This window comes from Brassica napus, chromosome C2 (assembly GCF_020379485.1).
Source record: "Brassica napus cultivar Da-Ae chromosome C2, Da-Ae, whole genome shotgun sequence".
Classification (NCBI taxonomy): domain Eukaryota; kingdom Viridiplantae; phylum Streptophyta; class Magnoliopsida; order Brassicales; family Brassicaceae; genus Brassica; species Brassica napus.
In genome coordinates, this window is record NC_063445.1 from 6395056 (window position 1) to 6463894 (window position 68839).

General features: G+C 41.0%; 9 protein-coding genes and 2 non-coding genes across 12 annotated transcripts in view; 3 read left to right on the top strand and 8 right to left on the bottom strand.

Moving 5' to 3' along the window:
* Positions 1-932: 932 nt before the first annotated feature.
* Positions 933-2528, bottom strand: LOC125581352 (receptor-like protein kinase At5g59670). The gene is made up of 3 exons (XM_048746651.1): positions 2011-2528; positions 1734-1923; positions 933-1633 (listed from the first exon to the last, which is right to left on the bottom strand). The coding sequence occupies exons 2-3, from the start codon at positions 1886-1888 to the stop codon at positions 1234-1236; spliced, it is 555 nt and encodes a 184-aa protein (XP_048602608.1). The 5' UTR covers positions 1889-1923; positions 2011-2528; the 3' UTR covers positions 933-1233.
* A 2077-nt stretch (positions 2529-4605) lies between these two features.
* On the bottom strand, positions 4606-4712 carry LOC125582717. Its single transcript, XR_007320173.1, has one exon. It is a non-coding gene; the product is annotated as a small nucleolar RNA R71 (small nucleolar RNA).
* A 7931-nt stretch (positions 4713-12643) lies between these two features.
* LOC125581351 (probable LRR receptor-like serine/threonine-protein kinase At5g59680) lies at positions 12644-15184 on the bottom strand. Its single transcript, XM_048746650.1, has 3 exons — positions 14654-15184; positions 14032-14507; positions 12644-13915 (listed from the first exon to the last, which is right to left on the bottom strand). The coding sequence occupies exons 1-3, from the start codon at positions 15046-15048 to the stop codon at positions 13767-13769; spliced, it is 1020 nt and encodes a 339-aa protein (XP_048602607.1). The 5' UTR covers positions 15049-15184; the 3' UTR covers positions 12644-13766.
* A 4899-nt stretch (positions 15185-20083) lies between these two features.
* Positions 20084-24430, bottom strand: LOC106387028 (receptor-like protein kinase At5g59670). Of its 2 annotated transcripts, none has more exons than XM_022695896.2 (13): positions 24197-24430; positions 23575-24115; positions 22700-23181; positions 22467-22611; positions 22277-22348; positions 22104-22175; positions 21932-22000; positions 21665-21828; positions 21338-21546; positions 21108-21234; positions 20963-21028; positions 20689-20875; positions 20084-20598 (listed from the first exon to the last, which is right to left on the bottom strand). In XM_022695896.2, the coding sequence occupies exons 1-13, from the start codon at positions 24267-24269 to the stop codon at positions 20205-20207; spliced, it is 2601 nt and encodes an 866-aa protein (XP_022551617.2). In that variant the 5' UTR covers positions 24270-24430; the 3' UTR covers positions 20084-20204. The 2 variants fall into 2 exon arrangements, with proteins under 2 accessions (XP_022551617.2, XP_022551618.2); XM_022695897.2 differs by having other exon boundaries at positions 23575-24128; positions 24197-24348.
* Positions 24431-24832: 402 nt separating this feature from the next.
* On the bottom strand, positions 24833-30052 carry LOC125581353 (probable LRR receptor-like serine/threonine-protein kinase At5g59680). Its single transcript, XM_048746652.1, has 14 exons — positions 29839-30052; positions 29211-29754; positions 28584-29059; positions 28357-28501; positions 28197-28268; positions 28021-28092; positions 27883-27951; positions 27635-27801; positions 27280-27509; positions 27066-27192; positions 26912-26977; positions 26638-26827; positions 26067-26532; positions 24833-25005 (listed from the first exon to the last, which is right to left on the bottom strand). The coding sequence occupies exons 1-13, from the start codon at positions 29918-29920 to the stop codon at positions 26142-26144; spliced, it is 2631 nt and encodes an 876-aa protein (XP_048602609.1). The 5' UTR covers positions 29921-30052; the 3' UTR covers positions 24833-25005; positions 26067-26141.
* A 6835-nt stretch (positions 30053-36887) lies between these two features.
* Positions 36888-36994, bottom strand: LOC125582711. The gene has a single exon (XR_007320167.1). It is a non-coding gene; the product is annotated as a small nucleolar RNA R71 (small nucleolar RNA).
* Positions 36995-42196: 5202 nt separating this feature from the next.
* On the top strand, positions 42197-45145 carry LOC125581355. The gene is made up of 2 exons (XM_048746653.1): positions 42197-42432; positions 42926-45145. Exon 2 carries the CDS (start codon positions 42929-42931, stop codon positions 44414-44416), a length of 1488 nt encoding a protein of 495 aa, XP_048602610.1. The 5' UTR covers positions 42197-42432; positions 42926-42928; the 3' UTR covers positions 44417-45145.
* Positions 45146-50618: 5473 nt separating this feature from the next.
* Positions 50619-52468, bottom strand: LOC125581358 (receptor-like protein kinase At5g59670). Its single transcript, XM_048746656.1, has 2 exons — positions 51914-52468; positions 50619-51817 (listed from the first exon to the last, which is right to left on the bottom strand). The coding sequence occupies exons 1-2, from the start codon at positions 52066-52068 to the stop codon at positions 51427-51429; spliced, it is 546 nt and encodes a 181-aa protein (XP_048602613.1). The 5' UTR covers positions 52069-52468; the 3' UTR covers positions 50619-51426.
* A 433-nt stretch (positions 52469-52901) lies between these two features.
* On the bottom strand, positions 52902-54943 carry LOC125582134 (probable LRR receptor-like serine/threonine-protein kinase At5g59680). The gene is made up of 5 exons (XM_048748657.1): positions 53636-54943; positions 53478-53549; positions 53319-53390; positions 53180-53248; positions 52902-53091 (listed from the first exon to the last, which is right to left on the bottom strand). Exons 1-5 carry the CDS (start codon positions 53785-53787, stop codon positions 52902-52904), a joined length of 555 nt encoding a protein of 184 aa, XP_048604614.1. The 5' UTR covers positions 53788-54943.
* Positions 54944-55063: 120 nt separating this feature from the next.
* On the top strand, positions 55064-55918 carry LOC106383107. Its single transcript, XM_048746657.1, has 2 exons — positions 55064-55229; positions 55324-55918. Exons 1-2 carry the CDS (start codon positions 55201-55203, stop codon positions 55706-55708), a joined length of 414 nt encoding a protein of 137 aa, XP_048602614.1. The 5' UTR covers positions 55064-55200; the 3' UTR covers positions 55709-55918.
* A 12161-nt stretch (positions 55919-68079) lies between these two features.
* Positions 68080-68839, top strand: part of LOC125581357 — a 2237-nt gene continuing 1477 nt past the window's right edge. The window contains exon 1 of the mRNA XM_048746655.1: positions 68080-68839. This exon is cut by the window's right edge and continues 915 nt beyond it. The gene's annotated coding sequence lies outside the window, so the exon portion shown is untranslated.

Consider the following 68839-nt stretch of genomic DNA (forward strand, 5'->3'; position numbering starts at 1 on the left):
AATATTAAATTGGTCTCTGACTTTAATTTATTTCGTGAAGAAAACCTCTCCAACTTCCATTCTGAAGGCTAGTTGACATTTCTTTTGGTTGGTTTCATCATGAATATACAGCTTAAACCCCACAACAAAAGAAAATCTTAAATGTTGAGACTCAATGTTTTAAGCTAATGACACGAAATGATTTTGGACAAGCAGCCACTATCAGAGCTCTGTACTCAGTTCCCAAAAGTAAAAAAAGTTGAAAATAGATGTTCATCCAATTCACTACCATCTATTTTGTTAGATGATAGATATTGTGTTATCTGTGGAATAATATAATAAATGTGTTTCATACTTGTTTGAGCCATACTTGTATGATAGATATTGAGTTAGCAAATTTCATACTTGTTTAGGCCATGATTGTATAAGCGTTTGCTTCTGCGTTTTTAAATTTACATGTTATAGTATTGTACGCGACCAAACAAACGCTCATGGCCTAAGCGACAAAACCTTTTTCTATTTCTGGAGACCGATCACAAATAGACCCGCGATACAGGCAAAACAACAGAGGCACAAAAAAAAGAGCATCACAAATTGGTTGAAATGTGTTTTCTAGTGAAACTTCACAATTGGAAGAATGTTTAGACATAGAAATACAGAGACTTTCTCAAGTCAATGAAAAAAAAAATGAGTAAATGTATTTTCTAGTGAAACTTCACAATGGGAAGAATGTTTAATATCAAGAACTTGGTAAGTGACGTTGGTCAGACAATAGTTGTTTAGTGTCACACACAAAGGATATTTGGTATAATAGCCACCAGACGTGACGTATGGAGAAATGTTAAGAAACAAATTATACTTTCTAATGGTCGTTGACTAGAGTTGAGAGACCTACTCTTGTTTCAAAGACAGCAATAAAGTTATAAAAAGCAAGTGAATGTAATAAAACACAATTGCAGACAAGGAGCCATTATCACAGCTCTTAGAGGTAATGTAATCAAGACTCAAGAGTAAACAAATACAAAGAAACCAAATAACAGAGTATAATGATCGTGCAAAAATGACCTGTTCGTGGTTCTCCTGACACATATGAAGAACCCAATAATCACAAATAGAATAGATAATATGATCTGGACATGTTAATGAACAAAGAAAAACGAAACATGTTGACTAGTTTACAGATTTTTCTAAAAGTATTAACTTTATCGATTTGTTGCTTCCATTTTAAGTATCACAAGTAGACAACACTCGGGACTATCTTGCCATGGGATCCATCGAAGAGTCCAAGCCAATGCTCATTGCTTGAGATTCCAAGCCTTGATTATTATTTTCCCTCGAGTTTTCACACACTATACACTCTTTTAGACCCTGAATAACCTGAGACATGGATGGTCGTTTTGAGGAAGAAGGATTCGCGCATGACAATGCCAGCTCAAGAGCTCTCCATGCAGAATTAGAGTCATAATCTTTGCCAAGGTTTGGATCCATAATCCCAATGATATCACCTTGGCTGATCTTAAAGCCAACCCATTGTGTTATGTGTAAAATTTCTGAAGTTTGATTAATCACGGGTTGGTTTGTGATCATCTCCAACAACACAATCCCGAAACTGTAGACATCACTCTTCTCACTTAGTCGACCAGAACTGTTACATCTGCATGACAACAACATACTTATTTTTAAACATTGAAGAAGGAACACAAAGTTTCAAGAACAAGTGTTTGTGTGTATATATGAAAACTGATAATACTTACTCAGGATCAAGGTATCCCAGAGTACCAGCAATTGCGGTCAAAACCTGAGATTCACCTCCGCTTTGGAAAGATCTAGAGAGTCCAAAATCAGCGAGTTTAGCCTTCAAATTCTCATCCAGCAATATGTTGGCAGTTTTGACATCTCTATGCACCATTGGCGGTGTGCATCCAATATGTAAGTACTCCAATCCTATGCAATAGAATCATGTGTACCAACTGATTTGCTGTAAATAAATTGAATCAATATATTTCCTTGCGGTGCTTTTAAATTATGAACCTGACGCTGTTTCCAAAGCTATTCGTAGTCGAACACTCCACTTGATAATAGATCCACTTCCTTTTCCTGTATATTAGCTCATTAGATCCGTTCGAGTTTTTATTTTTAGTTTCATGAGCAAATGCTACCTGTCAAATGTTGTTTTAAGTCTCCATTGGGCAGAAATTCATAGATGAGAGCCAATTTATCTCCTTCATAGCAATACCCCACGAGGCTCACCAAATTTGTATGGTGAACTCTCAGAAGAAGATCAACCTTCATGTCAAGAAAATATTGAGATGGATAAGCTATGGTGGGCAGTAGAAACACATCACAAGTTAATTGATAATGTTTTCTGTCGAACTATGAATACCTCTGCTTTAAATTCTTTAGAGCCCTGAGTTGAAGACTGAGAGAGTACTTTAACAGCCACCTGTTCATAAATATTTACAGTACCATGATACACCATTCCGAACCCTCCCTTACCTAAAACTCTTTGGAAATTATTTGTCATTTTGATGACTTCTGAATATGTGAATGATATTCCGTGTTTTTAACGGTTTTAAACTCGTTTTGGAGCAATTAAATGGTCGGTTTTAATTAATGTTTTGGTCTATTTGATGCGTTTTGGTGTTCTTAAGTGTAATATGCAGGTTACTAGATAGCTTGAAAGAAAAGAACGCATTCGGGATTTATTCAGAAGCAAGATGGACCGAACAATGGACCGAATGAAGTATTGATCGCACAGAGCACTAGATCGACCGATCCGGGATATGTGGATCGACCGATCCTAGGCTTTCATACACGAGATCGACCGATCCGGGCCATGTGGATCGACCGATCTCAGGCGCTACGGGCTCCACACGCACACACGAGCTTTTCACTCCTTTTTACCCACTCCCCTCAATAATTCACAAAAGAACTCGACCTTTGAGACTCAGAAAAGACCAGGGGCGACCAAGAAGGAGATTTACAAGTTCTAGAGAGAGATTTGAGAGTTTTTGTTCATCTTTTGTGTGATTTGTGAAGATTTGTGAAGGAGTTCATCTCAAAACCATTTGGAGAAGATCTTCTGAACCTTTACTCTGTTTTAATACAATCTTATCATGTTTTCTTCATCAAAATCGTTTTGTTCTTGTTAGTTATGTGTGAGTAGTCATCTAGTTGGGTTTAGGGGTTCTCATAGGGGATTTCTTGATGTTTTGATTCATAAAACGTGTGTAGACTAAGGGATTACGTTTTGGTTCTTCATCTAATGGGTTTCTTACTGCTTGAACTGAATTGATCACTTAGTTCATGATTTCAGATTGTTTGATGCACCGAAAGTGATTGTTTGAACTTCCGAAAATACTTTAGATGAGCAAAGTGTCCTTAACCCTCGGAAGTTGATGTTATTGCGCTTTGTGAACATATTGAACCTGTTCTTAATGCTTGTTTAGAAATTGAAACTCAGCGGAAGTTAGTGTGGAGATTTCTATAACATAGAGAATTAGCGCTACGGAAGTAGGTTAATTCTAATATCGTGTTTGAGTTCTAGACGGTTCTTAATATATCCCTGTGTCTGCCATTAATTGTATCTTGATTAAAAAGAAATCCCTGAGAATTCCCAATGCCCAACGTTTGTTTTAAAATAGTTTTCAAATCGTTTAAATCATCTTTTTACATGCTTGTTTATGCTTTGTGACACTAGAGAAAATTAAATAAAAACCATCAAAAATATATCTTGATTCGCTGTAGCTATTAACTTGTCTGCAACTCTACGTGTGATCATCGGTCCCTGTGGATTCGATCCCGTATTACTACTGCGTACTTTACTGTGCACTTGCAGTTAGATAATCGGGTTAAAACTCGAGACATCAAGTTTTTGGCGCCGTTGCCGGGGACCATTTGGTCACCCTAGAGTTAATGATCAGTTTAAGACTATAGCATTTTCTTTATTTTGTCTAATGTTTCTGTCTTTCTCTTTCTGTTTGTGTTTTCAGGTGAATGAGCGGATTTCATACTAGAAGCAAAGGATCATCGAATTTAATACCTTTGGAGTTAGAGCTCGGCCGCCTAGAGAGACAAGTGAAAAAGAAAAGACTTGAGTCCGCTGAAGAGGTTGAAATGGCTGAACACCAAGAAGACCAATTTCAGGACAACCCGCAAAATCCAATTCCTGTAAATGAACGAGAAGGCAACAATGCTGGTGATAATCAGCAGGCTGGTGTAGCTGCAAGACAACAGGCTGGAGACTATGGCATGCCTAGGATGACGCTTGCACATTATGATACACCAGATGCATTCTATGCCGATCGTTCTGGGATTCGCCCACCTCCCATTGAGAGAAGAGACTTTGAGATCAAGACTGGTCTCATTAATTTGGTGGAGAAAAATCCGTTTCATGGAAACCCGTCTGAGGACCCGATGTATCACTTGGAGCATTTTGAGCGAGTCTGTGACACCAGCAGACATAATGGAGTTCCTCAAGGCGCTTTGAAATGCAGGTTGTTCCCGTTTTCCTTAGCTGATAAAGCTATCAGATGGTTAAAGTCCATCCCTCCAGGATCTCTTACTACATGGGAAGAGACAAGAGCTGCTTTTCTACAGCATTTCTTCACCAAGTCAAGGTCCACATATCTGAGAAGCAGAATTGGAAGCTTTCAGCAGCTTGATTCAGAAAGCTTTCATGAGGCTTGGGAGCGTTTCAAGGAGTACACACAGGACTGCCCTCACCATGGCTACACTGATGTGAGTTTGCTGAACATTTTCTATAATGGAGTTCATGAAGAGAGTCAAGATGCCATGGACACAGCAAGTAATGGTGATTTCATGACCAAGACTGTTGAAGAAGCTTACACCTTGCTGAACAACCTGTCATCCAGCAAAGCAAACCGCAAGTCAAGGTTTGACACCAGCCAGAAGGGTGTTGGTTATGAATCCAAGAAGATAGATGAGCTGAATGCCAAGATTGAGATGCTTCTCAAGAGAGATCAGAAATCTGTGAAATTTGTGGAGGAGCAAGGCTATCGTTCCTCACAAGAAACTGTTGGTGATGATTCAGATGATATGCAAGCTGATGTGAACTACATTGGTGGTCAAGGAAACTACAACAGAGGCTACAATCAGAACCTTGGATGGAGTCAAAATCAGCAAAATAATCTGTCTTACCGGAGCAACAATGTGGAGAATCCACAACATCAGTCCTACCCTCAGGCAGGAAACAGGCAGAACCAGAATCAGAACCAGAGTGTGTTCAACCAAGGATATCAGAACAGAAACCAATATCAGGGGAACAACTCGGGAAACTCAGGATTTCAGCAAAGGCAGCAGTACAACAACTATCAGAATCAAGGAATGCCTCTACGTCACAGCCTTCTCAGGATAACGAAATTAAGAAGATGCTGCAAATGGTGCTAGAAGGTCAGAAGAATAGCACTGCAGAGATAAACACCAAGGTGGATAACATGTATGGAGAGCTTAATGGGAAGTTCGAAGCTTTGAACACCCATTTGAAAGTTTTGGAAAAGCAAGTTGCTCAAACCGCCTCCAGCAGCAGAACAGCACCTGGATTTCTACCAGGGAAGTCAGAGACGAATCCCAAGGAGTTTGTGAATGCTATAACACTTAGGAGTGGAAAAACGATTGAGGAATCGAAAGAGAAAGAGATCGACCGATCTCAAGAACAGATCGACCGATCCAAGGGAAAGGAGATCGACCGATCCGGTCCATCTGGATCGACCGATCCCGTGTCGACGAAGCCAAATTCCTCTGAACCTGAAGAGGTGTATGTGGCGCCTCCTGCTTATGTTCCTAAGGCTCCATACCCATCCAGACCAAGGCAGAAGATCAAAGAACGTGAGTACGAGAAGCTAAAGAACCTTGTTGGGGAGTTACATGTGAGATTGCCATTTGTTGAAGCGGTGAAGATGGTACCTTCTCTTAAAAGGTACATGAAGGAGATTCTTACCGATAAGATGAGCCTAGAGCGGGGTGTGTTGATGCTCAATGAGGAGTGTAGCGCAGTTCTACAAAATGTCATGCCTAAAAAGCGTGAAGATCCCGGAGCATTTGTTCTACCATGCCGCATTGGATCACTTACTTTTGAGAAGAGTCTCTGCGATCTGGGTTCAGGAGTGAGCCTAATGCCTTTCTCTGTCTCTGAGAGGCTAGGCATGACGAACTACAAACCTACAAGGATCTCCTTGGTCCTTGCTGACCGATCAGTGCGAAGACCAGTCGGTGTACTAGAGAACATCCCTGTTGGTGTTGGAAAGGGATACGTGCTTACCGATTTTGTAGTTCTGGAGCTGGAAGAAGAACCTAAAGATCCTCTCATTTTGGGCAGACCGTTTTTAGCTACTGCTGGAGCCATGATTGATGTACAGAATGGGCATATAGACTTACGTCTAGGAGACATGGCGATGAGATACAATGTGGAGAAGGTGCTGAAAAATCCGACTATTGATGGACAGACTTTCTGGGTTGATACATTGACTGAACTGGTGGAGGAAATGGATGAAGAGTTGCACACTGATGATCCTCTACAAGTCGCATTGACCCAAAAGGAGAGTGAGTTCGGGTTCATGAACCAAGAAGTGGTTGGATTTTCTGAGATTTTGGATTCAGCCTCACCGATTGAGAAGCATGTCGCCTATGTCAGCCTTGAAGACTCAGGCACCGATAAAACCGTCAAACCGTCATCCTCCCAACCAGATTGGAGTGAGGAGAATGCTCCAAAGGTGGAACTTAAAGCCCTCCCAGCTGGGCTGAGGTATGCATTCTTGGGACCGAATTCCACATATCCTGTTATTATTTGTGCTAACCTGAATAATGTGGAGACCGCTTTGCTTCTTTCAAAATTGCGAAAGTATAGAAAAGCATTGGGGTACTCTTTGGATGATATTACAGGTATTTCTCCAGATCTTTGCATGCACAAGATTCACTTGGAGGATGAGTCAAAGACGTCCATAGAGCACCAGCGAAGACTGAATCCCAAACTGATGGAAGTTGTGAAAAAGGAGATTCTAAAGCTGTTGAGTGCAGGGGTGATCTACCCAATTTCAGACAGCACTTGGGTGAGCCCGGTTCATGTGGTTCCTAAGAAGGGTGGCATCACTGTCATCACAAATGAGAAGGATGAGCTGATTCCTACCAGAACAGTCACAGGGCATAGGATGTGCATTGACTACAGGAAGCTAAACTCAGCCACAAGGAAGGACCACTTCCCACTTCCTTTCATTGACCAGATGCTGGAAAGACTAGCCAACCACCCCTACTACTGTTTTCTCGATGGCTACTCCGGGTTCTTTCAGATACCCATTCATCCAGACGACCAAGAGAAGACAACATTCACCTGCCCATACGGTACTTTTGCCTACAGGAGAATGCCCTTCGGATTGTGCAATGCTCCTGCAACTTTCCAGAGATGCATGATGTCGATCTTTACTGATCTTATTGAGGACATTATGGAGGTTTTTATGGACGATTTCTCAGTCTACGGTTCTTCATTTAGCGACTGCCTTGCTAATCTGTGCAAGGTGCTGGAAAGATGTGAGGAGAAGAACTTGGTGTTAAATTGGGAGAAGTGTCATTTCATGGTGAAAGATGGCATTGTTTTGGGTCACAGGATATCAGAGCAGGGTATCGAGGTTGACAAAGCAAAGATTGAAGTTATGACCAGCCTACAGCCTCCCAGGACAGTGAGGGATATTCGGAGTTTTCTGGGACATGCCGGTTTCTACAGGAGGTTTATCAAAGACTTCTCTATGATAGCGAGGCCACTCACCCGTCTGCTGTGCAAAGAAGCGAAGTTTGTTTTTGATGCTGACTGCCTCGCTGCGTTTCAGATTCTCAAGAAGTCTCTAGTCAGTGCTCCCATTGTGCAGCCACCAGATTGGGACTTGCCATTTGAAATAATGTGTGACGCAAGTGATTACGCGATTGGAGCTGTTTTGGGGCAGAGAAAAGACAAGAAACTCCATGTGATCTATTATGCCAGCCGAACGCTTGATGATGCTCAAATCAAGTATGCTACCACTGAGAAGGAGTTGCTGGCAGTAGTTTATGCTTTCGAGAAGTTCAGGTCCTATTTGGTGGGCTCGAAAGTAATTGTGCACACAGATCATGCAGCCTTGAAGTACCTGATGACGAAAAAAGATGCTAAACCGAGACTCTTAAGGTGGATCTTACTCCTACAGGAGTTTGATATTGAGATCAGAGACAAGAGAGGAGCAGAAAATGGAGTGGCAGATCATCTTTCCCGAATGAGAGTGGAAGCTGAAACACCACTGGATGATACATTACCCGAGGAGAATGTCTATGTGATCACCTTGCTGGAGGATGAGTATTTGGATCAGGCTGATTGCTGTGCCATGAGACAAATTCAGGATGATCTCCCATGGTTTGCAGACTTTGCAAACTACCTATGTGCTGGAATTGAACCACCGAACCTGAAGGGATATGAGAGGAAGAAGTTCATGAGAGATGTGAACCACTATTACTGGGATGATCCCTTCCTCTACAAGAGATGCTCAGATGGTTTATTCAGGAGATGCGTTCTGGAGAATGAGATGCAAGGGATTCTTTTCCACTGCCACAGTTCAGAATACGCAGGCCATTTTGCAACATTCAAGACGGTTTCTAAGGTCCTGCAGGCTGGTTACTGGTGGCCTACACTTTTCAGAGACGCCCATGAGTTTGTCTCAAAGTGTGATGCATGTCAGCGGAAGGCAACATCAGTAAGAGAAATGAGATGCCCCAAAATTTCATCCTTGAAGTTGAAGTTTTTGATGTATGGGGAATTGATTTTATGGGCCCTTTCCCATCTTCTTATGGAAATGAGTACATCTTGGTTGCGGTTGATTATGTCTCCAAGTGGGTGGAAGCAGTAGCCAGCAAGACAAATGACTCTAGTGTTGTCAAGAAAATGTTCAAGACAGTCATTTTTCCAAGATTCGGGATCCCGAGAGTGGTTATTAGTGATGGAGGCTCTCACTTCATCAACAAGACGTTCGATAAACTGCTGAAGAAACATGGAGTAAAGCATAAGGTAGCTACACCTTATCATCCTCAGACAAGTGGGCAGGTTGAAATATCGAACCGAGAAATCAAGGGGATTTTGGAGAAGGCTGTAGGCAAAACAAGGAAAGACTGGGCTGTGAAGCTTGATGACGCCTTATGGGCGTATAGAACCGCCTACAAGACTCCCTTGGGCACCACTCCTTTTAATCTGGTCTATGGAAAGTCTTGTCACCTACCTGTGGAATTGGAGTACAGTGGTTTTTGGGCAACGAAGTTGATGAACTTCGACATTAAAACCGCAGCAGAAAGGAGGATGGTTCAGTTGAACGAGCTGGACGAGATTCGGTTGAACGCCTATGAGAACACCAAAATCTACAAGGAAAGAACTAAGGCATGGCATGACAGAAAGATAATCCCGAGAGACTTCGCTGCTGGAGACAAAGTCCTTCTGTTCAACTCTAGACTCAAGCTATTTCCTGGAAAGCTTAAGTCTCGTTGGTCCGGACCCTTCACCATCACAGAGGTTAGACCTTATGGAGCTGTTGTCTTGGAAGACAATGGGAGGAAATTCACCGTCAATGGGCAGAGGCTAAAACCTTACTTCACAGATGCAAAACCCGAAGAAGGAACCAACATTCCTTTATCGGAACCTGATCTCGCCTAAGGACAACAAAATAGTCAGGCTCGCGACTTTAAACAAGCGCTGAGTGGGAGGCAACCCACATGGTTTGATTTTCTTTCTCTTTTGTGATTATGTTTTTTTTGTGTGAATTGATTTTTGGATGTGTTTTTTAGATGATTTTCAGGCATGTATCACGATCAGGCAGAGATCGGTCGATCCAACGCCTATGGATCGGTCGATCTAAGGCGCCCACGGCACCGCTGCTGGACCTGAGGCAGCGGAGGACTCTGATGATGATGGAGCCTTGGAGAGGCGCTCCAAGAGGCGTACTGACCGCAACGCCTGATCGGTAATCTCTCTTGGAATTATTTTCACACCGAGACGGTGTGAAGTAAGTCTGGGGGAGGATGCTACTTATGTACCATATTGCTTTTATTTCTTTTATTTTCTTTGTGTTTTAAAAACTCTCTACGTATTTTTCTCAGACCCTGTGATGATTATTAGACTACTTCCTTGTGTGTTGTGCTTTACATTTCATATTGACCATTTTTCAGGACTGTTAGCGCAGACAAACCGAGGAACCACTTGACCAAACAACCTCTCCTTAAATCTTTTATCAAGTCTCGGTGAATTGTAGTCGACTCAACTATTTTTGACCATTAATGAATTTAATTTCTTTTGACCAGGAATCAACATCAGGAAACGGTACACCATATACACATTCAGGATTTTCTTTACCACATTCTACCACTCTTTAATAATCCTGAATGGCCAGACTCATCAATAGTTTGGTACCACACCTACACCTTACCCTTTTATTTCATCTCCATGCATTCTTACACACTGATCATATGTGCATACATGTGCAAAAACAATGGAGAGATTAGGGTAGACATGGTTCATCCGACTGCTTAGGTAGGATCGGAACATTTAGGTGGTTAGACACGGACCTGTGTGTCTAGAGGTGTAAATAGAAAAATTGGGTGTTGTAAGTGTGTGATTGCATCGCAGTGTATATATTCGATTCCGGTTTGTATAAGTTTTCTTAAAAAAAAAAAAAAAAAAAAAAAAAAAAAAAAAAAAGATATGATTCGATCGATTACCACAAAACATTTGCAAGTAATCGGTCCAAAAAAAAAAAAAAAAAAAAAAAAAAAAATTTCATGTTTATATCTCATTCAGTATATTTGATTTAGACATTTTATTTTTATTTTATGTACTAGAGATGATGCTTTGTTTAAATTTGGGGTTAGAGTTTGAGATTTGTTGGTTTTTGATCATTTGAGACTTGAGCAGTTCGAAAACATGGTTATCAATATACTCGGTCTCTCCAGCGATTTTGCATAATGTTTTGCATTTTTTTTTGTTATCGCTGATACCCACAAACACTTGAGCCTCACCTAATTAAACACTAAAACAGCCTCCCAAACACCAAGCCCGTTATACCTGATGGAGATATCTTTGGTGGAAAGGTCACGCCCTTTTTAATGAATGTAAAGAGTTGATTACTTGAAACTGAGACTTGCAGGTCTGAAATATGGAAAGGTTTGCGCGGTCTTGGTGGGGATTTGGAATGAAAGCCTTGACAGTCTCTGATTTAAGTGGTTAGCGAAATCACAAGGTAAGGTCTACTGAGGGTTAGTGAGCTCCCAAATTTTAATCCGCTTCACTTGAGGACAAGCAAAGATTCAAGTCTGGGGGAGTTGATATTCCGTGTTTTTAACGGTTTTAAACTCGTTTTGGAGCAATTAAATGGTCGGTTTTAATTAATGTTTTGGTCTATTTGATGCGTTTTGGTGTTCTTAAGTGTAATATGCAGGTTACTAGATAGCTTGAAAGAAAAGAACGCATTCGGGATTTATTCAGAAGCAAGATGGACCGAACAATGGACCGAATGAAGTATTGATCGCACAGAGCACTAGATCGACCGATCCGGGATATGTGGATCGACCGATCCTAGGCTTTCATACACGAGATCGACCGATCCGGGCCATGTGGATCGACCGATCTCAGGCGCTACGGGCTCCACACGCACACACGAGCTTTTCACTCCTTTTTACCCACTCCCCTCAATAATTCACAAAAGAACTCGACCTTTGAGACTCAGAAAAGACCAGGGGCGACCAAGAAGGAGATTTACAAGTTCTAGAGAGAGATTTGAGAGTTTTTGTTCATCTTTTGTGTGATTTGTGAAGATTTGTGAAGGAGTTCATCTCAAAACCATTTGGAGAAGATCTTCTGAACCTTTACTCTGTTTTAATACAATCTTATCATGTTTTCTTCATCAAAATCGTTTTGTTCTTGTTTAGTTATGTGTGAGTAGTCATCTAGTTGGGTTTAGGGGTTCTCATAGGGGATTTCTTGATGTTTTGATTCATAAAACGTGTGTAGACTAAGGGATTACGTTTTGGTTCTTCATCTAATGGGTTTCTTACTGCTTGAACTGAATTGATCACTTAGTTCATGATTTCAGATTGTTTGATGCACCGAAAGTGATTGTTTGAACTTCCGAAAATACTTTAGATGAGCAAAGTGTCCTTAACCCTCGGAAGTTGATGTTATTGCGCTTTGTGAACATATTGAACCTGTTCTTAATGCTTGTTTAGAAATTGAAACTCAGCGGAAGTTAGTGTGGAGATTTCTATAACATAGAGAATTAGCGCTACGGAAGTAGGTTAATTCTAATATCGTGTTTGAGTTCTAGACGGTTCTTAATATATCCCTGTGTCTGCCATTAATTGTATCTTGATTAAAAAGAAATCCCTGAGAATTCCCAATGCCCAACGTTTGTTTTAAAATAGTTTTCAATTCGTTTAAATCATCTTTTTACATGCTTGTTTATGCTTTGTGACACTAGAGAAAATTAAACAAAAACCATCAAAAATATATCTTGATTCACTGTAGCTATTAACTTGTCTGCAACTCTACGTGTGATCATCGGTCCCTGTGGATTCGATCCCGTATTACTACTGCGTACTTTACTGTGCACTTGCAGTTAGATAATCGGGTTAAAACTCGAGACATCAGTGAACCTTCTGCTTTTCTTATTAGCAAATGTAACATTTGCCATTGACGTCCCCAGTAGCAAATGGAGACCTGTACATCGGAATAAAAATGTAATCAACGGCATTTAAAACATTTTTATATGGTTTCTTATTTAGATTATCACCAATGCAACTTTATTTTCTTTTCTATATTCTATTCTAAAATAGAATAACTCTATTATAAATAACATTTCTCTATATTCTATTCTTGTATATAGTAATTTTATTATAGAACTATACCATTGGAGCAAATCCACCTCTATAATAGAGTTATTCTATTTTAGAGGAAAATAAGAGGAGAAAATAGAGCTGCATTAGAATGCTATTAGAGGATCTCTTGCAATTACCTTCCATAATACTTAGGTTTTTCATTCTGACTACAAGAAAAAGAACCACTACAAAAATGACAGTGGCTGCAGAAGCAACTGATACAACAATTGTCACAACAACCTTCTTCTTAGTTGGCTTTTTACATGGATCAGAGAGACAAAGTCTTGGGTTTCCTTCAACACTACAACAAGACAAGGGTTGTTCAGGACAACAAATGCACCAAAAGGGTTATAGGTAACGAATGATAAATTTCAAAAGCTATGTGGAAATTTTCTTACGATAGCTCTAGTCCTTTCCTTTGAAAGGCTTGAGGAAGTGAACCACTAAGATTGTTCCGGCTTAAATTTCTGTTAAAAACGACTCTTACATGAGGTGAAATTTTAAAATCTATTGGAAAATATATCTAGAGAATCACGTACATGACCGTCAACGATTTCATGTTGCCTAGAAACTCAGGCACTCCTCCAGTCAAGTTATTATTCGACAAGTCCCTAATGTTAGAAAGACAGAATAAATTAATACATGGACGGTTTATCACATTTACTCCCATCCATCCAGCTATCCATATCCTTAATACCAATTTCTCGCCTTCATTAAACGATCTTAATACTTACAGTTTTTCTAACTGTGTAAGGTTTTGAATGGCAGCTGCTATTGTTCCAGTTAAACCACTTGAAGACAAGTTTCTAGTGTTCAGAATCAGATTTTAAGTGTTAGTGATCACGAATACTATCAAATATTGAAGAGTCTGTGAGGGAAAGTACAACAAAACTTTAGACTTACAAAGTAGTGAGTCTTGGTGGCATGGACGCAACCGTGTTGGTGCAGTTTAAACCGTCCCACCTGAGCTGCTGAGGGACGCATGGATCACCTTGCCAGTTGATTCTACTCAGTGCATAGCTTGTTGCGATGCTTTTTATAGCACTCACTGACATGAAAAGGTTTGTGTCTTGAGTAATCTATTGCATCTATGTTTTTTTCTTACGATATGAATAAAAAACATAAGACCTTAAATGCATAATCTGGTAATAGAAAGTCACATACCGTCGCTTTCATCTGTTTCGGACTGTGGAAGGTGAATAACTGTGAAGACTTCAAAAGCATTAAGTAGCGGTGGAAGAGTTGATCTGTTAGTTCTTATCAACTGAACACTGCATTTACCTCCATTGCAAGTTCTTGGTGACTTATTAAAGATAGTTAGTAAATTTAACTTCAACGGAACTAGAGGGCCATAATAATGTTGTCCATTCCATACCATGCTGAACTCCCTGGTTTCATTTGCCTCCAAATCTTGGAGCTCAGCAAAGTGTGCGTATAAGTGATATTGGGCATCAGGATTTGCTGAACTCCATTCAATCGTCAATGGCGCACTGGCATTAGTAGGCGTGGCAGCATATTTTAGTGCATCTTTCGGTGGAGCATATTTGTTGGAATGGACCACATCGAGATCGGTGGAAATCTGCGTCCATTCCATCTTAAAGTATGATCTCCATATCCGGTCATAGATATCTCTTGAGTACCTATGTAGTGATGACATGTTGTTTTAGCAACGTAAAATGTCAAGGAACTCTATAATTCACACAAAAGAAAAAATATAGACAAAAAGAAACAGAGAAGCCGAAAAATAAAAACAAGAAGAGCCATTGTTAAGTTGAAGTCTACTTACCGTATCTGAGATCCTGACTTGCTAAGATAATACATGTTGTAAAGATTCAGGGAGTCAGATTCAGTGCTATAAGAAACATTTTCCATTGGCCGTAATTCCAAAGCCGATATTAGTGGTGTAGTTTCGCCAGTCTTAACAAGACAAATCTGCAACGAGTTTGATGTTGGGATGTGTAACATATCTTGCCGTGTACCATTCACCGCTCTTTCCAAATCTATCGTGGCCCATAGATTAGGTCCAAGATAAAGATCGAAGACTGGTTTAATGTCATGACCATCGTAATTTCCGTATATAAAAGTAGCTCTGATCAGATATTTACTCCCCTTCCCCACATTTAGATTGTAGCAGTTCCGTATACCATCTGGAAAGTACCTCAGCGTTGTGTATGGCTTCATGAATCTACTCACCAGAGTTGACTGAATTTTACCAGTTTTTCCACTCTGGATGAATGTTGCGTCCGAGGAGAAGTGCAGCCTGCTAAACGTATCATTATAAGGGGACCGTCCATTCGCAGGTAGCCCACAATCCAAACTGATGAACCCTGCTTGCAGACATGGTAAAGATTGACCATGAAAACCAGTGCAGTTAAAATTAAAATTAAAAAAAAAAACTTTAGTAGTAGGAAGGTATATATAACAAAGAAGATATCTGATACCTTGTTGTTCTTGAGCTTGAATAAAATTCGTAATGGCAAAAGCTGCAAATAGCGCCAATAAAAGCCCAAGATAGTTCTCCATACTCTCTTAACTCCCAATAGAAATAAAGAAACTCGTTGGCTAAGTTATTTTTTTTTTAACACAAACTTATTTTCATTCATAATCAAACTTTTTCACTACAATAACAAGAGGGGATTATACATCCTCTTTGGTCATAAGCATAACATACAACACATAAATAGTCTAAGAAAGATAAGTCTTCAACCGAAGATGACAGCGAATTCGAGACGAAGCTTGAATGCGTCGAGTGAGCCTTCACGACAAAGTCGGACAGCTGGAGAATAGTCACATAATGTGACGTTGAGGTCCAGACCTCATCTACAAGAATTACCGAAGTAGTCTCGGTTGCATCTTCAGATCCCGTGGAGATCGCTACGCAAGATGACAAACCGATGAGGGAACTGAAGCAAACACTCAGCAACGACAACGAAACCGAGGAGGAGGAACGAAGGATAACCAATCCCGGTGAACCCACCGGTAAAATTTTCCCAAAGGATAAATATGATCGTGTAATACGAGAAGGATAGATCCTGTTGAAATCACAGGAACTCAAACTGACCCCACCACTAGCTAATCTTAATCGTTGGATAACTCTTTCTTCTACATATCTGGGACTTTTCCAATATCTTGGGCTGACAGTTTCAAAAACGCATATGGGCTAGGCCCAAACATAATCAGTTGTTACCTCAGGAGACGCTGTCATTCTGGCACGGGGTACGAAGGATACGAAGTCGCCGGCAAAGCTCCGACGAAGAGGACATGAAGCACTGTCGATGATTAACGGAGGGGAGGAGAGCATCACTTTTCGGTATGAAGGAAGTGAAATGATACCGAAGTAACTCGGAACTGAACTGGTGATGCTTCGAGATCTGCCGTCAGTCTGATGAAGAGGAGCAACCCGCAGTAGTTTGTGGGACTCAAGCCTCCCCGGAGACGAGGAGGTTGATCTCGTCGGTTGAAATCGCGGCTCCGTATAGCGTTTAAAGGCTTGGACTTGACGACAAACAGAGAGAGGTACGACGGGGTTTGAACCCGAAGACCAGAGCTTAGCGGCGGTGAGAGAACCCTCTCGACTCATCGCTAAGAGAAGGACCTGTCGGAAGGAAAGGACCACCGAAAAAAGCGTAACGAAGAGTCCTCTTCTCCGTTGTAACATTTGTCGGGATCGCCTTCCTCCAAACATCCAAGTGACACGAGTGAATAAACAAAAAACAGAGCAGGAAATCAAGAACACTATAGTGTAGGAGAAGAGCAGCGTCGTCGATAAGGCCCAGCGCCGGCGAGAAACGCCGTTGCCGGCGCCGAGGGGCATGGATCTCGTTTGTGCCTCGAGCCCCGACTCGTTGGCTAAGTTATGGAAGATAAATAGAGAACAAATAAGCAAACCCAAATCATTGACTAAAAGAAAGACTTTAACAAGTCAATGGTGCATGCTATTCTCCATAATAAAAACAAGAATATACTTCTTAATAGGGATGTTGCTGTAACGTTACGTGACATGATATAGTCCTTCACAAAAGTCTTTCAGTTATTGATTTTAAATAACGTGAGTGTGAACACAAATGCAAAGTCAAACATAAACCACGTGAAGCTCTCAAAGATAAAACATGGTTTGACAAAACGAAGATATATGATATCGCAGGGGGCAACCATACCTCCGAGCCAAAAGAAAAGTCAAGGTTATGAACTTGAGAAAGTCAACAGTTTTGCTTAAGTAGATATAAGCCCTGTTCGTTAAACGAACGCTGCGGCAGCGGCTAGAGATCAAAATTCAGAATGAAAAAAGGAGTATCCAAAGGGAAAGAGAGAAGAACAAGGGAAGAAATCCTTTGTTTTCAGTCGCACAGAGGAGCGAGAAATGAGGAATAATGGTCGCTACTTTTTTTGGCGTTAGCGGCAACACCGGAAAGCTTATTTTATTCTGACGCCTCGTCTCTGTTCAGCGGCAACACCGGAAAACTTATGAACAAATCTATGACGCCGCGTCTCTGTTCCGCGTTCGTTCTCTGTTCCGCGTTCGTTAAACGAAGAGGGCTATAATAAAACATGCAATAACTTAAAAAACGTTTTCCCCCGAAGCGTTTGACTCTGTGCAGTGGAATTTTCTTCTCAATACTCTTGAGGCTATGTATTTTCCCCCGAAGTTCATTCACTGGATCTCACTGTGCGTCACAACAGCCTACTTTTCAGTTCAAGTGAATGGAGAACTAGCAGGATTTTTTAAAAGTGAACGAGACTTGCGGCAGGGTTGTGCTCTCTCTCCTTATTTATTTGTCATCTGTATGAATGTCCTTTCAAAGCTTTTGGATAAAGCAGCTTTGGATCGAAAGATTGGCTTCCATCCGAAATGCAAGAATCTTGGACTGACCCACTTGAGTTTTGCTGATGACATCCTAGTGTTTACTGACGGCAAAATTTGCTCCATTGACAGCATAGTTGCGGTGTTTGACAACTTTGCCAAAATATCAGGCCTTCACATAAGCATGGAGAAATCGACCATCTACTATGCTGGTGTGCAGGACTCGACTCGCCAAGTAGTCCACTCGCAGTACCAGTTTGAATCAGGTGAACTCCCTGTTCGATATCTCGGACTTCCTCTCCTTACTAAACGTATGGGAAGTCAAGACTATCAGCCTCTTCTCGAACAGATAAGGAAACACATCAGTCTTTGGACCAACCGTTTTCTATCGATGGCAGGTCGATTCCAACTAATTTGTTCGGTTCTTATGAGCATAACTAATTTTTGGATGTCTTCCTTCCGACTACCGGGAGAATGCCTAAAGGAAATAGATCGTCTTTGCTCTGCTTTCTTGTGGTCAGGTCCTACTTTGAATCCTAGGAAATCTAAGATTTCATGGGAGACAGTCTGCACACCAAAGAGAGAAGGGGGACTGGGCTTACGGCCGTTAAAAGAAGCAAATATGGTCAGCTATTTGAAACTTGTGTGGCGACTAACATCTCAGCGATCTTCACTGTGGGTTAAGTGGGTCCAGGAAAATCTATTTCGGAATGGGAACTTCTGGACAGTGAAAGAAAATACTTGTTTGGGATCTTGGATGTGGCGTAAACTTTTGAAGTATAGAGACAAAGCAAAGGCTCTTCATCGGATGGATGTTCAAAATGGACAATCAACTTCGTTCTGGTATGATACTTGGACAGATATGGGACCTTTAATCGATCTGGTAGGAGCAAGGGGCTGTATTGAGATGGGCATATCAGCTACGGCTTCAGTAGCATCTGCTGTAGCACGACGCAGACGTACTCACCGGGTAGATGTCTACAATTTGTTTGAGTCGGCTTTGGAGAACCAAAGGAACAAAATAACAGACAAAGCAGATGTCTCTTTATGGAAACAGAGTGGAGATAACTATCGGTCACAGTTCAGTACCAAAAGAACTTGGAATCTGATTCGAAAAGAACATTCTCAGGTCCAATGGCACTCAGGGATTTGGTTTCAACATGCAACCCCAAAATATGCTTTCTGCACCTGGTTAGCTACCCACAACAGATTAACCACAGGTGATCGTATGGCTGCTTGAAACAGTGGTATCAACTCTTTGTGTATCTTCTGCAACCAAGTGACTGAGACCCGCGACCACATTTTTTTCGAATGTGTGTTCTCTACGGAAGTGTGATCCCGCTTAACAAAAGGGCTCCTACGTACCTGTTTCTCTGCAGCTTGGGGTGTTCTTCTCCAACTGATAATGGACACGACACTGGACTCTAAAACAAGGTTCTTGCTGCGGTACACGCTGCAGGCATCGGTTCACTCTATATGGAGGGAGAGAAATGATCGACTTCATGGCGCAACGCCTATGAACCCCGCCTCTTTGGTTAAGATGATTGACAAACAGATTCGTAACTGGTGTTTAGCGGTTTCAGCTACGGGTCACAGGAATTATGAAGCTCTGCTGCAACGCTGGTTCTCTTCAAGGGCCTAGGTTCTGTTTTCCAACACATGATCTTCTGTTTTTATCTCTTTAAAGTCAGTAAGGTCTAAACAGATATACTTGATGTACAAAAGTTAGTTTTTTTTGAATAAATTTTACAAATATTCAAAAACAAATAACTTAAAGATAACTCTAGAAAGCTTATGGCAGTCTCTTAATTATGGAATCTGACAATCTATGAACATATACACCACTTTTGAGCTTGTTTTAGAACTCTACATAAAATACAGAAGGCGAGGGTTAAGATGAACATGCTCAAATATTGATGGGAGAATAAGTAGCATACTAGAATTACGTTAAGGAATAAATTGTTACATCAAAGGAGGCTCAATTATATAAGACTAACAATAATGCTTTTTTTCACTGCTCTCATTAATTTATAGTCTCTTAATCCAGGTGCTTAGCGTCATTGTTTGGGAGCAGAGATAAGTCAATAAGAAATCACAACCACATTCTTCTTTCTTTAGTTCTTACGGAGAAGTTGATTTGGGACAATGTCGTATTTGGGGCAACAGTAGTTTCTTGGTCAGAGAATATGCATCTTACTTCCAAAGAAACTATAAATTAAATCATACCCAAAGATGTATTAATGATGCACGAAGAAATTCTTCTAACCACTATATATTTGCCAAATATGATCATAGTGTTGTTTTTATAAGCTGAGAATATGATGTGGACTTCTGTTGAGTTACTTTCGTTCTATGAATTGAATCAAGCCGTGAACTATAGACCAAAAATCACCAAAGAGCAGACAACACTCAAAATCACAGAAACCATATTCACCTTAGTCCACACTCAAGAAATTTTACGATTTTAGCTAAATATATAAATAACAAATGTATTTGTTGAGTCTATATTGGTACTACAGGTATACAACACTCAAAACTATCTTGCCCTAGGAACTACCGTACTATCCAAGCTAATGTTAATTTCTTGAGATTCTAGCAGGCCTCCATTGTTACTTATCCTCGAATTTTCACATGCAATACATTCTTTTAGCTCGTTAATAACCTGAGACATGATTGGTCGTTTTGAGGAAGAAGTATCAGTGCATGACACTGCCAGCTCAAGAGCTCTCCACGCAGAATTAGAGTCATAATCCCCACAAAGTTTTGGATCCATGATCTCAGTTATATCACATTGGTTAAGCTTAGTGCCAACCCATTCCGCTACGTGATACTCTTCGGAGATCACGGGTTTGTTTGTGATCATCTCTAATAACACGACCCCATAACTATATACATCACTCTTCTCAGCCAACCGGTTTGTACGGTAATACCTACAATACAAGAGCATGGTAAAACTCAAACCATTTAAGAATGTATAGAAAATTTCAGAACAAACGTGTGTGTGTGTGTAAACTACTTACTCGGGATCAATGTATCCATGAGTACCGGCAACTTCCGTGAATTCCTGAGATTCGCGTCCACCGAAAGATCTTGAGATCCCAAAATCAGCAAGTTTAGCCTTAAAATTCTCATCTAGCAATATGTTGGCAGTTTTGACATCTCTATGAACCATCGGTGGTGTGCATCCAACATGTAAGTACTCCAACCCTATGCAATAAAATCATCTATATCAACTGATTTTATGTAAAAACAATTGAATTGATATCTTGTCCTAAGGTTTTTTAACTTAGTAACCTAGTGCTGTCTCCAAAGCTATTCGTAGACGAACACTCCAGTTGATGATGGATCTACCTCCTTTTCCTGAATACACAAAGATCATTCTGATTTTCTGAGTTTCATGAGTTACTGCTACACGTGAAATTACTATAAAAAATATCACCTGACAAATGTTGTTTTAGGTCTCCATTGGGCAGAAACTCGTAGATGAGGGCCAAGTGATCTCCTTCATAGCAATACCCGACGAGGCTCACCAAATTTGTATGGTGAACTCTCAGAAGAAGATCAACCTAAGGCAAGACCCATATCAAGAAAATATTGAAATCTATTACCTTAGTGAATGTAGAAACAAATTATATAGTTTAACTGGGAAGGCTAAAGAATTATGAAAACCTCTGCTTTGAATTGTTCATAGCCTTGAGTTGAAGTTTGAGAGAGTAGTTTAATAGCCACTTCGGAACCATTTACAGTACCTTGATACACCATACCAGAACCTCCTTTGCCAATAACTCTTTGGAAGTTATTTGTCATTTTGACGACCTCAGAGTATGTGAACCTTCTGCTTTTCTTATTAGCAAATGTATCATTCACCATAGATGTACCTGGTGGCAGGGGTAGATCTATAATCAGCATAAGGGCGTTACCATAAAAGTTTTTTATATGTTATGACATTCACAAGAATCCCTAGATTTTTTTATTTAAAGTCTATCTTGCCAGTACCTCCCACAGCAGTTGCTTTTTTCTTTCTCCATACAAGGAAAATAACCAATACAGCAATGACTACGGCCGCAGAAGCAATTGATGCAACAATTGGCACAAGAACTTTCTTCTTAGGTCGTTTTCTACATGCATTAGAGAGACAAAGCATGGGGTTTCCATCAACCCTACAAGTAGACAAGGTTTGTTGAGGACAACAGTTGCACAACGCAAAAGGGCTTGTGGATTGTTACTGAATATATTTGAAAAGATATGAGGAAGGTTTCTTACAATAGCTCTAGTCCTTGCTTTTGTAGAGCTTGTGGAATTGAGCCATTAAGATTGTTCCTACTCAAGTTTCTGTCAAAAGACGACTATGATCTGAGTTGATTTTTTTTTTTTTTTGTAACTGGCTTCATCTGAGTTGAATTTTGAAAAGCATTATATGTTGAGAGAAACTTACATGAACATCAAGGATTTCATGTTGCCTAGAAACTCTGGCACTCCTCCAGTCAAGTTATTATTTGACAAGTCTCTAATGTTAGCAAGAGAGAGTATGGTAACCATATCTTAGCCAATATATCCCATCTCTATAGTAACAACATTTCACCTCTAATCAACAATGAAAATACTTACAGTTTTTCTAGTTGTGGAAGATTTTGAACAGCAGCTGCGATGTTTCCAGTTAAACCACTTGAAGATAAGTTTCTGGGCATTGTTGAAAATTACATTCAAAAGTGTTAATGATCACAATTAAATACCAAGAGATCTTGAAGAGTGAGTGAGTGTGCATGCATGTGTAGTACGTACTGAACTCACGACTTACAAAGAAGTGATTCTTGGCGATATAGACATATCCGTGTTACTACAGTTTAGCCCGCCCCATAAAAACTGTCGAGGGACGCATGGATCGCCTTGCCAAGCTATTCTACTCAATCCATACTTGGCTTCAATGTTTTTTATAGCAGCCACTTACATTAAAAAAAGTTTAAATGATGTTAACAATTAATCTATGAACTGTCACAAGTACTATTATGTTTATGATTTGTTTCCACATACCATCGTTTTCATCGGTTTCAGATTGAGGAAATCGGATGACTGTGAAGATTTCCAAGGCGTTAATTAGAGGTGAAAGAGTTGATCTGTTGGTTCTTGTGAGCTGCAAAATGCATTCCATTCCTTGGCAAGTTCCCACGCTTGAAACAGTAGTTATATCAAGCTTCTTAGGAATGATAGGGTCAGATAAAACTTCTCCGTTCAATGAGATGTTGAACTCTCTGGTATCCTTTGCCTGCAAGTCTTGGATCTCGGCAAAGTGTGCGTAAAAGTAGTACTCTTCACCAGAACCTCCTGAAGGCAATTCAATCGTTAATGGCGCATTAGCATCAGTAGGCGTGGCAGCATGTATCAGCACATCTTTTGGTGGAACATATTTGTTGGAATTGTTCACGTCAAGAGCGGTGGAAATTTGTGTCCATTCCTTTTGAAAGCTGGCTCCATTATATGCTACCCATTCGCGATCATAGATATCTTTCATGTACCTGTGAAGTGAATAGTGTTGTTTTAGCAGTACGATGGGTAAATAAGATTAAACAGACTCTTTTGTTTCAAATTAAATGTCACTTTAGAGTAAACTTTCTGTTACAATATATGTCACTTTATAATTTCAGTGCAACTTTTGTCATTACTTATCTATTTTATTCCTAACTAAATGAAAAAGCAAGAAATGCTTTAGAATTTCAATAGTCAAACACTGGTAAAACTGAATATTTAATTCGTTTTTCTTAATTTGTTTAAAATAACCTTAAACAACATCAGAATTTGAAACGGATGAACTGGGAATTTATCTTGGAAACTGGTCACAAAAGTGCAAAACATACAGAAGCAAACCAGAGCTGGAGAGGAGAAACGTTGTTAAACTAATATTGACTTACCTTATATTAGATCCTGACTTGCTAAAGTAGCTCCGGGAGAGACGCATCAAGGAACCAGACTTAGTGATATAAGAATCGTTTCCCAGTGCCCGTATCTCCAAAGCCGATATGAACGGTGTAGTTTCACCAGTCTTGACAAGACAAATCTGCAACGAGTCTGACGTTGGCATGTGTAAGATCTCTTCGTTAGTACTATTCGTCCCTAGCCTTTGGAAATCTATCTTGGCCCACAGATTAGGTCCAATATACAGATCAAACTTGGGTTTAACGTCAAAACCATCGTAATTTCCATATACAAACCTAGCCACGATCATATGTGTCCTGCCTTTCTCAACTTTTAGACCGTAGCAGTTCCGTATCCCATCTGGAAAATATCTAAGCGTCTCGTAAGGCTTCGCGAATCCCTCAGGATTTTCTCGGATTCGACCATTTCTTCCGCTACGTATGAACGTTTCGTCCGAAGTGAACATCAGTTTAGTATAACTCTCTTCATAAGGAGACGTTTCATTCGCGGGCAGCCCGCAATCCAAACTGGTGAATCCTGTTAACAGACATTGTAATCCACTTCTGAGAACCCAAACTTTCCGAAAAGAATGTTTCAAAAAATATATAATAATAATACCTTGTTGGCCTTGAGCTTGAATAATATGGATGATGGAGATTAGTGACAGCAATAGCCCAAGAAATTTTGTCATATTCTCTTACCTGCCAAGGGAATATCAAGAAAATCATTCCCAGGCTGTGGAAGATAAAGGGAGCATGTATAAAGCTAAAAGAAAGACTTTTCAAGTCCTTTCTAAAATAGTCTTTGTCAAATCAACAGAAACGAGTAAACGCGTTTTCTAGACTAGTAGTGCAACTCCACCGACGGAATTAAAGGACAAGAGTGGCCCAACATCACCATCATTAACATATTCATGGAAAATATGGAGCAGAGACAGAATCACGTTAAGATTTAAGAAGGAACTATTACATCAAAGACGAAGACTCAATTATATTAAGACTAGTCCAACAGGAATCTCCTTTCTTTGTTTGACTAGTAACATATTATTTCGTTTAAGGGCAGAGATAAGTCAAAGAGAAGAGATTACAACCATTTTCTGTTTCTTTTAGTTTTTCTTTATAGAGAAGTTGATATAGGACCGTGTCATATTTGGTACAACATTGGTTTTCTTGAGTCACACACGATATGTATCTTTACACTTCCAAAGGAGTTATCAATCAAACAAAAGTATATAAGAAGAAACAAGTTCCAGAAGGGATTAAACACTATTTATTAAGAGTAACTCTAATCACAACTCATACTTAGAAGTTCAAATTCTCTCAGGAACTTGAGTTTAGGTAACTCACAAGCAGTACACTTAAAACAAATTGACATGTGCTCAAGACACGAGGAAACCAAAAAACACCAAAGAACATAGAATATGAGATTTTTCAATGAGGAGTTAATTCCCTCACCTAAAAACACCAAAGAACATAGCTATGTATTAAATGAGGAGTTAATTCCCTCACCTAACGTTTGAAGGTCTAAATGAACATTTATTTAGACTTGATAGATTGATAGACTTGACCGGGTCTCGAGGATGTATTGCTTTAGGCATTCCAATCAATACTACTGTGGAGGTAGTAGTCCAAACATATAGACGTCGCAGACACAGAGTGGAGACTTTGGTTCAGATAGAGAGAGAGATTCTAAATCTTCGGATCAGAGGCCTATCACTAGAAGATGACACTCGACTGTGGAAAACAGAGGCAGGGAACTTCCAGTCTTGTTTTAGTACGAAGCAAACTTGGGAGATCATAAGAAGTCACTCCCCGCGTGTTACTTGGAGCAAAGGGGTGTGGTTTAGGGGCATGACTCCAAAGTATTCGTTCATAACATGGCTCGCTACTCAGGATCGTCTAGCTACAGGGGACAGGATCCTAAAATGGAACCCACAAGCTGATACTCTGTGTTTGTTGTGTAAGAGCTCCATGGAATCAAGAGATCACCTATTTTTCACCTGTCCTTATTCTCAAACTATCTGGTCTGGCCTTGTGGGTAGGCTGTTAGCCTCTCGGTTCTCTAACAATTGGAATCAGATTCTGAGTATTGTGGCTGAGGGTACTAGGATGCAACAACAACTTTCCTGATTCGGTATTCATTTCAAACAGCAGTATACTCGGTGTGGCAGGAGAGAAATGGCCGTCGGGTGGGAGAACGAGAGTGGTCAGCTGCTCTGTTACTCTCAAGAATTGATAAGCAAGTGCGAAATCTCATCTCTTCAATAAACATGGCAGGACGTTCAAGACTACAAACTGCTATGCAGCTTTGGTTTGGAAGTCGATAGCTTATAGTTAATCTTGTACAGAAGTTGAGTTAGTATCATTCTTTTCCAAACAATGATGCATTTATTGTACAAAAGATTTTGAGATGAATAAATTTAGCATTCATTCAAAAAAAAGAAGGTCAAAATGAAAGTTGTGTTTCAAAAAAAAAAAAAAAAAAAGATTTTTCAATTTCTCAAAGCCAAATGACTAATTGATTTTTAATTCCATATTGGTACAATAGGTAGACAACATCAAAACTATCTTGCTCCAGGACCCACCGAAGTATCCAAGACAATGCTCACTTGTTGAGATTCTATCCCTCCATTGTTATTCATCCTCGAGTTTTCACACACAATACACTCTTTTAACTCGCTAATAACCTGAGACATGGTTGGTCGTTTTGAGGAAAAAGGATCAGCGCATGACATTGCCAGCTCAACAGCTCTCCACGCAGAGTTAGAGTCATAAGCCCCGCCAAGGTTTGGATCCATGATCTCAGTTATATCACCTCTCTTAAGCGTAGAGCCAACCCATTCTGCTATGTGACACTTTTCAGAAATCACAGGTTGGTTTGTGATCATCTCCAATAACACGACCCCGTAACTATATACATCACTCTTCTCAGCCAACCGACTTGTACGGCAATATCTGCAAAAACAAAAACATGGTATATACTATTTAACCATTGAAGAAGGTGTAGAAAAATCAAGATCAAACGTGTGTTTGTATTTTAAAATAGTAAAAGAAACTTACTCAGGATCAAGGTATCCACAAGTACCAGCAATCACTGTTGAATCCTGAGATTCGCATCCACCTTGGAAAGATCTTGAGAGGCCAAAATCAGCGAGTTTGGTCTTGAAATTCTCATCTAACAATATGTTTGCAGTTTTGACATCTCTATGAACCATTGGTGGTGTGCATCCAATATGTAAGTACTCCAGTCCTATGCATTGGAACCATGTATTGATTTGTTGTAAACCTAATTGAATCGATATCTTATCTTTAAGGATTTTAACTTAGTACCAACCTAATGCTGCCTCCAAAGCTATCTGTAGTCGAATTCTCCAGTTGATGATAGGTCTACCTCCTTTTCCTGTATATTTAGATTATCATATCTACTAGAGTATGCTAAGTTTCAAAAGTTAATACTACGTACACGTGAAATAACTAGAAAATATTACCTGACAAATGTTGTTTCAAGTCTCCATTAGGCAGAAACTCATAGATGAGGGCCAAGTGATCTCCTTCATAGCAATACCCGACGAGGGTCACCAAATTTGTATGGTGGACTCTTAGAAGAAGATCAACCTAAGGTAATGTTCATTTCAATAAAATATTTACATTCATAACCAATGCTAAAAACAGATCATAGGACAGTTACAGAACTACGAATACCTCTGCTTTGAATTCTTTATAGCCTTGAGCTGAAGACTGAGAGAGTAGTTTAACAGCAACTTGTTGAGAGCCGTTTATAGAACCGTGATACACCATGCCGAACCCTCCTTTACCTAAAACTCTTTGGAAGTTATTTGTCATTTTGATGACCTCTGAATATGTGAACCTTCTGCTGTTCTTATTAGCAAATGTATCATTCACTGTAGGCGTACTTTGTGGCCGAGGTAGATCTGTCCATCAAAAAACTAAGGACGTTACCGTTTTAAAAAAAATCTGCATATATCTTCTAATGTAAAGGAGCAACAACATTCAATAGATGATAAGTTTTATTATTTGAGGTTTCTCATGAAAATACCTTTTACAGTCTTTGATCTTTTCTTTCTGAGTACAAGGAAAAGAACCAATACAGCAATGGCAATGGCTGCAGAAGCAAGGACGGATGCAACAATGGGCACAGAAACTTTATTCTTAAGTAATTTCCTACTTGGACCGGAGGCATGAAGACCTGGGTTTCCTTCGACACTGTTGTTAAGGACATCAAATGCACCTAAGGGTTATAGATAATGAATGATAATTTCAAAATCTATGCGGAAAGTTTCTTACAATAGCTCCAATCCTTTTCTTTGTAAGGCTTGAGGAAGTAAACCATTAAGATCGTTCCCGCTTAAATTTCTGTCAAAGATGATTATGAACTGTGTCCAATTCTGAAAAGAATTAGAAAATATATAGAGAGAAACTTACATGACTAACAACGATTTCATGTTGCCTAGAAACTCTGGCACTCCTCCAGTTAAATTATTATTGGACAAGTCCCTAATGTTAACAAAGGGAGAATAAACAGATGGTTAATCAAATTCCCAACCATACATATATATAATACTAATTTCTCGCCTCTAATTAACAAGCGTCATACTTACAGTTTTTCTAGTTCCGTAAGATTTTGAATGGCAGATGCTATGGTCCCAGTTAAACCACTTGAAGACAAGTTTCTAGGAAATGTTCAAAATCACAAAGCGTATCAATTACTAGCAGAACTTAAAGCGTGTGTGTAGTGTACTACTAAACTTTCTGACTTACAAAGAAGTGATTCTTGGTGGCACGGACCTATCCGCGTTAGTGCAGTTTAAACCGTCCCACCTAAGCTGCTGAGGGAAGCATGGATCACCTTGCCAGTTGATTCTACTTAATTCATAGTTGGTGGCGATGCTACGTATAGCATTTACTGACATCAGAAAGGTTTTAATGTCTTGAGTTCTCTATTGTATAATAAGAAAGCATAGAACTGGAAAAAGAAAGTCACGCACCATCGCTTTCATCGGTTTCGGACAGTGGAAACTGGATGACTGTGTAGACTTCAAAAGCATTAAGTAGAGGTGGAAGAGTTGATCTGTTGGTTCGTATCAGCTGAACACTGCATTTCCCTCCATCACAAGTTCTCGATGACTTGCTGAAGATAGTATTTGTTCCAAACTTTAAGGGAGTTAGTGGACCATAAAAAAAATCTCCATTCCAAAACATGTTGAATTCTCTGGTTTCATTTGCCTGCAAGTCTTGGATCTCAGAAAAGTGTGCGTACAAGTGATATTGGGCATCAGGATTTGCTGAACTCCATCGAATCGTCAGTGGCCCACTGGAATTAGTAGGCGTGGCAGCATTTTTTAGTGCATCCTTCGGTGGATCATAAGAGTTGGGCCTGCCAGCGTCAAGAGTGGTGGAAATCTGAGTCCATTCCTTCCAAAAGTACGGATTCCAAATGCGATCATAAGTATCGTTGGCGTACCTGAGAACAATGTTGTTTTTGAAATTGATTATTCGTCTACAAGTTCTTTAACAAATCACAGCACAAAGGTAGTAAAGATAAAAGAATACATATAGAATGAAAACAGAGAAGAAGATGAAAAAAAAATCAAGGCTGAACTCGACTCACTCACCGTAGAATATTAGATTCTGACTTTCTAAGATAACTCCGGTGGTGTAGATTCAGGGAGCCAGATTTAGTGATATAACAGTCATTTTCCATTGGCCTCAATTCCAAAGTCGATATTAGCGGTATAGTTTCGCCAGTCTTAACAAGACAAATATTCAACGAGTTTGATGTTGGTTTGTGTAAGATTTCTACCCTTGAACCATTCACCATTGTTTCCAAATCTATCGTGGCCCATCGATTAGGTCCAAGATAAAGATCAAACACCGGCTGAACGTTAAGACCATCGTAATTTCCATAAGTAAAGGTAGCCCTGATCAAATATCTACGCCATGACTGCACGTTCAGACTGTAGCAGCTCCGTGTTCCATCTGGAAAATATCTCACCGTTGTGTATGGCTTCATTAATCTACCCACCGAACTTGCCTGAATCTTACCAGTTTTCCCACTCTGGATGAATGTTGCGTCCGAGGAGAAGTTCAGCCCCGTGGTAGTGTCGTTATAAGGAGACTGTTCGTTCTCAGGTAGCCCACAATCCAAACTGATAAACCCTGTTGAGTGTTAAAAATATTACCATAAAACCCAGTCAATTTCTGAGTACTAAAACGTTTGTAATATTAGATAAAATAAGATACCTTTTTGGTCTTGGGCTTGAACACTATGAATGATGGCCAAAGTTGCAATAAGCACCAACCAAAGCACAAGAGAACTCTCCATATTCTCTCAAGTCCCAGAAAAAAAAATCAAGAAAACCAGTGGCTAAGCTATGATAGATAAATAGTACATAAATCAGCATAACCCAAATCGCACACTAAGAGAATTTTTTTTCTACAAGACAATAATGTGTTTCCACTATGCAACGAGTAGGGAATAAACAATAAAAACCAAATCATACACTAAAAAGAAAGACTTTGTTAGGTCAATGTTGAAAATGTGTTTTCTTGTGCCAGATTCACCCGGGGGAAGAAGGAAAAAAATGTCCCAGAATATATGGAGTTGACCCAGAAGCACGTTACGGAACATATTATTACATCAAGGAATAATCAATCCCAAGCGTAATTTCCTTTTCTTTTCTCACTAAATTACCCGCGCAAGCAGACAACTCTGCAAAAATTTGTTAGAGGACACGTCCTGGCCATATGTTAATTACTACACAACCTAAATTTTCCCAAGGGATATCCAAGTGGCCAAGCTCGTGTTCAAAAGTTCTTCAGAAAGTCTCCTTCATAATAGTGAAAATTTTATGGGTTCTCTTTTGGTTTGGGGCCATACTTCTATATCCAAAAGCATAATCATTAACAACATTCACGGCATGGCACTACGGGTTGTACAGTCAGTGATTATAAGACTCATACAACTCAGGTTCAGATCCAAAAGAGTCAAACACATTTTACAAATAACCAAATCATTAAGAAACTGATCCTGTTGCATATTATTACATGGTCATGGACGGTGTTACTTTGTAGCACATACAAACTATATTCAGTGCCATCCCATAATTTGGGGTGGCCTAAAGCACAAAAAAAAATTGTGTGGCCTATTATATAAGAACGATACTTAGGTTCACCGCTACGGTGAATAGCTAAATTCACCACACTCTTCGTAACCAATCAAAATGTCATATATGAATAATTAAAAAGGTAATAAAAATAGAAAAAAAAAGTTGGAAAAAAACAACTCACATTAATTAAGCCGTCTGCAAAATTCTAAAAACCTAAACTCTAAAACCATAAACCATAAATCCTAAATCCAAAACACTAAACCATAAATTCTAATCCTAAAATCTAAACCCTAAATCTTAAACCTTAAATCCAAACTCTAAACAATAAATCCTAAATCTTAAAATCTAAACCCTAAAGCCTAAACCCAAAACTCTAAACCATAAACCCTAAATCCTAAAATCTAAACCCTAAATCCTAAACCCTAAATTCTAAACTCTAAACCCAAAAATTCAAATCCTAAACCCTAAACTCTAAATCCTAAACCCTAAACCCAAACCTCTAAACCGTAAACCCAACGGCTAGGTAATAAGATTAAGGTTTACGGTTTAGAGGTTTGGGTTTAGAGTTTAGGATTTAGAGTTTGGATTTAAGATTTAGAGTTTTGGGTTTAAGATTTAGAGTTTTGGGTTTAGGGTATAGGATTTAGAGTTTAGGGTTTAGGATTTAGGGTTTAGATTTTAGGATTTAAGATTTGCGATTTAGAGTTTTGGGTTTAGGCTTTAAGGTTTAGATTTTAGGGTTTATTGTTTAGAGTTTGGGTTTAAGGTTTAAGATTTAGAGTTTAGATTTTAGGATTGAGGTTTATGGTTTAGTGTTTTGGATTTAGGGTTTATGGTTTTAGAGTTTAGGTTTTTAGAATTTAGAATTTTGCAGACGGCGTTAACTAATGTGGGTGTTGTTTTTTTTCCAGCTATAAATTTTTTTATTTTTATTGTTTTTTTAACTATTCCTACATGTCACTTTGGTTGAGTATGAAAAGTATGGTGAATTTAACCAATTATCATAGGGGTGAACCCAAGTATTGTTCATCATATAAATACCAACACTATATAGCAATACACTAACACCAAATCAGTACAAAAGTGTAAAAAGTAATCAAATGGTTAAAATAAAAAATATATTGGACAAAAGGAGGATCGAACTATGGTATCCTAATTACTCAATTCAAACTTGTTAACGATTTGACCTAGCTAATATTTGGTGATATGTGGCCTTAATTTTTCTTATATATATTGTGGCCTAAAACATATGTTTTACTTGCCTTATGGCAGGGACGGACAAGATTCTTGCCCTGGGAAACATCCCAGTGTCAAAGCTCATGCTCACTTCAGGCGTACTCTCTGAGAATCCATATTCATAATTCTCCTCGAGTTTTCAGATACAAGCTAGACACTCTTTCAGTTCATTAGCAACTTGAGACATGTTTGGGCGGTTCACCTAAGAAGGATTTACACACGACATTGCCAGTTCAAGAGCTCTCCATACAGAACGAGACTCGTAGTCCCTGTGCAGATTTGGATCCATAATCTTAGTAATATCTCCCCAGTTAAGCTCAAACCCAACCCATCGTGTTATGTACGACTTTCGACGGGATTGGTCAATCAAGTGCGTATATGAAGAAATGTTTCGAAATAGTTATCTTTCTAGTGGTTATAAATGACAAATGGATCAACATGTTATAACACAATTACACAAGGAGCCACTATCACAGCCCCTGCTGTAAAGCCTGGGCGTTCGGGTACCCGTTGGCATTCGGATCGGGTTGTTTTGGTTTTTGGATTTACGCTTCTAGATCTTATACTAAAATTTTATTAGTACGGGCCAGGTTCGGATATTAATACTTTGGGTTCGGTTCAAAATTGTATTGCGTCCTAAAACCCATAAAGTAATATATATATCGTATAGATTCGGGTTATATCGGTTCAGTTCGGATATAACCGAAGTAAAAAACAAAATTTTGAAGCAAAACATAAAGAAAAACATCTAAATAAAATTGATAAAATAATAACAAAATGTTAAATCAAGTATGAAAACAAACATCATTTGTAAACAATATTGTTGTAACAATTGTGAGAAGAAACAAATGCGGAAACAGATGAATAAAAACGATGTAAACAACACAAAGATTTAACGTGGTTCACCAACTTGGCTACGTCTACGGGCAAAGAGAGATCTTACTATTGGAGGCGATATTGAGTTTACAGAGTGCAAGTTCAGGGTTACTTCGAATACAAGATATATATAGTAACATCTCGCATCTAAAACCCTAGACTAAACGGACTCATGGGCTTAAGCCCACGATCAGATGTAACATCCATAATAACTTGATGCAAACCGAGTCGGTATGATGTACGTGATGTAACATCCATCGCCTAGATGTAACATCCAGATTCAAGGCATATCAATAATTCTCCACCTTGACTTGAATCCTATCAATAACAGATGTACCAGATGCACCTTCAAGTGCCAAATGTACCAGATGCACTTTTCTGCGCTAGATGTACCATCGTTCTCTTTGCCTCAGATGTCCCTTCGGACCAGATGTGCTGCTTAGACAAACCAGACGCCATTTAACGGCCAGATGCTCAACTAGAGCCAAACGTTTGTTATCAGCCAGATGTCCCAATAGACCAGACGTCCTTACGGACCAGATGTCCTTACGGACCAGATGTCCTTACGGACCAGATGCCCCGACGGGCCAGATGCTCCAGTGGGCCAGATGTCCTTGAGGACCAGATGCCCCTTCGGGCCAGATGCCCCTTCGGGCCAGATGCCCCTTCGGGCCATATGCCCCTTCGGGCCATATGCCCCTTAGGGCCATACTAACAGTTTGAGATGTTTAGCAAGTCTAAGCAATGCTTAAACTTGCTGTGAGGAACCGGCTTTGTGAACATGTCAGCATGATTATCTGCAGTTCCTACTTTCTTCACTTCAATTCGCTTCTCATCTCTCAAGAAGTGATACCTCAGATCAATATGCTTCATTCTCTCATGATGAACCTGATCCTTGGCTAAGCATATAGCGCTCAAACTGTCACAATACACAGTAGCCTGATCTTGATGCAAACCGAGATCATTAACCAATCCTCTAAGCCATATTCCTTCCTTCGCAGCTTCTGTCAGTGCCATATACTCTGCCTCAGTAGTAGACAATGTCACTGTAGACGGTAAAGTCGCCTTCCAGCTAACCACAGAGCCGCCCAAGGTGAACACATAACCGGTCATAGATCTTCTGATGTCCACATCTCCAGCATAATCAGAATCAAAATAGCCTGTTACCAATCGTGGATTGTCGCATCCATAGATGAGACCAACATCAGATGTACCCTTCAGATACCGGAAAATCCGCTTCACAGCTGCCCAATGCTCCTTCCCAGGTTGTCCCATAAACCTGCTAACCACACTGACTGCATGTGTCAGATCTGATCTTGTGCAGACCATTGCATACATCAAGCTTCCTACAGTGCTAGCATAAGGAACTCGAGACATATACTTTGTCTCTTCTTCAGGCTGAACCTCATACATGGTAAGATGAAGATTTGATGCACACGGAGTACTAATAGGTTTACATGAAGACATTTCGAACCTTGTCAACACCTTATTAATGTAGGCCTTCTGTGACAAGAACAACTTCTTCTTCTCCCTATCTCTGAAGATCTCCATCCCTAGAATCTTCTTTGCTGCATCCAAATCCTTCATCTCAAATTCAGAACTCAGAAGCTCCTTCAGCTTCTTGATGTCACACATCTTCTCTGCAGCTATCAGCATGTCATCCACGTAGAGCACCAAATAGATGAATGTGTCATCTTTCAATTTTTTCATGTAGACACAACAATCATAAGGACTTTTGATGTAGCCCAACTTGATCATATAGCTGTCGAATCTCTTGTACCATTGTCTGGGAGACTGCTTAAGTCCATAAAGGGACTTCCGAAGCTTACACACATAGTCTTCTTTTCCAGGAACTCGGAAACCATCCAGCTGAGTCATGTATATCTCCTCCTCAAGCTCTCCATGAAGAAACGCAGTCTTCACATTGAGTTGCTGATATTCCGTGTTTTTAACGGTTTTAAACTCGTTTTGGAGCAATTAAATGGTCGGTTTTAATTAATGTTTTGGTCTATTTGATGCGTTTTGGTGTTCTTAAGTGTAATATGCAGGTTACTAGATAGCTTGCAAGAAAAGAACGCATTCGGGATTTATTCAGAAGCAAGATGGACCGAACAATGGACCGAATGAGAAGTATTGATCGCACAGGACATAGATCGACCGATCCATTGTCTGTGGATCGACCGATCCAGAGCTAAGAAGAAAAGCCGTGAATTGTAACGACATGCGTAGCGACCAGAACTTGTCGCTACGGTTTCATGCACTAGATCGACCGATCCGGTCCATGTGGATCGACCGATCCCACGCTCTACGGGCTCCACACGCACCAACGAGCTTTTCACTCCTTTTTACCCACTCCCCTCAATAATGGACGAAAGAACTCTCGACTTTTGGGACTCAGAAAAGACCAGAGACGACCAAGAAGGAGATTTACAAGTTCTTGAGATAGATTTGAGAGTTTTGTAACTTGTTTTGTGTGATTTGTGAAGATTTGTAAAGGAGTTCATCTCAAAACCATTTGGAGAAGATCTTCTGAACCTTTACTCTGTTTTAATACAATCTTATCATGTTTTCTTCATCAAAATCGTGTTGTTCTTGCTTAGTTATGTGTGAGTAGTCATCTAGTTGGGTTTAGGGGTTCTCATAGGGGATTTCTTGATGTTTTGATTCATAAAACGTGTGTAGACTAAGGGATTACGTTTTGGTTCTTCATCTAATGGATTTCTTACTGCTTGAACTGAATTGATCACTTAGTTCATGATATCAGATTGTTTGATGCACCGAAAGTGATTGTTTGAACTTCCGAAAATACTTTAGATGAGCAAAGTGTCCTTAACCCTCGGAAGTTGATGTTATTGCGCTTTGTGAACATATTGAACCTGTTCTTAATGCTTGTTTAGAAATTGAAACTCAGCGGAAGTTAGTGTGGAGATTTCTATAACATAGAGAATTAGCGCTACGGAAGTAGGTTAATTCTAATATCGTGTTTGAGTTCTAGACGGTTCTTAATATATCCCTGTGTCTGCCATTAATTGTATCTTGATTAAAAAGAAATCCCTGAGAATTCCCAATGCCCAACGTTTGTTTTAAAATAGTTTTCAAATCGTTTAAATCATCTTTTTACAGCTTGTTTATGTTTTGTGACACTAAAGAAAATTAAATAAAAAAACATCAAAAATATATCTTCGTTCGCTGTAGCTATTAACTTGTCTGCAACTCTACGTGTGATCATCGGTCCCTGTGGATTCGATCCCGCATTACTACTGCGTACTTTACTGTGCACTTGCAGTTAGATAATCGGGTTAAAACTCGACACATCAAGTTTTTGGCGCCGTTGCCGGGGACCATTTGGTCACCCTAGAGTTAATGATCAGTTTAAGACTATAGCATTTTTATTTTGTCTAATGTTTCTGTCTTTCTCTTTCTGTTTGTGTTTTCAGGTGAATGAGCGGATTTCATACTAGAAGCAAAGGATCATCGAATTTAATACCTTTGGAGTTAGAGCTCGGCCGCCTAGAGAGACAAGTGAAAAAGAAAAGACTTGAGTCCGCTGAAGAGGTTGAAATGGCTGAACACCAAGAAGACCAGTTTCAGGACAACCCGCAAAATCCAATTCCTGTAGATGAACGAGAAGGCAACAATGCTGGTGATAATCAGCAGGCTGGTGTAGCTGCAAGACAACAGGCTGGAGACTATGGCATGCCTAGGATGACGCTTGCACATTATGATACACCAGATGCATTCTATGCCGATCGTTCTGGGATTCGCCCACCTCCCATTGAGAGAAGAGACTTTGAGATCAAGACTGGTCTCATTAATTTGGTGGAGAAAAATCCGTTTCATGGAAACCCGTCTGAGGACCCGATGTATCACTTGGAGCATTTTGAGCGAGTCTGTGACACCAGCAGACATAATGGAGTTCCTCAAGGCGCTTTGAAATGCAGGTTGTTCCCGTTTTCCTTAGCTGATAAAGCTATCAGATGGTTAAAGTCCATCCCTCCAGGATCTCTTACTACATGGGAAGAGACAAGAGCTGCTTTTCTACAGCATTTCTTCACCAAGTCAAGGTCCACATATCTGAGAAGCAGAATTGGAAGCTTTCAGCAGCTTGATTCAGAAAGCTTTCATGAGGCTTGGGAGCGTTTCAAGGAGTACACACAGGACTGCCCTCACCATGGTTACACTGATGTGAGCTTGCTGAACATTTTCTATAATGGAGTTCATGAAGAGAGTCAAGATGCCATGGACACAGCAAGTAATGGTGATTTCATGACCAAGACTGTTGAAGAAGCTTACACCTTGCTGAACAACCTGTCATCCAGCAAAGCAAACCGCAAGTCAAGGTTTGACACCAGCCAGAAGGGTGTTGGTTATGAATCCAAGAAGATAGATGAGCTGAATGCCAAGATTGAGATGCTTCTCAAGAGAGATCAGAAATCTGTGAAATTTGTGGAGGAGCAAGGCTATCGTTCCTCACAAGAAACTGTTGGTGATGATTCAGATGATATGCAAGCTGATGTGAACTACATTGGTGGTCAAGGAAACTACAACAGAGGCTACAATCAGAACCTTGGATGGAGTCAAAATCAGCAAAATAATCTGTCTTACCGGAGCAACAATGTGGAGAATCCACAACATCAGTCCTACCCTCAGGCAGGAAACAGGCAGAACCAGAATCAGAACCAGAGTGTGTTCAACCAAGGATATCAGAACAGAAATCAATATCAGGGGAACAACTCGGGCAACTCAGGATTTCAGCAAAGGCAGCAGTACAACAACTACCAGAATCAAGGGAATGCCTCTTCGTCACAGTCTTCTCAGGATAACGAAATTAAGAAGATGCTGCAAATGGTGCTAGAAGGTCAGAAGAATAGCACTGCAGAGATAAACACCAAGGTGGATAACATGTATGGAGAGCTTAATGGGAAGTTTGAAGCTTTGAACACCCATTTGAAAGTTTTGGAAAAGCAAGTTGCTCAAACCGCCTCCAGCAGCAGAACAGCACCTGGATTTCTACCAGAGAAGTCAGAGACGAATCCCAAGGAGTTTGTGAATGCTGTAACACTTAGGAGTGGAAAAACGATTGAGGGATCGAATAAGAAAAAGATCGACCGATCTCAGGAACAGATCGACCGATCCGGTCCATGTGGATCGACCGATCCGGTCCATGTGGATCGACCGATCCCGTGTCAACGAAGCCAAATTCCTCTGAACCTGAAGAGGTGTATGTGGCGCCTCCTGCTTATGTTCCTAAGGCTCCATACCCATCCAGACCAAGGCAGAAGATCAAAGAACGTGAGTACGAGAAGCTAAAGAACCTTGTTGGGGAGTTACATGTGAGATTGCCATTCGTTGAAGCGGTGAAGATGGTACCTTCTCTTAAAAGGTACATGAAGGAGATTCTTACCGATAAGATGAGCCTAGAGCGTGGTGTGTTGATGCTCAATGAGGAATGTAGCGCAGTTCTACAAAATGTCATGCCTAAAAAGCGTGAAGATCCCGGAGCATTTGTTCTACCATGCCGCATTGGATCACTTACCTTTGAGAGGAGTCTCTGCGATCTGGGTTCAGGAGTGAGCCTAATGCCTTTCTCTGTCTCTGAGAGGCTAGGCATGACGAACTACAAACCTACAAGGATCTCCTTGGTCCTTGCTGACCGATCAGTGCGAAGACCAGTCGGTGTACTAGAAAACATCCCTGTTGGTGTTGGAAAGGGATATGTGCTTACCGATTTTGTAGTTCTGGAGCTGGAAGAGGAACCTAAAGATCCTCTCATTTTGGGCAGACCGTTTTTAGCTACTGCTGGAGCCATGATTGATGTACAGAATGGGCATATAGACTTACGTCTAGGAGACATGGCGATGAGATACAATGTGGAGAAGGTGCTGAAAAATCCGACTATTGATGGACAGACTTTCTGGGTTGATACATTGACTGAACTGGTGGAGGAAATGGATGAAGAGTTGCACACTGATGATCCTCTACAAGTCGCATTGACCCAAAGGGAGAGTGAGTTCGGGTTCATGAACCAAGAAGTGGTTGGATTTTCTGAGATTTTGGATTCAGCCTCACCGATTGAGAAGCATGTCGCCTATGTCAGCCTTGAAGACTCAGGCACCGATAAAACCGTCAAACCGTCATCCTCCCAACCAGATTGGAGTGAGGAGAATGCTCCAAAGGTGGAACTTAAAGCCCTCCCAGCTGGGCTGAGGTATGCATTCTTGGGACCGAATTCCACATATCCTGTTATTATTTGTGCTAACCTGAATAATGTGGAGACCGCTTTGCTTCTTTCAAAATTGCGAAAGTATAGAAAAGCATTGGGGTACTCTTTGGATGATATTACAGGTATTTCTCCAGATCTTTGCATGCACAAGATTCACTTGGAGGATGAGTCAAAGACGTCCATAGAGCACCAGCGAAGACTGAATCCCAAACTGATGGAAGTTGTGAAAAAGGAGATTCTAAAGCTGTTGAGTGCAGGGGTGATCTACCCAATTTCAGACAGCACTTGGGTGAGCCCGGTTCATGTGGTTCCTAAGAAGGGTGGCATCACTGTCATCACAAATGAGAAGGCTGAGCTGATTCCTACCAGAACAGTCACAGGGCATAGGATGTGCATTGACTACAGGAAGCTAAACTCAGCCACAAGGAAGGACCACTTCCCACTTCCTTTCATTGACCAGATGCTGGAAAGACTAGCCAACCACCCCTACTACTGTTTTCTCGATGGCTACTCCGGGTTCTTTCAGATACCCATTCATCCAGAGGACCAAGAGAAGACAACATTCACCTGTCCATACGGTACTTTTGCCTACAGGAGAATGCCCTTCGGATTGTGCAATGCTCCTGCCACTTTCCAGAGATGCATGATGTCGATCTTTACTGATCTTATTGAGGACATTATGGAGGTTTTTATGGACGATTTCTCAGTCTACGGTTCTTCATTTACCGACTGCCTTGCTAATCTGTGCAAGGTGCTGGAAAGATGTGAGGAGAAGAACTTGGTGCTAAATTGGGAGAAGTGCCATTTCATGGTGAAAGATGGCATTGTTTTGGGTCACAGGATATCAGAGCAGGGTATCGAGGTTGACAAAGCAAAGATTGAAGTTATGACCAGCCTACAGCCTCCTAGGACAGTGAGGGATATTCGGAGTTTTCTGGGACATGCCGGTTTCTACAGGAGGTTTATCAAAGACTTCTCTATGATAGCGAGGCCACTCACCCGTCTGCTGTGCAAAGAAGCGAAGTTTGTTTTTGATGCTGACTGCCTCGCTGCGTTTCAGATTCTCAAGAAGTCTCTAGTCAGTGCTCCCATTGTGCAGCCACCAGATTGGGACTTGCCATTTGAAATAATGTGTGACGCAAGTGATTACGCGATTGGAGCTGTTTTGGGGCAGAGAAAAGACAAGAAACTCCATGTGATCTATTATGCCAGCCGAACGCTTGATGATGCTCAAATCAAGTATGCTACCACTGAGAAGGAGTTGCTGGCAGTAGTTTATGCTTTCGAGAAGTTCAGGTCCTATTTGGTGGGCTCGAAAGTAATTGTGCACACAGATCATGCAGCCTTGAAGTACCTGATGACGAAAAAAGATGCTAAACCGAGACTCTTAAGGTGGATCTTACTGCTACAGGAGTTTGATATTGAGATCAGAGACAAGAGAGGAGCAGAAAATGGAGTGGCAGATCATCTTTCCCGAATGAGAGTGGAAGCTGAAACACCACTGGATGATACATTACCCGAGGAGAATGTCTATGTGATCACCTTGCTGGAGGATGAGTATTTGGATCAGGCTGATTGCTGTGTCATGAGACAAATTCAGGATGATCTCCCATGGTTTGCAGACTTTGCAAACTACCTATGTGCTGGAATTGAACCACCGAACCTGAAGGGGTATGAGAGGAAGAAGTTCATGAGAGATGTGAACCACTACTACTGGGATGATCCCTTCCTCTACAAGAGATGCTCAGATGGTTTATTCAGGAGATGTGTTCTGGAGAATGAGATGCAAGGGATTCTTTTCCACTGCCACAGTTCAGAATACGCAGGCCATTTTGCAACATTCAAGACGGTTTCTAAGGTCCTGCAGGCTGGTTACTGGTGGCCTACACTTTTCAGAGACGCCCATGAGTTTGTCTCAAAGTGTGATGCATGTCAGCGGAAGGGCAACATCAGTAAGAGAAATGAGATGCCCCAAAATTTCATCCTTGAAGTTGAAGTTTTTGATGTATGGGGAATTGATTTTATGGGCCCTTTCCCATCTTCTTATGGAAATGAGTACATCCTGGTTGCGGTTGATTATGTCTCCAAGTGGGTGGAAGCAGTAGCCAGCAAGACAAATGACTCTAGTGTTGTCAAGAAAATGTTCAAGACAGTCATTTTTCCAAGATTCGGGATCCCGAGAGTGGTTATTAGTGATGGAGGCTCTCACTTCATCAACAAGACGTTCGATAAACTGCTGAAGAAACATGGAGTAAAGCATAAGGTAGCTACACCTTATCATCCTCAGACAAGTGGGCAGGTTGAAATATCGAACCGAGAAATCAAGGGGATTTTGGAGAAGGCTGTAGGCAAAACAAGGAAAGACTGGGCTGTGAAGCTTGATGACGCCTTATGGGCGTATAGAACCGCCTACAAGACTCCCTTGGGCACCACTCCTTTTAATCTGGTCTATGGAAAGTCTTGTCACCTACCTGTGGAATTGGAGTACAGTGGTTTTTGGGCAACGAAGTTGATGAACTTCGACATTAAAACCGCTGCAGAAAGGAGGATGGTTCAGTTGAACGAGCTGGACGAGATTCGGTTGAACGCCTATGAGAACACCAAAATCTACAAGGAAAGAACTAAGGCGTGGCATGACAGAAAGATAATCCCGAGAGACTTCGCTGCTGGAGACAAAGTCCTTCTGTTCAACTCTAGACTCAAGCTATTTCCTGGAAAGCTTAAGTCTCGTTGGTCCGGACCTTTCACCATCACAGAGGTTAGACCTTATGGAGCTGTTGTCTTGGAAGAGAATGGGAGGAAGTTCACAGTCAATGGGCAGAGGCTAAAACCTTACTTCACAGATGCAAAACCCGAAGAAGGAACCAACATTCCTTTATCGGAACCTGATCTCGCCTAAGGACAACAAAATAGTCAGGCTCGCGACTTTAAACAAGCGCTGAGTGGGAGGCAACCCACATGGTTTGATTTTCTTTCTCTTTTGTGATTATGTTTTCTTGTGTGAATTGATTTTTGGTTGTGTTTTTAGATGATTTTCAGGCATGTATCACGATCAGGCAGAGATCGATCGATCCTAAAGAAACAGAACGGTCGATCTCAGGATAAGATCGGTCGATCCATACGCGTAGGATCGGTCGATCTAAGGTAAGTATTGCCCGGTTTGATTTCACTTAATTTAAACCGGAAAACACCCACAAAACACCCAACTCGCGAAAATATCAATCAAAACACATATCATTTCATCTTCCTCTCCTCTCAAACTCTCTCAAACCTCTCAAGAACACCAAATTCGATTTCCATCATCTCTCATCCGATTTTTGTAATTCTTGGTGCTAAACTCATTAGTTTTTCAAGCTCTATCCGTTTCTACCATCAGTTTTCATCAAGACACAGGTATGACTCTCTAATTTTGGAATCTAAAATCGCCCTAGGGTTTGATGTTGGGGAATCTCCGAATTCTAAATGGAATGGCATCTAGGATGGTTTATTTGTGATGATTATACTCATGGGTTACCTTGATTGCCAATTTCGTGGGTTGAATTGAGATTTTAGAGAAATAATTTCCAATGGTCATAATGTTGATAAAAGTTCAAATTAAAACTGAAATTCTAATTGTTTGAATGAAATGCTTGAATATTCATGATGATTAACACTTTGCAGCATGATTTCTTTAAGCAATTATGAATTTGGAACTGAAAAATAAAAATTTTAATTTTGGAGTTTAATTGAAAAACGAAAATTGGAATGGAGTGTGATGTGTTATCTTGAGTTTTGAGAAGAGATGTGTGCTAAATTTTTACATGTTTAGGGGATTGATCAGAATTGATTTTATAAGAGTGTTTTTCTATTTGTCTCTTACTTGGGTTTTGATGAATTAATTTTGCAGATAATGCCTAAGAGACAGAAGAAGCAGGGTGAGCGTGGGAGTTCCTCGGTACAGACTGCTAGGCTCAGCACAAGGGGCAATTTCCGAAAGACGGATAGGTCTCATCCTGCGAATCGAGAGATAACCCAGCAGTGGGATATACATGATGATGATTTCTACGAGCAGATGAGGGGAGTGGAAATATGTCCGTCGCGCTTCGCTCACAGAGACACTACAGATGCATTGGGGATAACCGAGGATATTGAAGCCTTGTTCGAGAAGATTGGCCTGGGGAACATCTTCGATCTTCACTGTGATTGCTATGCTGATTTGACCAGGCAGTTCCTCGCATCAGCCCGCCTCTACCATCCTGACGAGGACAACCCGGTAGCTGATAAGGCAATGTTCTCCTTCATTGTGAACAGGCAGTTCCACTCCATGACCATCTTTCAACTGTGCGACGTCTTTGGGTTCGGGAAAGGACGTCAATCTTGTGTTCCTGACTTCCCGGAACACAATGATTTCTGGAAATTCATCGCTTCAGGAAACTTCATCTCTCGAGAGGCCAAGCAAGCTAGAATTCGTAGCCCTGTTCTGCGATATGCAGTGAGAGTGATCAGCAGTGTTATCTATGGAAAGACAGAACCCGCTGCAGTGACAAAAGATGAGCTAGCTCTTCTGTTCATCGGGGCTGGACACCTATGGCCTCAGGGCGCAGACATTACCTATGTTAGCGGGAAGGACATAAACATAGGAGCTGTGATCGCGGAGAAGCTTGCGTACTTCAAAGTTTCAGACACGAAGAGATGTGGGTTTGGAGCGGTTATCACACGGATCTTAAGGCAATGTGGAGTGTTTCTTCCACCTTTGGACAGAGTGGTGGATAAGAAGGGGATGCATCAGAACTTTTTCGACATGAGAGCACTCATTAGCAGCCACTACCTCACCGGCCCTTGGCGAGGTAGCATCGACAAGTCAGCCCCTCATATCTACCAGTTCCATGACCCACAAGGGAGAGAGCAATTTGTCAAACTACCCTATACCGCCATCACCGAGCTGACTGATCCAGGTGCTCTCATATTTCTACCACCGCCTGCATTTCTCTGCGCCAGACCCGCGACACTGAAGAAGAAAGGAGTCGCATCATCATCGACACACCAGCAGGCACCACATGATGATATAGAGGAGGAGCCTGAAGATGAGGAAAGTCTTTTCCCCACGGATTTCACTCCGTATATGCTGCCACCAGCACCTCCCGCTACTGCATCCGCTGCTGAGATCAACGCTTGGTCCATCAAGAGCCATCAAACCAACAACTCCATACTGCTGAAGATGTGGAAGGGAATCTGCAACATTAAGAAGGGATGCGCATCACAGCCAGCTGTTTCTGGAGATAGCGATGACGATTCAGGCGCTCACGACACCGCTGCTGGACCTGAGGCAGCGGAGGACTCTGATGATGATGGAGCATTGGAGAGGCGCTCGAAGAGGCGCACTGACCGCAACGCCTGATCGGTAATCTCTCTTGGAATTATTTTCACACCGAGACGGTGTGAAGTAAGTCTGGGGGAGGATGCTACTTATGTACCATATTGCTATTATTTCTTTTATTTTCTTAGTTTATCGGATTTGCTTGTGTTTTAAAAACTCTCTACGTATTTTTATCAGACCCTGTGATGATTATTAGACTATTTCCTTGTGTGTTGTGCATTACATTTCATATTGGCCATTTTTCAGGACTGTTAGCGCAGACAAACCGAGGAACCACTTGACCAAACAACCTCTCCTTAAATCTTTTATCAAGTCTCGGTGAATTGTAATCGACTCAACTATTTTTGACCATTAATGAATTTAATTTCTTTTGACCAGGAATCAACATCAGGAAACGGTACACCATATACACATTCAGGATTTTCTTTACCACATTTTACCACTCTTTAATAATCCTGAATGGCCAGACTCATCAATAGTTTGGTACCACACCTACACCTTACCCTTTTATTTCATCTCCATGCATTCTTACACACTGATTATATGTGCATACATGTGCAAAAACAATGGAGAGATTAGGGTAGACATGGTTCATCCGACTGGTAAGGTAGGATCGGAACATTTAGGTGGTTAGACACGGACCTGTGTGTCTAGAGGTGTAAATAGAAAAATTGGGTGTTGTAAGTGTGTGATTGCATCGCAGTGTATATATTCGATTTCGGTTTGTATAAGTTTTCGTTCTGAAATATATATAAAAAAAAAAAAAAATCCAGATATGAATCGATTGATTACCACAAAACATTTGCAAGTAATCGGTCGATTCTAAAAAAAAAAAAAAAAAAAAAAAAAAAAGAGTTCATGTTTATATCGTAGATTTGATTTAGACATTTTATTTTTATTTTGTGTACCAGAGATGATGCGTTGTTTAAATTTGGGGTTAGAGTTTGAGATTTGTTGGGTTTTGATCATTTGAGACTTTAGCAGTTCGAAAACGTGGTTATCAATATACTCGGTTTCTCCAGCGATTTTGCATAATGTTTTGCATTTTTTGTTATCGCTGATACCCACAAACACTTGAGCCTCACCTAATTAAACACTAAAACAGCCTCCCAAACACCGAGCCCGTTATACCTGATGGAGATATCTTTGGTGGAAAGGTCACGCCCTTTTTAATGAATGTAAAGAGTTGATTACTTGAAACTGAGACTTGCAGGTCTGAAATATGGAAAGGTTTGCGCGGTCTTGGTGGGGATTTGGAATGAATGCCTTGACAGTCTCTGATTTAAGTGGTTAGCGAAATCACAAGGTAAGGTCTACTGAGGGTTAGTGAGCTCCCAAATTTTAATCCTCTTTACTTGAGGACAAGCAAAGATTCAAGTCTGGGGGAGTTGATATTCCGTGTTTTTAACGGTTTTAAACTCGTTTTGGAGCAATTAAATGGTCGGTTTTAATTAATGTTTTGGTCTATTTGATGCGTTTTGGTGTTCTTAAGTGTAATATGCAGGTTACTAGATAGCTTGCAAGAAAAGAACGCATTCGGGATTTATTCAGAAGCAAGATGGACCGAACAATGGACCGAATGAGAAGTATTGATCGCACAGGACATAGATCGACCGATCCATTGTCTGTGGATCGACCGATCCAGAGCTAAGAAGAAAAGCCGTGAATTGTAGCGACATGCGTAGCGACCAGAACTTGTCGCTACGGTTTCATGCACTAGATCGACCGATTCGGTCCATGTGGATCGACCGATCCCACGCTCTACGGGCTCCACACGCACCAACGAGCTTTTCACTCCTTTTTACCCACTCCCCTCAATAATGGACGAAAGAACTCTCGACTTTTGGGACTCAGAAAAGACCAGAGACGACCAAGAAGGAGATTTACAAGTTCTTGAGAGAGATTTGAGAGTTTTGTAACTTGTTTTGTGTGATTTGTGAAGATTTGTAAAGGAGTTCATCTCAAAACCATTTGGAGAAGATCTTCTGAACCTTTACTCTGTTTTAATACAATCTTATCATGTTTTCTTCATCAAAATCGTGTTGTTCTTGCTTAGTTATGTGTGAGTAGTCATCTAGTTGGGTTTAGGGGTTCTCATAGGGGATTTCTTGATGTTTTGATTCATAAAACGTGTGTAGACTAAGGGATTACGTTTTGGTTCTTCATCTAATGGATTTCTTACTGCTTGAACTGAATTGATCACTTAGTTCATGATATCAGATTGTTTGATGCACCGAAAGTGATTGTTTGAACTTCCGAAAATACTTTAGATGAGCAAAGTGTCCTTAACCCTCGGAAGTTGATGTTATTGCGCTTTGTGAACATATTGAACCTGTTCTTAATGCTTGTTTAGAAATTGAAACTCAGCGGAAGTTAGTGTGGAGATTTCTATAACATAGAGAATTAGCGCTACGGAAGTAGGTTAATTCTAATATCGTGTTTGAGTTCTAGACGGTTCTTAATATATCCCTGTGTCTGCCATTAATTGTATCTTGATTAAAAAGAAATCCCTGAGAATTCCCAATGCCCAACGTTTGTTTTAAAATAGTTTTCAAATCGTTTAAATCATCTTTTTACAGCTTGTTTATGTTTTGTGACACTAAAGAAAATTAAATAAAAAAAAACATCAAAAATATATCTTCGTTCGCTGTAGCTATTAACTTGTCTGCAACTCTACGTGTGATCATCGGTCCCTGTGGATTCGATCCCGCATTACTACTGCGTACTTTACTGTGCACTTGCAGTTAGATAATCGGGTTAAAACTCGACACATCAGTTGCTCAAGCTCCAAGTCCTGACGTGCTACCAGCGCTAGCAACACTCTGATGGAAGTATGTCTGACCACTGGTGAAAATATCTCATTGTAGTCTACTCCCTCTCTCTGACTAAAACCTCTTGCAACAACTCGAGATTTATACTTAACTCCTTCTGTCGGCGATGCTCCATCCTTAATCTTGTAGATCCACTTGCATGTAACAACTCTTCTCCCTGGTGGTAATGTGACCAAATCCCATGTATGATTCTTCTCATGAGACTCCATTTCGTCTCCCATTGCTGCATGCCATTTCTCATACTCGGGACAAGAAACAGCTTCCATGTAAGTGGATGGTTCATACGTATCCACTTCCTCTGCAACTTGAAGTGCATAACCCACCATATCATCAAAACGATATCTCTCTGGTGGCCTGACATCAACCCTTCTTGGTCGATCCTTCGCGATGCTACGCTTCGTAGCATCAGGCGGTTGAGTCTCCGTAGACTCCAACTGAACTTCTTCTACACGCTCCTCTTGATTTTCTGTGTGTTCCTGCACATTGATCACGTCATGATCATCTTGCAGCTCCACCTGTTTATCAGTGCTACCTTTCTCTGCTTCAGAACTGGACCATGAGCTTCTAACCATAGATGCTTCATCGAAAACAACATTCCTGCTTAGAATCACTCGGTTTTCTGATGGAGACCAGACCCTGTATCCCTTGACTCCATCGCCGTAGCCCATAAAAACTTCCTTCCTTGCTCTCGGCTCTAGTTTACCTTCACTTACATGATAGTAAACAGTGCAACCGAACACTCTTAGAAGTGAATAATCAGAATATCTACCTGACCACACTTCAGAAGGTATCCTGCACTCGATGCCTGTGTGGGGGGGCCGAGATTTATCAAGTAACAAGCCGTGTTGACTGCTTCAGCCCAAAACCGCTTCTCCAGACCAGCATTCGAGAGCATGCACCTTGCTCTCTCTAGCAATGTCTGGTTCATTCGTTCTGCTACACCATTTTGTTGTGGTGTTTCTCTGACTGTAAGATGCCTTGCAATCCCCGCATCCTTACAAAACTGATTGAACTCTGCTGAGCAGAATTCCAGACCATTATCAGTACGAAGTCGCTTCACCTTCTTCTCTGTTTGATTCTCCACCAATATTTTCCACTCCTTGAAGCTACTGAATGCTTCACTTTTGTGCTTCATAAAAATTATCCAAGTCTTCCTCGAATAATCATCAATCATAGACACAAAATATCTGTGACCTTTCAGTGACTCTACTCTGGATGGACCCCAACAGTCTGAATAGATGTAATCGAGTGTGCCTTTTGTTCTATGAATTGCCTTGCGAAAGCTCTTTCGATGCAACTTCCCAAATACGCAGCGCTCACAGAACTCTAGACTATTGGTCTTGTGACCACAGAGAAGACCTTGCTTCGACAGAAGTTGCATCCCACGTTCACCCATATGTCCAAGCCTCATATGCCACAACTTAGTCATATCTTCCTCTGAGATCTCTGGTGATGCAACATTTGCTGAACCTGTAACGATAGTACCCTTCAGCAAATATAGAGTACCGTTCATGAAACCCTTCAGAATCACATCAGAACCCTTGCATACATTCAGAACTCCATCACCACCCGAATATTTGAACCCTCTACTGTCCAGAAGACTCATGGATATCAAATTCTTCGTCATTGATGGAACATGCCTAACCTCGTTCAATGTGCAGAATCTACCATCATGTGTCCTGAGCTTGATTGAGCCGATCCCAGCAATCTTGCAGACAAAATCATTTGCCATCTTAATCTTGCCGTCAAGTACCTCTGTGTACTTCGAAAACCACTCTCTCCTCGGTGTCATATGGTAGGATGCTCCTGTATCCAGAACCCACACATCAGAAGAGTGTGTGTGTCCGTTCACAACAAGAGCGATGTCACTATCAGACTTGGCTTCATCCTCAGCTACTGTAGCAGATCCAGACTGTTGCTCATTCTTCTTCTTGGGACAGTCTGACTTCCAATGTCCCTTCTCTTTGCAATAGTTGCAAGTATCAGTTGGCTTAGGACCTCTTGGAAACGATTTTCTGTCTTTCGACTTCCTTTTGTTCCCATGTCCCTTCACACCACTGACAAACAATCCCGAAGCTTGATTTTCTGTCCCCGAGCTGGATGCCTTATGGCGTAATTCCCGACTGTGAAGTGCTGGCCTAACTTCTTCCAGTCTCACTGTATCTTTGCCAACAATGAACGATTGCACAAAGTTCTCGAAAGAGTTCGGCAAAGATACCAACATGATTAGGGCAGCGTCTTCATCCTCCACCTTAACATCGATGTTACGCAGCTCTAGTAATATCGAATTTAACTTGTCAAGATGGTCGTGAAGCTCAATACCTTCTTGCATACGCAAGGCAAAGAGGCGTTGCTTCAGAAGTAGCTTGTTCGTTAGAGATTTTGTCATTTACAAGATCTCCAACTTCTGCCACAAACTAGCAGCAGTTTTCTCATTCGACACTTCGATGATGATCTCGTCTGCTAGACACAACAAAATTGTTGAGAACGCCTTCTCTTCTAGAGTCTCCAAATCAGCTGCTTCAGATTTCTTCTCTGACAATGGTCCCAAGATGCCTTGTTGCTTCAACAACGCCTGCATCATAATCTGCCAAAGACTGAAGCTATTTCTCCCATCAAACTTGTCGATCTTCGCTCTTATTCCAGACATCTTCTCACTAGATCACATCCCGAAGCTCTGATACCAGTTTGTTGTAACAATTGTGAGAAGAAACAGATGCGGAAACAGATGAATAAAAACGATGTAACAACGACACAGAGATTTAACGTGGTTCACCAACTTGGCTACGTCCACGGGCAAAGAGAGATCTTATTATTGGAGGCGATATTGAGTTTACAGAGTGCAAGTTCAGGGTTACTTCGAATACAAGATATATATAGTAACATCTTGCATCTAAAACCCTAGACTAAACGGACTCATGGGCTTAAGCCCACGATAAGATGTAACATCCATAATAACTTGATGCAACGCTCTTGATGCAACCGAGTCGGTATGATGTATTAACATCCAGATTCAAGGCATATCAACAAATATGTATTGCCTTATAAATAGTATATTTTTTATTTCAATGAGCAAATTATAAAATACTTATTTATAACTAATTGTGTATTTAAATCATTTATTAAAAATTTAATATTTATTATTATATATCATATTACCAAAAATATTAAATTTAATAATTGAAATACTTATATATATTTCAATATATTTATTTTGACTATTAATTTCAGATTTTTCGGATTACTCGTTTGGGTTCGGTTAATAACATTTCGGGTTCAGATATTTTTTGTACCACCCTACAAGATCCGTTCGGATATTTTTACATTTCGAGTCGAATAACGGATCAGGTCTTTCGGTTCGGATTCGGTTTGGATTTCGGGTTCCGGATTTTATGACTATCCCTAAATGGAATTAAAGGACAAGAGTGGCCCAACATCACCATCATCAACGTATTCATGGAAAATATGGACCAGAGACAAAAGCACGTCACGGAAGTAAATGTTTGATCAAAGACTAGTCCAACAGGAATCTACTTTATTTGTTTAACTAGTCACATATTAATTCGTTAAAGATATAAGAAGGAGAAGCGATTACGGTAATTTTCTGTTTCTTTAGTTATTTTTTTTTAGAGAAGTTGATGTTGGACAGTATCCTATTATGTGCAACAGTAGTTTCTTGGGTCATACTCACACACGATATCTTTACACTTCTAAAGGGCTATAAATCAAACAAAAATATATAAGAAGAAACAAGTTTCAGAGGGTAAACACGATTTATTAACAACTGTAATCACAACTCATACTTAGAAGTTCAAATTCTCTCAGGAACTTGAGTTTAGGTAACTCGCAAGCAGTACTCTTAAAACAAATTGATATGTACTCAGAAATCACCAACTACGAAAATGATATAAATTTATAATTTTATCAAAGTCAAACGACTAATTGATTTGTTAATTCCATATTAGTACAACAGGTAGACTTTTTATTTTTAACACAAACTTACTTTGATTCATCCTCTTTGGCAACAAGCATAACATACAAAACATAAATAAGTTAAGCAAGATAGGTCTTCAACCAAAGATGACAGCATATATGACGTTGGAGAGCCTTCATAACAAAGTCAGATAGCTGGAGAATAATCACATAATGTGACATTGAGGTCCAGATTTCATCTACGAGAACTACCAGACAACATCAAAACTATCTTGCTCCAGGACCCACCGAAGTATCCAAGACAATGCTCATTTGTTGAGATTCTAGGCCTCCATTGTTATTCATCCTCGAGTTTTCACACACAATACACTCTTTTAGTTCGCTAATAACCTGAGACATGGTTGGTCGTTTTGAGGAAAAAGGATCAGCGCATGACATTGCCAGCTCAACAGCTCTCCACGCAGAGTTAGAGTCATAAGACCCGCCAAGGTTTGGATCCATGATCTCAGTTATATCACCTCTCTTATGCTTAGAGCCAACCGATTCTGCTATGTGACACTTTTCAGAAATCACAGGTTGGTTTGTGATCATCTCCAATAACACGACCCCGTAACTATAGACATCACTCTTCTCAGCCAACCGACTTGTACGGCAATATCTGCAAAAACAAAAACATGGTATATACTATTTAACCATTGAAGAAAAATCAAGATCAAACGTGTGTTTGTATTTTAAAATAGTAAAAGAAACTTACTCAGGATCAAGGTATCCACAAGTACCAGCAATCACTGTTGAATCCTGAGATTCGCATCCACCTTGGAAAGATCTTGAGAGGCCAAAATCAGCGAGTTTGGTCTTGAAATTCTCATCCAACAATATGTTTGCTGTTTTGACATCTCTATGAACCATTGGTGGCGTGCATCCAATATGCAAGTACTCCAGTCCTATGCAGCGGAACCATGCATGTATTGATTTGTTGTAAACCTAATTGAATCAATATCTTATCTTAAGGTTTATAACTTAGTACCAACCTAACGCTGCCTCCAACGCTATCTGTAGTCGAATTCTCCAGTTGATGATAGGTCTACCTCCTTTTCCTGTATATTAGATTATCATATCTACTAGCTAGAGTATTCTAAGTTTCAAAAGTTAATGCTCTTCGTGAAATAACTAGAAAATATTACCTGACAAATGTTGTTTCAAGTCTCCATTAGGCAGAATATAAACTCATAGATGAGGGCCAAGTGATCTCCTTCATAGCAATACCCGACGAGGGTCACCAAATTTGTATGGTGAACTCTTTGAAGAAGATCAACCTGAGTTAATATTCATTTCAATAAAATATTTACATTCGTAACCGATGCTAAAAACAGATAATATTCGTTTAGTTAGGAAGATGCAGAAACATGAATACCTCTGCTTTGAATTCTTTATAGCCTTGAGTTGAAGACTGAGAGAGTAGTTTAACAGCCACTTGTTGAGAGCCGTTTATAGAACCGTGATACACCATGCCGAACCCTCCTTTACCTAAAACTCTTTTTGAAGTTAGTTGTCATTTTGAGGACCTCTGAATATGTGAACCTCCTGCTGTTCTTATTTGCAAATGTATCATTCACCGTTGGCGTACTTTGTGGCCGGGGTAGATCTGTTCATCAGAATAAGAACGTTACTATATGTTTGTTAATCTGTATCTCTTCTTCTAATGTAAAGGAAAAATGACATTCAGAAGATTATAAGTTTTCTTATTTGATGTCTATCATGAAAAGACCTTCTACAGCTTTTGATCTTTTCTTTATGTGTAAAAGGAAAAGAAGCAATAGAGCAATGGCAATGGCTGCAGAAGCAACTGATGCGACAATTGATACAAAAACTTTCTTCTTAAGTGGTTTTCTACTTGAATCGGAGACACGAAGCCTTGGGTTTCCTTTGACACTGTTGTTAAGGACATCAAATGCATCAAATGATTATAAATAATGACTGATAACTTTCAGAAGCTATGTGGAAAGTTTTGTTATCTTACGATAGGTCTAGTCCGTTCCTCTGTAAGGCTTGAGGGAGTGAACCATTAAGATTGTTCCCGCTTAATTTTCTGTCAAAAGGAGACTATGATCTAAGTTGAATATCGAAATATATTAGAAAATATATTGAGAGAAACTTACATGACCAACAACGATTTCATGTTGCCTAGAAACTCCGGCACTCCTCCAGTCAAGTTATTATTGGACAAGTCCCTAATGTTGGCAACAGATAATAAAGACATGAAGGTTTATCAAAAATTCCCATGCATCCATATAATACCAACGTCTCGTCTTACTTACAGTTTTTCTAGTTGTGTAAGACTTTGAATGGCAGCTGCTATGGTTCCAGTTAAACCACTTGAAGACAAGTTTCTAGTGAAATGTTCAAAATCGCATTCAAAGTGTTAATTACTAGCAGAACGTTAAGAGTGTGTATACTACTAAACTTTCTGACTTACAAAGAAGTGATTCTTGGTGGAATGGACATATCCGCGTCTGTGCAGTTTAAACCGTCCCACCTAAGCAGCTGAGGGAAGCATGGATCACCTTGCCAGTTGATTCTACTTAACGCATAGCTGGCCGCAATGCTTCTTATGGCACTCACTGACATCAGAAAGGTTTTAATGTCTTGAGTTCTCTATTGTATAATAAGAAAGCATAGAACTGGAAAAAGAAAGTCCCACACCGTCACTTTCATCGGTTTCGGACTGCGGAAACTGAATGACTGTGTAGACTTCATAAGCATTGAGTAGAGGTGGAAGAGTTGATCGGTTGGTTCGTATCAGCTGAACACTGCATTTCCCTCCATTGCAAGTTGTCGGTGAGTGGCTAGAGACAGTAGTTGTTCCTAACTTTAATGGAGTTAGAGAGGCATAGTAAAGTTTTCCATTCCAATTCATGTTGAATTCCCTGGTTTCATTTGCCTGCAAGTCTTGGATCTCAGAAAAGTGTGAGTACAGGTAATACTGTGCATCAGGATTTTCTGAACTCCATTCAATCGTCAATGGCGCACTGGCATTAGCTGGCGTGGCAACATTTTTTTGCGCATCTTTCGGTGGATCATATTTGTTGGCAATATCCACGTCTAGAGTGGTGGAAATGTTGGTCCATTCCATCTTAAAGTACGGTCTCCAAATGCGATCATAGGTATCGCTAGAGTACCTGGAAACAATGGTATTTTAGAAACTGATTATGTCTGCTATTCATGTAAAAATGTTATTTAACAAATCACTACAAGAAAAGAGGGTTTTTATAGCGTAGTAGGATAGCGGTTTTTTTGTTTATGCTATGGTTGATACGTAATTGGGTTTAGATAGCGTTTATAAAATTGTAAACGCTATCTTTGGTTGGGCCGAATTTTTAAGAATTTTAATAGGCAGTTTACATAGCACTTTAGGTGGAAGCGCTACGTATAATTTAGGCGGAAAAGTTTTCATTTGCCCGGGCTTACCAATTTTTAATTATTATTTTTTCTGTTCCTCTATCTCCTCTATCTCTTCGTCTCGAACATTTTCACGATTCTCTACGATTCTCACTCTAACACAATAATCTCATCTATAACACATAAATCTCATCTCTATCTAGATTCTGCTCCTATTTCAATCTCGTCAATATGGTTTTCCAGAAGCTCTAAACACACAAGAATTGTTCGAGTCTGAATCATAGGTACAGTCGATGTTAGATATGTTTTTTTTGTTTCTGATAAACAAATCGTTTATTTCTATTTAGGGTTGCATGTCCAATTGATTCGGTCCTTTACTCTTTTGCAGGGAGCTTTTGATTCAGATTTTCCGAGAAAGGTACTTGTCGTGTATTTTTCTGGTTTTGGCTATAGCTTTTGATTTTGTTTCAATTGATTTTATACCATTGATTTTATTTTGCAGCTCGTTTAAACAAAAGATAAGACATTTTTCTCAGGTAAAATCAATCCGATTTATACTGATTCTTCTATAAGATTTCTTTGTGTGTTCTTGAGGCATAATAGTTAGTTTTTTTATATACATTTGGTCGGAGCTGTTGTGCCATGGATAAAGCTTGGGTCTGGTTACCAAGGTATTAATTTAACTGTGTTTTGCACATCTTTATTGATTTCATTCATGAAATTGTGATTCTGAATTTTTATTTATCATTTGCTAACATCTGACAGGAATAGTCTCGAGTATGAGCAAGGTGCTAGTGAGTTTGTTTCTTATTCACCAAGACGATTGGGTGATCCAGTTGAAATGTTCTGCCCTTGCGTTGATTGTCGCAATGTCTGCCATCAAGCAAGTGAGACAGTTTTTGAGCATCTCGTGATTAGAAGGATGGATCAGAAGTACAAGAGATGTAAATATTGGAGTAAACACGGGGATATAAGGCCTGATAAGATAGCTGATGTTCAGACGTCTGAAAATGAGGCTTATGAGTTGATCAGGACAGCTTTCATGGCGAGCGATGGCAATCAACCATCTGAGAAGCAGAATGCAGAGGATTTTGACAGTATTGACAGGCCAGAAGAGGACGAGTTTAGGAAGAAGTTAGATGATGCATAAACTTGATATCTTCCATATTTCTATTGTTTTATCCATTCACCCATGTGCATTTTGATCATATAGATTAGGATTTAGCCATGTTTAGGTTGCATTTTGCATACATGAGTCCTTATCAGGTATTGGAGTGCCACATGGAGTTCTTGGAGACATTTGGGTGCAATTGGAGTTCAAAAGAAGTGTTTAAAGTGATCATTGGGCGAGCACCTTACCGGAGCGACCAGTCCGGAGCGACACCATCAAGTCGCTCTGATCTCCCTATCAGAGCGACCTTACCAGAGCGACAGGGAAGAGTCGCTCGCGTTTTGATCACCCGGAGACGCGAGAACGAGTCCGGAGCGACCTCTCGCAGCGACACAGCGAGGTCGCTCCCGAAGCATGGAGCGACTTCACGGAGCGACAGGGAGGAGTCGCTCGCGTTTTCATCACTCGGAGACGCGAGAACGAGTCTGGAGCGACCTCTCGCAGCGACACAGCGAGGTCGCTCCCGAAGCATGGAGCGACTTGTCGGAGCGACGAGCGGAGGTCGCTGCGCGTCTTATTTCTGCTCGAACTTATGATTTCTCAAGGGCCTTTTGGTCATTTCATTATGCACGTTTTTATTTTCTAAACCTATGTTTTAATACTCTGTAAGCCACCAGGAGGCAGATCATCTTTGTTCTTAAGAAAAACCACCAAAAACCTTTGGAAAGTCATCTCTTGAGTCAATTGATCAGTTTTGTTATTGAAATTATGTGTTCTTATATCTATTTTCTGTGTTTCTCTACATGATTAATCTGAAATCCAACATGGGTTTAAGAGGAATCATGGAGATTAGTGAGTAATCACCCTTTGAATTCATGGGTTAGGGAGATTAAGGGTGATTAGGTTAGAGCTAGGATGTTTTAGTGTAGATCATTCATATTTCCTTGCTAACAGAGTGAACATAATGCATCTTCTGAGTTGGCCACTCAGTTGTTGATCCTTAGGCATTTCTCACCCGAAAGGTGTTCGAGGAAATGCCCGAGACAACTCTTCTAAGCTTTTAGCATACTTTGCCAAAGACATTTGTTGTTAGAGGTGCTAAGATAGCCATTGGACTTGCTAGTTATGATTGCTTTCATATTATTTAACCAAAGACATTTGATGTTTGAATTGTGTTAGTAAATGAACATTCATCTAGACATAGAGTTTGTTTAGGATTGTGTCTAAGCTTAAGGTTGATAGTTTGAAGGATCGTTTGCCATCCTTAGTTCGAAGCTTGATCACCCGAGGTCTAATCCCTATATCCATGAGTTCTCTTTTCTCATAGTTAAGAAAGTATCATTTAGTTATTCCTTTTAGTTAGTTATAGTTTAAAAACCCTTTTAAAAACCATTGGTTGCACTTAGATTAAGTGATTACTTGCATTCTCGGTGCTTTCATATCTCTCAGAACTGGTTCGACAATCATTTATACTACAACATTTGTCTTAGGAGCCTTGAAAACTCCTAACATCAAAACTCCACTATACCCGACATGTCATAAATACACCAAGGTTGCTGCGATCATGCGACTTTACCGGATAAAGGTCAAGAGTGGGATGTCAGAGAGCTATTTCGACCAGCTACTGACATTAGTTCATGACATGCTACCTCGGGATAATGTTCTACCTAAGTCTATGGATGAGATGAAGAAGTTCTTAAAAGTGTTTGGTTTTGGTTATGATGTCATCCACTCCTGCAAAAACGATTGTATACTTTATAGGAAACAATATGCGGAGTTAGTTTGCTGTCCAAGATGTAGTGAATCAAGATGGGAAAGGGATAAGCACACTGGTGAGGAGAAGAAAGGAGTTCCATGTAAGGTGCTTAGATATTTTCCTGTAAAAGACATATTCAAAAGGATGTTTAGATCAAAACGGTTGGCTGAGGATTTGTGTTGGCACTTCAACAATGCAACTGAAGATGGATCTATGCGGAATCCTGTGGATTCTTTGACTTGGGTTCAGGTAAACGATAAGTGGCCGGAATTTTCTGATGAAGCAAGAAACCTTAGACTAGGTCTTCCTACTGATGGGATGAATCCATTCTCGATCCTCCCAATATCGGCATCATGAAGTCACTTGACCATCATTTTCTTTTGCAGAACCTTTTTCCTGTGGCATTGAGAGGTTTATTACGAAAAGGACCTCGGATAGCTGTAAATCGTATCTGCAACTACTTCAACAGACTTTGCCAACGAGTTATTGATCCAGAGAAGCTATTGATACTAGAAGCTGAGATTGTGGAAACAATGTGCCAGTTGGAGAGGTTCTTTCCACCATCACTGTTCGACATTATGTTTCACCTGTAAGACCCGATCCCGGCCGACTAGGCCGCGGTCGATGCCTTACGTCGCTCGGTCTATACACTGACCGAACCTCTAAAAATTTTGCCCTTTATTTAAAAATATCGCCCATAGGCGAGGGCTAACTCAGATCTTAGCTCAAGACTACCATAGTCTTTCCTAGCTTAGATCAATACAACACATACGCAGCAGAATAGTATCTACTTAACCATTGTTCTAAAACCAATCTAACACTTGTCTGGTCAGATCACCTCAGCTACTGGTCAGTAAACACAACTGCCAGCTTGCTCCAAGGTCGATCCTGAACCTAGACCAAGTCATACAATCAGAGGTTCCGTTCCCCTAAGCCATTCTATCTAGATCTATGCAACATTGACAGATCATACCTTTGCCACATTCCCGGAGCTTGTTAGCTCATTGTCCCAGCTGACTTAGCTGTCTTAGCTAGCTCACCCAGCTAGTTGAGCTGAACCACTTCACTTGAGGTTTGCTGCTCCGTTCCAGCTGATCGAGCTGTGAGGTAGCTTTGCCCAGCTCCCCGTCCACTCGTCCAACTCCCTTATACCTGCATAAACTTTCCCCTTGGGTACTTAGTCATTCAGCCAACCATCCCCACAGACATAAGTAACCCTTGAGAAGTCTTCAAACAGCTAAGGACATGCATCTGGCCCTTACCGGCTCATGCACTGTCCCACATCCTTTTTGCCTTATCAACTTATGATACCAAGTCCAGCTCATGGACTAACAATGCCCATCAGATCCCGAGTCAATCAACCAACCACCCCACATGACTCAGAACTGATGAGTCTTCATACTTCCTAATCAGTCGTGGAACCATGTCCCACTGAACCTGATTAGTGTTGCTCTTACCACCGGTGCATCCTTTGATCAATCAGATCAGACACCTTGATCCATCATCCAAGGATCAGGTCGTCCATCCTTGCCCATGATCAGATCACACACGGCCTGCCTTACCAACACCAAGGTTGATAACCAGCAATTCCTTATGATCAATATCATAAGTGACAATATGTTCCAACACACAAACATATGATCAGATATCCTAACACAAGGATCTGATATCCTAACACAAGGATCTGACCCCAATATGCCCTCAGGTGCAATTTCGACCGCAAGCAAACCTGCTCCAAAAATCAATTAAAATTCATGACAATTCATGATAAATCATAACTAAGAGAATGGTCCAATCAGATTTCCCAGAACCGGCCTCCATCCCATAGATCTCGGCCAAGATCAGCCAAACCGGCCCAAGGGACCATCTCTAAATCAATCCCTAAAAACTCATTAGGATTCATGATAATTCATGATAAATCTTAACTAAGAGAATGGTCAAGTCAGAATTCCAAGAACCAATCTCGATCCTATGGATCTCGACCTAGAACAGCCCCACCGGCCACCTTGACCATCTCAAAATCAATCAGATAAAAATCTCCAAATACCATGATAATTCATGATAATTCACCACTAAGAGGATTCCAAAGTCAGATCACCATAAATCCCTCAGGAAGTAGGAGATCCGGACTTAGCTGCCAAACCAAGGCCATGGAGGGTTCTTCTCAACCGGCCAAGCCATGGTTCAGTGCTACTATGTCTAATCATCAATATCAATCATAAGAGGAAGAAATAATATGATTAATAATCATAAAACAGAGTAAGGTGTAACTGCAAGACCAGATCAGCCCATAGTGTACCAGACTGTCCAATGATCTGCAGTCCCCACCTGTTACCTCATCAGGGGCGTCCATGCTCCTCCTAGCACGCCTTCATCAAACCCTTATCACATACTCCCAGTATTGATAAGATCTAACCATGATTCGTGCCCATCACTCCTTCCATGGAACTTCCATGAAGCCAGTTTCTATGTTGCATCCATCTTCAAGGCTGTTCATGCCTCTGAGAGTGGAGTCAAGCCTTTCTCCTTCTCTCCTAACCAATTGCGTGTGTTCCCCAGACACAGAGGAAGCCCAGGATGTGATCATCCATGATCAAACATCATCACAGGGTCGTCCATCACTTCCCCCTTCAGTGCCCATGAAACTGCCTTTCTACACACATCTGCCCTTAAGGCTGTCTTGGCCTTTGGGAATGAGTTCCGGTCATGTACCTTCTTTCCTCACCATTTGCGTGTGTTCTCAGGCCCTGGAGGATGCTTTGGGTGATAACATCACGGATCAAAGCCACCAGAAGGTCGTTCATAACTTCCCCCCTTGATCTTTCCCAAAACTGCCTCTTTATGGCCTTCACACAACCATGGGTCATGGATTGGGAATCCGACCAACTCTCTATCTTTTCTCTGTGTTTCTTTGTGTTTCAGGGTGTAGAAGGAAGCCCTGGTGTGTCTGCAAAGGCACGGACTTGCCTTCCTTATATAGCAAAAGGGGTGGTTACTTTTTAACCATTGCATCCCTTCGGTTTCAATCCTGGCCATTGATTTAATCAATGGTCCAGATCACACCCTTTCGCCTCTGGCAGTTACCAGACGTCCTGGAACTGTCAAACCACTCCTGGACATGTCCAAAGCAAGCCCACACGGATTGCCCATGCTCCTGGCTCAATCCCAAGAGCCCACCAGCCCATCGGCACACACGGGTCACCCATATGGCCCGGCCACTGTCCAGACCCGGCCCAACTGCCCATGACTTGAACACTCAGTCCAGCTGAGTTGAGCTGATCCCCAGCTGTCCCAGCTGAGTGAGCTAGTCCATCTAGGTCAGGGAGCTGACACACTCTTCAGTGAGCTACACTGAGCTGCACTACACTTCACCTAGCTGGTCAAGCTTGCTTACTGCATCGCCCAGCTGTTATACACTGTGTCCAGCTTGCTTGTCCAGCTCCTTTGACCTTGTCTCCTTCTTGGATTAGCTATGCCTTAGCTTCCTGATGCCCATAACCTTACCTTCAGGCCATGATATACTTGTCTTTAGGTCATATGACCTGACTGGTGCGTTTCCTCGCACCGCAGTCCGTCCAGACGATCCTATCCAGGATCGGAGACATGACAAGTCTCCCCCCACTTACGAAGGATTCGTCCTCGAATCCAGTGGTGTTAACCTCTTGTCTCATGACAAAGGTTCCATCCGAACTCCTTTGTACCCGGAACATGGAGCATGCTCGATTGGTTCTTTCTAACCAATTCGTTGCATCTCCCACCTTGTTCCTTCTCACTGACCACGTCTTGGTCATCATATACACAACAAGTCTCCCCCACTTGATAGATATTTAACCCAACATCTTATCAAGTGGTCCATCAAGCACCCATACAAAGACATGACTTGTGTCACTGACCCAACTCTTCAGGTTGCGGTCCTAGTAGACACCAAGTCTCTTACTTTCTGACCCTAGTCCATGACTAGATCATCTTCAGTCCCTAAGAACTTACTGCATACCCGAGTCTTAGTAGATTTACCCAATCTCCAAGCCACTCAATGTATCAGTCAAGTCTTAATGAACTCGTTCCAATCTTTAGGCCGCTTGTTGTACCACAAGTCCTAACAGATTGTTTTGTTTCCTTATGTCCTTACAGACACCAAGGGTTCATGATCCCAGCCTAATCGTACTGGATCATCCCTTAACCGACCACAGCCTTTTCCAGCTTGGCCATCTTGCGATCTTAGTCCCTACTAGACTAAACCGCCTTAACTTTACTTCTGTCCATCACTGGACTTTGTCATATTTCGATCCTGGTCCATTTAGGACATGATCATATTCCGGTCCTGGTCCACTCAAGGACTCGACCGTGCATTCCGACCATAGGTCCATCTCCGAGTAGGTCGTGTCCTGATCCTTGTCCCTTACCGGACTTGATCATATTACGGTTCTGGTCCACTCAGGGACTCAACCGTCTCAATCAATACACAGCCTGAAGCTACCATCTTTCTGTTTCACAAAAAGAACTGGTGCTCCCCAAGGCAATACACTAGGGCGTATGAACCCCTTCTCAAGCAACTCCTCAAGTTGCTTCTTCAGCTCTGCCATCTGAGCTGGTGCCATTCTAAATGGACTTTTAGATAATGGGGCCGTTCCAGGTTCCAATTCAATGATGAATGGGTCAGCCCTATCAGGGGGAATGCCCTGTAGTGCCCCAAACACATCCTGAAATTCCTGAACCAACGGTATACCCTCTGGGTCACAGGCCCCTACAACCTCATCAGTGTAAATGGTAGCCAAAAAGGCCTCACAACCATTTCCAAGCATCCGTTCTACTTGGACTGCTGAAACCACCAAACTACAAGAGGTTGGCTTGATTCCTTGGTACTTAATCGGGGTCCAAAATCGTTCTCAAGTTGCACCCTTCCCCGGTGACAATCTAGAGTTGCCCGATACTTTCCCAACCAGTCCATGCCTAAGATCACTTCATGATGCTTGAGGGGGACCACAATCAGATCTATAGGCATCGGCCTATCCAAGATCACCACAGGGATGTCCTTAACCAGACCGAGTGAGTTCATAACTTGCCCTCTGGCCGCACTCACTCGTTCAGGACCATCCCATGTTCCATACTGGAACAAACCTTTTCCAATCATACTTGGACTCACAAAACTATGTGTAGCTCCAGTATCAAATAATGTGTTTCCACACCACCGATCATTAAGTACTTAGATGAGTAGGATCTCGGTTTGATCACACATTTGGAAAATGTCCCATACCATTCTCCAAAGCATCACACATCTGTGAACGTCCCATACCATTCACAAAAGTGTTTATAGTATACCTCAATCCTCATCATACTAAGATACTTAACATCGTGTTTCCAATTCCTCTTGGAATTGATCCATTCCATTCACTCAATCTTAAGGAATCCTACCTTGACTTACACTGAGTCCAAGCTGATCCATATGATCACAAGCCTACTCATGTACTAGCCATGTAGCGTCTCCCTTAGACTAACATGAACATTGCATATGCTCACTTGTTTTGAACGGCCACCAAGGGATAACATTTACCTCCAAGAGAGTGCTGCACGTTTCTTTCAACCTAAGCCACTCTCTGGTCCATGTTACTTCCCTTGTCCAGGTCGTCCGTACAAAGATCTTGCATTGCGTCCATCATCCAATCCGTCTATTATTCCCAATAACTAGATAAACTAACCTTTATGTTTTCATGGTCTTGCCGTGGAAGAGTGTATCTTGGCTAAGCCGGCTCATCTTGGAACTTCCCCGTTCACAAGCATGAAACCCAAACTTACCTCAACTCTCACTTAGCTCACCACAACTAAGGTTCCAAGTCATCTCAGTTTTCAGAAATAATTTCGGTTTGGAACTCAACATCTTTGAGCACTGTCCGTAACAGGATCAAGCATGCTCTGATACCAACTTGTAAGACCCGATCCCGGCCGACTAGGCCGCGGTCGATGCCTTACGTCGCTCGGTCTATACACTGACCGAACCTCTAAAAATTTTGCCCTTTATTTAAAAATATCGCCCATAGGCAAGGGCTAACTCAGATCTTAGCTCAAGACTACCATAGTCTTTCCTAGCTTAGATCAATACAACACATACGCAGCGGAATAGTATCTACTTAACCATTGGTCTAAAACCAATCTAACACTTGTCTGGTCATATCACCTCAGCTACTGGTCAGTAAACACAACTGCCAGCTAGCTCCAAGGTCGATCTTGAACCTAGACCAAGTCATACAATCAGAGGTTCCGTTCCCCTAAGCCATTCTATCTAGATCTATGCAACATTGACAGATCATACCTTTGCCACATTCCCGGAGCTTGTTAGCTCATTGTCCCAACTGACTTAGCTGTCTTAGCTAGCTCACCCAGCTAGTTGAGCTGAACCACTTCACTTGAGGTTTGCCGCTCCGTTCCAGCTGATCGAGCTGTGAGGTAGCTTTGCCCAGCTCTCCGTCCACTCGTCCAACTCCCTTATACCTGCATAAACTCTTACCTTGGTTACTTAGTCATTCAGCCAACCATCCCCACTGACATACGTAACCCTTGAGAAGTCTTCAAACAGCTAAGGACATGCATCTGGCCCTTACCGGCTCATGCACTGTCCCACATCCTTTTTGCCTTATCAACTTATGATACCAAGTCCAGCTCATGGACTAACAATGCCCATCAGATCCTGAGTCAATCAACCAACCACCCCACATGACTCAGAACTGATGAGTCTTCACACTTCCTAATCAGTCATGGAACCATGTCCCACTGAACCTGATTAATGTTGCTCTTACCACCGGTGCATCCTTTGATCAATCAGATCAGACACCTTGATCCATCATCCAAGGATCAGGTCGTCCATCCTTGCCCATGATCAGATCACACACGGCCTGCCTTACCAACACCAAGGTTGATAACCAGCAATTCCTTATGATCAATATCATAAGTGACAATATGTTCCAACACACAAACATATGATCAGATATCCTAACACAAGGATCTGACCCCAATATGCCCTCAGGTGCAATTTCGACCGCAAGCAAACCTGCTCCAAAAATCAATTAAAATTCATGACAATTCATGATAAATCATAACTAAGAGAATGGTCCAATCAGATTTCCCAGAACCGGCCTCCATCCCATAGATCTCGGCCAAGATCAGCCAAACCGGCCCAAGGGACCATCTCTAAATCAATCCCTAAAAACTCATTAGGATTCATGATAATTCATGATAAATCTTAACTAAGAGAATGGTCAAGTCAGAATTCCAAGAACCGATCTCGATCCTATGGATCTCGACCTAGAACAGCCCCACCGGCCACCTTGACCATCTCGAAATCAATCAGATAAAAATCCCCAAATACCATGATAATTCATGATAATTCACCACTAAGAGGATTCAAAGTCAGATCGCCATAAATCCCTCAGGAAGTAGGAGATCCGGACTTAGCTGCCAAACCAAGGCCATGGAGGGTTCTTCTCAACCGGCCAAGCCATGGTTCAGTGCTACTATGTCTAATCATCAATCTCAATCATAAGAGGAAGAAATAATATGATTAATAATCATAAAACAGAGTAAGGTGTAACTGCAGGACCAGATCAGCCCATAGTGTACCAGACTATGTCCAATGGTCTGCAGTCCCCACCTGTTACCTCATCAGGGGGCGTCCATGCTCCTCCTAGCACGCCTTCATCAAACCCTTATCATATACTCCCAGTATTGATAAGATCTAACCATGGTTCGTGCCCATCACTCCTTCCATGGAACTTCCATGAAACCAGTTTCTATGTTGCATCCATCTTCAAGGCTGTTCATGCCTCTGAGAGTGGAGTCAAGCCTTTCCCCTTCTCTACTAACCAATTGCGTGTGTTCCCCAGACACAGAGGAAGCCCAGGATGTGATCATCCATGATCGAACATCATCACAGGGTCGTCCATCACTTCCCCCTTCAGTGCCCATGAAACTGCCTTTCTACACACATCTGCCCTTAAGGCTGTCTTGGCCTTTGGGAATGAGTTCCGGTCATCTACCTTCTTTTCTCACCATTTGCGTGTGTTCTCAGGCCCTGTAGGATGCTTTGGGTGATAACATCACGGATCAAAGCCACCAGAAGGTCGTTCATAACTTCCCCCCTTGATCTCTCCCAAAACTGCCTCTTTATGGCCTTCACACAACCATGGGTCTTGGATTGGGAATCCGACCAATTCTCTATCTTTTCTCTGTGTTTCTTTGTGTTTCAGGGTGTAGAAGGAAGCCCTGGTGTTTCTGCAAAGGCACGGACTTGCCTTCCTTATATAGGAGAAGGGGTGGTTACTTTTTAACCATTGCATCCCTTCGGTTTCAATCCTGGCCATTGATTTAATCAATGGTCCAGATCACACCCTTTCGCCTCTGGCAGTTACCAGACGTCCTGGAACTGTCAAACCACTCCTGGACATGTCCAAAGCAAGCCCACACGGATTGCCCATGCTCCTGGCTCAATCCCAAGAGCCCACCAGCCCATCGGCACACACGGGTCACCCATATGGCCCGGCCACTGTCCAGACCCGGGCCTTCTTGGATTAGCTATGCCTTAGCTTCCTGATGCCCATAACCTTACCTTCAGGCCATGATATACTTGTCTTTAGGTCATATGACCTGACTAGTGCGTTTCCTCGCACCGCAGTCCGTCCAGGCGATCCTATCCAGGATCGGGGACATGACATCACCTTCCACTCCATCTAGCAAAAGACGCACGCTTGGTGGCCCTGTACACTTTAAATGGATGTATCCGTTTGAGAGGTAATTTTTTTTTGTCTTTTCCGTATACTTCAATAATATAATTAAAAATATATTTACTGATATGTAGATATATGAAGACACTAAAGGCTTATGTAAAGAATTTTGCAAGACCCGAAGCTTGTATGGCTGAGAGATATTTTTCTAGTGAATGCATTGCGTTTTGTATGGAGTTCCTTCGAAATTCTGTTCCAGTCCAAGAAGAAATTAATAGAAATGAAGATATTGAGGCAACTGAGAATGTCCTTGAAGGCAGACCACTGCAGAAAGCTACAGAAGTACCCCTAACAGATAAGAAGAGAGATATTTCTCATCGTTATATCCTCATGAATACAGCAGTCATGGATCCGTATATTGATTAAGTAAAACAGCAGTTAGATATATAGAGTTGAACTATTTTATTCATCATCTAACTTAAAGAAAGCAGGTTGCATTTGGAAGAACTACAAGCTACAGATGAAAGATGCGCAAAAAATGAAACTCTATTGTGGAAATACCATACAGAGAGGTTCCCACAGTGGATAAAAGATAAAGGTAAATGAGCTTATAATATGCTTTAATCTTTAGATTTTGTATGATTATGAATTGTTTTCTGTTTCATGTTATTTAGATACCTAATAACTCGAAGGAACATTCGAAAAGGCTGAGATGGCTTGCTTTTGGACCAAGAAATATTGCTCACACATACAAGGGATATGTAGTTCATGGACATCGATACCATTCTGATGATGTCAAGCGCAATATACAGAACAGTGGGGTTACATATGAAGCATTTTCAATGTGTCGAGCTAGTGCTGAAGATTCCAAGCAAATGGTGGACATGGTAGCTTACTATGGAGTGATAAAGGAGATCATACTGCTGGACTACCACATGTTCCAAGTTCCCCTGTTTAAGTGTAGTTAGGCTCACAAAGGGAAAGGAGTTAAAGAGGAAGAAGGTTTCACACTTGTGAATCTCCATATGAACCAGTCATCATTTGCAAATGATCCTTACATTCTGCCTTCGCAACCTAAACAGGTCTTCTATTCAAGAGAAGATGAAAGCTCACCTTGGTATGTTGTTATGCGGCCACCACCAAGAGGATACCATGAGTTAGAGACAGAACAGAGGATCGATTATGAACCATCGGTCCAGCCAATTGAAGATATAGGATATCAATCTGATGACGAGAGTTTCTGTGTTAGGGATGACTGTGAAGGTCTTCTTGTTGATGTTTAATACTAAAAATTCTAGTTTTGTTTCAGGTAATCTTCTATGATGAAATCTCAAGCTGTTAATGATCAAAACCGTCGTAGTAGGAGCCAAGCAGGTATTGATGTGAGTCCTGTAGTGTCTTCAGTTCATAAGAAACAAAAGAAGAATGCTCCAAAGGTTGATGAAAGGGAAGAGAGTGTACACACATTTGCTGCTAAAGAATCGACTGAGGAAGAGGCACAAGACGTAGAAGTGGATCAACATTCACCAACTGAAGAAAAAGAACCCATCCCAGCTTCAAACAATGGAGTCTCCAACACCTCTGACACTCAGACACAGCAATCCGAGAACAAAAAGAAGAAGACAAGGGGTCCAACTAAAATGCGCAAAGTGGCAAAAAATGCAGAGGACAAGGTAGATGTAGAGTTCAACTCCATAGGTGAGCATGTCGGTAGTGGATCAGTGACACTCTCCTCCTTTCTTGGTCCTCTTGTGAGGGAGCATGTGCCAGTATTGCTAGATGACTGGAGACACCTCGAAGAAAAGACAAAAAACGCTTTGTGGGAAGAAATTCAGGTTATTTTTATAAGTTTTTTTTGATGGAATATTAGTTTTGACTGTTTTAGTGTATAACGTTTCAATATTTGATAGGGAAGATTCAACTTGACAGAGGAATGGCAAAAATATGCAGTCTTTAAGCAGATGGGTTGTTTGTGGAGGGCCTCAAAATCTAGGCTCACTTCTATAGTCCGAGCGACTAAAAACAAGGTTCAAATACATAAGATTAAGCTTAGCAACATCCAATCTTCATCTGCTTGGAACAGTTGGGTGAAAGCTAGATGCACCACAGATTTTAAGGTTATAGTTAATGATGCTTGATTACTTATACGATGTTTTTAGATAATAGTTATGTCATCTGACGGTTGATGTTAATAGGCACAAAGTGATAAATACATGACACTTAGGAAGATTCAAATTCCGCACACAACAAGCCGAAAAGGCATGACTCGCCTAGCTCATGAGATGGTATGTTTGTCTTATTTTTTTAATTGGGAAGTTGTGAAAGTAATGACTTTATTTACACCTACTTGATCGAACTTGTAGAAAAGAAACAGCGATGATCCTAGGAAAGTTACAAGAACTAAGGTTTGGGTAGCAGGACATACACGTTCAGATGGGAGACCTGTGAATGAAGAACACACTCAAACTATTGTAAGAATATTATGAATTCTTATTACTTAAGGTTGAAGACAATTTCATAATGTCTACGTTTTTTCTTTGCAGGAAAAGGTCACGACAATTGACAGTGAAATGGATTCAAACTCCTCGGATAACATTGGAGAAGATGTTGTGAGTCAAGTTCTTGGAAAAGAGAGACCAGGAAGAGTTAGGGGGATGGGCAGAGGGGCTACTATTACGAAGATGGCTTACTTACAGGTTAGAG

Excerpts from the sequence above, each read along its gene's own strand:
- LOC125581352 (XM_048746651.1), bottom strand. The coding sequence starts at position 1,888 with ATGGTGCATAGAGATGTCAAAACTGCCAACATATTGCTGGATGAGAAT. Across the intron at positions 1,634-1,733 it reads CTGGGATACCTTGATCCTGA|ATGTAACAGTTCTGGTCGAC; the intron begins GTAAGTATTATC and ends GTTGTCATGCAG.
- LOC106387028 (XM_022695896.2), bottom strand. The coding sequence starts at position 24,269 with ATGACAAAATTTCTTGGGCTATTGCTGTCACTAATCTCCATCATCCAT. Across the intron at positions 21,029-21,107 it reads CCTAAAACAACATTTGTCAG|GAAAAGGAGGTAGATCCATC; the intron begins GTGATATTTTTT and ends TTGTGTATTCAG. Across the intron at positions 20,599-20,688 it reads CATGGATACATTGATCCCGA|GTATTACCGTACAAACCGGT; the intron begins GTAAGTAGTTTA and ends CTTGTATTGTAG.
- LOC125581353 (XM_048746652.1), bottom strand. The coding sequence starts at position 29,920 with ATGGAGAGTTCTCTTGTGCTTTGGTTGGTGCTTATTGCAACTTTGGCC. Across the intron at positions 29,060-29,210 it reads TCAGAATCTAATATTCTACG|GTACGCCAACGATACTTATG; the intron begins GTGAGTGAGTCG and ends CATTGTTCTCAG. Across the intron at positions 27,510-27,634 it reads AAGATCAAAGACTGTAAAAG|ATCTACCTCGGCCACAAAGT; the intron begins GTATTTTCATGA and ends TTTGATGGACAG.
- LOC125581351 (XM_048746650.1), bottom strand. The coding sequence starts at position 15,048 with ATGAAGCCATACACAACGCTGAGGTACTTTCCAGATGGTATACGGAAC. Across the intron at positions 14,508-14,653 it reads AAGTCAGGATCTCAGATACG|GTACTCAAGAGATATCTATG; the intron begins GTAAGTAGACTT and ends ATCACTACATAG. Across the intron at positions 13,916-14,031 it reads CGAAACAGATGAAAGCGACG|TGAGTGCTATAAAAAGCATC; the intron begins GTATGTGACTTT and ends TTTTCATGTCAG.
- LOC125581355 (XM_048746653.1), top strand. The coding sequence starts at position 42,929 with ATGCCTAAGAGACAGAAGAAGCAGGGTGAGCGTGGGAGTTCCTCGGTA.
- LOC125582134 (XM_048748657.1), bottom strand. The coding sequence starts at position 53,787 with ATGTCAGTGAGTGCCATAAGAAGCATTGCGGCCAGCTATGCGTTAAGT. Across the intron at positions 53,550-53,635 it reads CCACCAAGAATCACTTCTTT|AAACTTGTCTTCAAGTGGTT; the intron begins GTAAGTCAGAAA and ends ACATTTCACTAG. Across the intron at positions 53,092-53,179 it reads AGGAACGGACTAGACCTATC|TGTCAAAGGAAACCCAAGGC; the intron begins GTAAGATAACAA and ends CCTTAACAACAG.
- LOC125581358 (XM_048746656.1), bottom strand. The coding sequence starts at position 52,068 with ATGGTTCATAGAGATGTCAAAACAGCAAACATATTGTTGGATGAGAAT. Across the intron at positions 51,818-51,913 it reads TGTGGATACCTTGATCCTGA|ATATTGCCGTACAAGTCGGT; the intron begins GTAAGTTTCTTT and ends TTGTTTTTGCAG.
- LOC106383107 (XM_048746657.1), top strand. The coding sequence starts at position 55,201 with ATGGATAAAGCTTGGGTCTGGTTACCAAG. Across the intron at positions 55,230-55,323 it reads GCTTGGGTCTGGTTACCAAG|GAATAGTCTCGAGTATGAGC; the intron begins GTATTAATTTAA and ends AACATCTGACAG.